General features: G+C 47.5%; 2 protein-coding genes across 5 annotated transcripts; one reads left to right on the top strand and one right to left on the bottom strand.

The window, feature by feature from the left end:
• Positions 1–6,438: 6,438 nt before the first annotated feature.
• LOC134407565 (B box and SPRY domain-containing protein-like) lies at positions 6,439–12,453 on the bottom strand. Its single transcript, XM_063139438.1, has 6 exons — positions 12,202–12,453; positions 11,468–11,566; positions 10,317–10,547; positions 9,358–9,383; positions 8,363–8,487; positions 6,439–7,435 (listed from the first exon to the last, which is right to left on the bottom strand). The coding sequence occupies exons 1-6, from the start codon at positions 12,451–12,453 to the stop codon at positions 6,915–6,917; spliced, it is 1,254 nt and encodes a 417-aa protein (XP_062995508.1). The 3' UTR covers positions 6,439–6,914.
• An 861-nt stretch (positions 12,454–13,314) lies between these two features.
• On the top strand, positions 13,315–38,345 carry WDR31 (WD repeat domain 31). Of its 4 annotated transcripts, none has more exons than XM_063138907.1 (10): positions 13,315–13,343; positions 18,850–18,948; positions 19,691–19,814; positions 21,140–21,214; positions 29,216–29,360; positions 29,462–29,562; positions 30,079–30,146; positions 33,376–33,517; positions 35,586–35,748; positions 37,135–38,345. In XM_063138907.1, the coding sequence occupies exons 2-10, from the start codon at positions 18,896–18,898 to the stop codon at positions 37,293–37,295; spliced, it is 1,032 nt and encodes a 343-aa protein (XP_062994977.1). In that variant the 5' UTR covers positions 13,315–13,343; positions 18,850–18,895; the 3' UTR covers positions 37,296–38,345. The 4 variants fall into 4 exon arrangements, with proteins under 4 accessions (XP_062994977.1, XP_062994978.1, XP_062994976.1 ...); XM_063138908.1 differs by lacking the exon at positions 13,315–13,343 and adding an exon at positions 14,522–14,695; XM_063138906.1 differs by lacking the exon at positions 13,315–13,343 and having other exon boundaries at positions 18,688–18,948.
• The last annotated feature ends 13,370 nt before the right edge of the window (positions 38,346–51,715 follow it).

The raw sequence follows: 51,715 nt of genomic DNA, 5'->3' as shown, positions 1-51,715 counted from the left end.
CTCCCTTTTTCTTTTTGTGTGAGCTTGGCAAGCAACCTCGAGTTCTTATCACTGTTTTCAAAATATTCCCTTTTCATATACATTAAATTCTTTTGAATCTCTTCTATATTTAAATTTTCTAATTGTTTCTTCTTAGCTTGTATTTCCACTAATTTATATTTATCTTTAACTCGCCAATATCTTTCCTCCAAGTTTTTAATTTCTATCTCTAACTTTTCCTGTTCTGCACGTTGTTGTCTTTTTAAACTACATGTTTCTCTAATACAGATTCCTCTTGCTACAGCCTTCATGGTGTCCCAAATGACTGACCCAGCTGTTCCTCCTTTTTCATTAATTTCCCATGACTCCGACAGTTCCTTCCGAATTTTATCTACTATTTTATTATATTTCAATATCTTTGTATTCAGCTTCCATCTATATGCCTCTTTATAATCTTTCTTAACTGTAAATTCTAGACTTAACAAGGCATGATCAGTTACTTTTATTACCCCCATTTCCATTTTACAAATCCTCGTTGCAAAATCTTTTGAAACAAATATATAATCTATCCTGGAGTATGTATGATGAACTGGGGAAAAGTATGAAAATCCAGGCCTATTCCCGTTAAGTAAACGCCACAAATCTAAATAATCATTTTCTTTTACTAATTTATTCAATATAGTCATATTGTTCCTCTTTTCAGCATTAGTGGGATTTGACCTGTCCCGTTTATTATCCATAACCATATTAAAATCCCCAGCTAATATAGCATACCCCTCCTTAAATTCTTCTATTTCTTTAAACAACTTTATAAAAAACTCTCTATGCCTCTCATTTGGGGCATAAACATTAATCAAAGTATAGACCTTTCCCTCAATTTTACCTTTTAACATAAGATATCTGCCCTTATCATCCTTTTTTACTTCTTCTAATATAAACCCACTTTTTTTTGAAATCAAAGTGGCCACTCCATTTTTTTTCGATGTCCCTAATGACTTTTCATAATAGGCTAACCACTTTAATTTTATCATATTCGAATTCTCGGAGCCTTGGTGTGTCTCTTGGACCATTATAATATCTGATCCCTCTTTATTAAGCATTTGTTCTATTCTCTTCCTTTTCACGACTGCCCCCAAACCTTTAACATTGAGTGTTGATACCTTTATCTTTTTATCCATAATCACCCTTTTGAAATCTCTTCCGATCCCTTGTGCTCAGCAATTCAAACTTGCTTACATAAAAAAACAAACTCCATACATAAAACCCCCACCCTCCTACCCCAATCCCTCCTCTCCTACCTTCCCCCCCTCCCCACCCCCCCACTCTAATCCCCCCCCCATATCCCCGTGAGTCTAGTACTCCAGCCATCTACTTTAAAGGGGGGGGGAGGCAGTGCTGCGCCTGGCCGGCAGGTTTCTATATTAGCATTTCTATTTGCAATTATCTCCAAACATAATTAACAATTCTCTTACTCTCCAGATGTCCCAGCCTCATTCCCTCCCCCACCCACTCCAGCCCCATTTGCTTCCCCATCCAGACCCAGCCTCTTCAGCAATTCTTTACCTTGATCCAATGAGGTTACTCTGTGTTCCCTCCTCCCATATGTAAATCTTAAGAAAACCGGGTAACCCCATGCATATGGAATTTTGTTCTGCATTAACATTCCAGTTATTGGTTTAATACTCCGTCTCCAATTTAATGTATGTTGAGAAAGATCATTATAAATTTGCACTGCTTTGCCTTTATATTGTAACTGGGTCAAAGATCTCAATTCTTTCATGATTTGCTCTTTTTTATAATAGTTACCAAATTTCACCAAAATATCTCTAGTCCCTTTGTAGTTTTGCCCCCCCACGCGGTGGACTCGGTCCAGATCCGATCCATCTATTGGTATGTCAGGCATCAGCTCTTTGAACCAGTTCAGAATGATTTCTCTAAGATCTTCTCCTTGTATCTGCTTCAGCTGCTTTATTCGAATCGAAGATCTACGAGATTGGTCTTCCAAGGCAATCAGACGTAATTCCCATTCCTTAAATTGAATATTTGTTGATTTTTCAAAAGCCTCTTGCTTCTTCTGGTCCAATTCCGCTTTTGCCTCTATCTCTTTGATCTTATCCGAGTTTTCTGCGGTCTTATCCGAAAGAACACGCATTTGTTGTCTAAATTCATTCATTTGCTGATCCATTTTTTTAAAAATGATGATATTATTCTCTACAATAACTGCCTTAATTTCTGCTAGGGAGGGAAAGTTGCTGTCCATTGCTTTTCCCCCTTCAGCCATATTCTTTTCATTATTTGGTACTGTATCCAAAGAAACTGGGTCTATAACTTCGTCTTCCTGGTCTGTTCCAGGGGCTGTATCTTCCAGGTGGGAGAGGTGGGTTAAATTATGATTTGAAGGTTTCTTTTTTTGTATATTCAACTTTTCCCACTTCTTAATCTTTTTTTTAATGTTGGACATAGGACCCTTCTGAGTAGGGCATAAATCTTAGAGCCCCCACTTCCTTAGCAACTTTTACTGGCTTCTCTTCTATGTGCCAAACACACCACCTTCTTCCCGAGGGGGAGGAAATATATTCAGTTCACAACAGCATTCACTAGAGGGGATCAGATCCAATCATTCACAGTTTCTCAAAATCCCACATCTCCCTCACAGAATGCTGTTTCTTCCCCTTCACCCCCCCCTTCTCGGCACACCGCAAACAGCTTCCACTTTCCACTTTACAAAGATTACAGCAAACAACTTCAAAGCCAGTATTTCAATCTTTCCAACTTAAGATAAAGGATGAGAAGTGAGGATCGCTGTAAATCAGATCAACGTCTAACAAGCATAAGTTCTTTCTTTTCAAACTGCGACATCAATCATGTTACTTTCGGTTTTGCCTCTGCAGTTTATAAAGACATTCCGTCAAGCTCACCTCCTCCCATCGGCTCTTCTCAACACTTTCCAGCTCCGATAGCTTTTATAATCATTTCCTGTCGTTTGCTCAAAGATTTATGCCCATTAAAAAATAGATAATTGCTTTTTCCGGCAAAGCCGCTCAGAGCCTCAGAAGAAACCTGCCACCGCCATGGCTGCCAAGCTCCGCTGGAAGTCTCAATAACACGCTATCCTTCTGATGAAGTCAGCTATAGTCCACAAAAGCTTATGACAGAATAAATTGGTTAGGGTGGAATCCTCTGGGTTGCACCCTCAATGTTCCTACTCCCCTGAACCTGGAGGCTTACAAGCATCCTAGGCAGGGCAGGAGATCTTTGCCATCCCGTCCTCCCGCCCTGCATTTTTGCTAGACGGGTTGCTTTGCCCATCTAGCAAAAGGGTTGCGGAGGGAGGGAAAGGCCAGCAAGGCCTTGGGATAGCTTGAATCCTGGCCTTCCCACTGAAATACCACCTTTCCCCTCTCTCTGAGGCTGTGTCCCCAATGTCAGAGAGGGAGAAGGTGTAGTACCTTTCATGCAGGCTGTGAGGGTGGGGGTCAGGGGGCAGAGCTGCGATTCCCAGCTCTGACCTGGGAATCCGAAATATCCTATGGCCTCTCAGGTACTGTCTAGGGGCTGTAGCATTGCACCCCTATCTTTAACATGCCACTAGACCCATTGTTCGTAAAAGATAAATACCCTTAAGAAAGGTGGGCAACAATCCTGAAATTTCCCATCTACGTCTAGCACCTGGACAGCACAACTCACCTGCTCACAGTCTTCTCCGTTACAGTGAGACGATTGCATTTCTAAAGGATAGTAATAATTTCTAAATGTGCATCCCTGCAAATCCCTGCTGCGTGGGATTGAAACCCAAGTATGTCGTGAAGACCCATGGACTCGCCAGGTGTGCTGTCTCCCTGGACCACAGATTAGAGATGTGACTGAAGGGTTACCGAAACTCATAAAGTCCACGGACACATACCCCTTTCTTCTCATCCATGTGGGAACAAATGATGTCGCCAAGCAGAGCTACAAAGAAATCATTTCAGACTTTGAAGCTCTGGGAAGGAAACTGAAGAACTTTGGGGCCCAGGTAGTTTTCTCATCCATCCTCTCATCCATCCTTGGAAGAGGATTAGAAAGGGAAAGAAAAATACTCAAGGATGAACAACTGGCTATGAAGATGGTGCCGACGTGAGAGTTTTGGAGTCTGGGACCACGGGCTACGCTACTTGGAACAAGGACTGCTGGCAAGGGATGGGTTGCACCTCACAAGGGCTGGAAAGAATGTGTTCGGCCACAGCATGAAGAACTTGATCAGGAGGGCTTTAAACTGAATCTTACGGGGGCCGGAGACGTAAACCTCGAGGCAACAAGGGATGAAGGCCAAGGCACCACAGTACAGAGAACAGCTCCAATAGTGCCCCCAAATAGTGTCCGCAACAATGTAGGAACAAAGCCAGACTATAAAACACATGGTCTTCGATGTCTATATACTAATGCCCAGCATGGGAAACAAACAGAACAAACTTGAACTCTTATTACATGAAGGCAAATACGACTTGCTAGGTATAACTGAAACTTGGTGGGATGACTCCCATGACTGGAATATAGCAATTGAAGGATATAACTTGTTCAAAAAGAACAGAAGAAATAGAAAGGGAGGTGGAGTTGCACTATATGTTAAAAATACCTATCTCTGCACAGAAATACAGATGGATCAGACTGGGAGCCCCATCGAGAGCATCTGGATTAAAATAAATGGGGCAAGGAATAAAAAGAACATGATAATTGGAGTCTACTACCAACCACCCAATCAAGGAGAAGACGAGGACGAAACTTTTGAGAAACAAATTGCCAGTGTTTCAAGGAAGTGTGATGTAGTAGTGATGGGGGACTTCAATTACCCTGATATCTGTTGGGAGACCGATACTGCCAAAAGCAGCCCTTCCAAGAAATTCCTGACATCTGTGGGTGATAACTTTCTCCTACAGAAAGTGGAGGAAGGAACTAGAGGATCGGCAATCCTTGACTTGATATTGACCAATAGGGATGACCGTGGATAGTGGCAGTTACAGGAACTCTGGGGGAAAGTGACCACGTTATACTTGAATTCTTGATTATGAAGGAGACAAAAGTTGAGTGTAGCCATACACGTACTCTGGATTTTAGGAAAGCTGATTTTAATAAACTCAGAACTATGATAAGTAAGGTCCCATGGCAAATGAGCCTAATGAGAAAAGGAGTGCAGGATGGGTGGGAGTATTTAAAAAAGGAAAATTTAAAGGCACAGTTACAAACAATTCCAACAAGGAGAAAAGATAGAAGACAACAGAGGAAACCAATGTGGTTCCACAAAAAGCTTAGAAATGACCTGAAAACAAAAAGGGATACATATAGGAAGTGGAAGGAAGGCCAGGCTACAAAAGAAGAGTACAGACAAGTGGCGCAGAAGTGCCGAAATGGCGTCAGGAAGGCTAAAGCTCAGAATGAGCAGAGATTAGCGAGGGATGCTAAAAGCAATAAAAAGGCTTTCTTCATATATCTGAGTAGTAAAAGACAGAGGAAAGAAATGGTGGTTCAACTGCTTAATGAGGATGGAAAATTGATAACAGATGACAAAGAAAAAGCTGAAGTGCTCAATTCCTACTTTGCCTCGGTCTTCTCCCAAAAGCGGGTCTATGACCCCCCTGGAAAAAGTGAAGCAGAAGTTGAGGGGGCAGGATTACAGTTTGAGATTGATAAACAAATGGTCAAAGAACACCTAATTTCCTTGAATGAGTTCAAATCTCCAGGGCCCGATGAACTGCATCCTAGAGCAATGAAGGAGCTAGCGGAAGAACTCTCAGAACCTTTGTCTGTTATCTTTGCAAAATCATGGAAGACGGGTGAGGTGCCGGACGACTGGAGGAGGGCTAACGTTGTCCCTATCTTCAAAAAGGGCAAAAAGGTGGAACCTGAGAACTACAGACCAGTTAGTCTGACATCCATCCCTGGGAAAATTCTGGAAGAAGTCAATCTGTAAACACCTTGAAATCAATGCGGTGATCACTAGAAGCCAACATGGATTTGTCAAGAACAAGTCCTGTCAGACAAATTTGATCTCATTTTTTGATAGGGTAACCTCCCTTGTGGACTGTGGGAATGCTGTGGACATCATATATCTTGGCTTCAGCAAAGCTTTTGACAAAGCTTTGGCCAGTTTTGTTAACATGTGAGTCATTTAATTTAGCAAATGTTTTAGATGCTGACTGGTCTGCTCTTGAACTGATCTTGCCGAAAATTATGTATGTCCCATGCTTCAGCAGGCAAACGAGAGAAAAACGTGCAGAATCCAACTTCCTAAAAATCTCATATATTTTTTTAAACAAGTTTCTAGGCCATATTGATGCAAAGGTATGTGCTGTAGTGATTTTCAGTGGTTAGGAGTGGGATTCCTGGCCCTTCGTAATGACTAGAAAAACTAGAACCATATGAAATAATAAGAATTCCAAATTAAATTATGACAAATCAAGATTTGTATGCCTATTTGCTATATTTACATAATGCAAAATCTGTCTTTCCTGAGTGCAGAATTACCTTTTGTCTTAGCACTGGCTATTCTCCTTTCCCCCCATGCTTGTCCTTTTTCAACAGACTTGTGGTAGTATTGCTAAATAAGCTGGATCAGTTCTCACAAGTCTTTCGCAGTCAATCACTGCCATGCACTGGAGGTCCTTCTTGGCAAACTAATTCCTGACGCTGACACATGCGCAGACATAAAACCCATACAGGCAATCACTCTACTCCAGAGTGAGATATCCACCCCGAGAGAGAAGGTTTGCACATGAAAGAGGATTTCTCAACACATCAGGTAAGATGTGTGGTGTACTGAATTGTAAGGAACCATTACGCCATCTATTACTCTGTAGGATAATTCGGCCCTGTGCATTTTTAGAAAATAACAGTTTTGCAGCTTTAAGAAGAGAAATGCACCCTGATGGGGCTCCCCACACACCAGCCAGATCTCACTCTCACCACATCAGAGAAATACTTCGATCCGCCACAGCCAAGGCCGGGTAGATGGGGCTGGTGAAGGCTTCATGGTGTGTGTAGAGAACAGCACAGGATTCGGGGTCGTAAAACAACAGCTCTCCTGCATCCAAGTCAACCAGGACCCCAATTTCTGCCGGGCACTTGAGCAGCTGCACCGTCTGATGGTGGTTGTTATGTGAAAACTGGAACTCCTTATCGTAGTGGGAGAAGACCCAGGAGACAGGGTTGCAACCCAGGCGGGCTTCAGGGCCTGAGCCCTTGCGCTGCAGTGAGGAGTATGAGACCCCCAATTTGTAAGCGCAGCTTTTGGCCACGCCGACTCTCCAGGCGTGAATGCCGGCACAGAAGGATTCTGTCGCCAAGGCGTTGGGCCAGTGGTCAAACCTCGCAGGGCCATCCAGAGTAGTCCTGGCTTTCTTGGGGCTGAAGGTTAACGTTCTCTTGTCTTCCGAGAGCACCAAGAGGGGGTTGATGGTTTTCTCGTCAACGTGGACTTCATCTGTGCAGGTGGAAAAAACAAATCTGTTAGCGCATGCCCAGCAGAGAGGTTTCAGCAGGGATCAGGGCCCCAACTAGTCATTTTTATGCCAGAGTGTGAAATATTTGCCAGCTGGTATTTTGTATTGTCTTCAGTAAAAAGGGCTCCAACATTAAGTCAATCAACTGATTAACCAACTAACAGTGCAATTCCTATGTCAGTCTCACAGGCAAGCATGGATGGCTTGCAGCCTGACGCTCATTTTGATCAGGGTTAGGGTTAAGCACCTCTCATAAATCCAACAGATTTTGAAACTAGCATTTGTTACTTTTAAAAATACAACACTTGAGAAAGGACCCCATGAGAAGAGGCCTTCCCTTCACTCTTGCAGACAGGGGTCGTGTCGGCCTCCACCTGCCCACCCTCATCACAGTCTGCTCTTCGCTTTGGCACCACTGAGCCTAGGAAGCGGCACCTGCAGCTGAATCAGACCGATGGTGCCTCTAGCTCTGCTCGGACGGGCAGCAGCAGCAGCACGGGATCCCCGGGGCCTTCTGGGCAGAGAAGAGCCTTCCTCCCCCAGGCCTCCTTGCAAGGGCTGGGCATCACCTGGGACTCAGAACTGACTCACAAAGCGGGTCAATGCACGAGCCAACCAGCAGTGCAATCCTATGGCTCTTTACGCAGAAGTAATCCCACTATGTTCCTTGGGGCTTACTCCATAGTAAGCGTCCCTAGGAATGCAACCTAAAAGGGATGTCACCTGATGAAAGTCATTCGCCTTCAATATTTAAATCAAAATTTAAAAGCCACATGTAAATGTTTTGATATCCCAGATTCCACTTTCTGCAAAGTTCCACCTAGGGTGTGCATTGAGAGCTTGGGGTGAAGCTGCAGAGTCTGGGTGGTGGAGGGCATTCAGACAACAGCGCCGGACCCAACACTGACCTGAGGCCCAGCAGAGAACAGCTGCAGCCCATAACCGGCTCAGCAATGGACTCTGGATGCACCGTGAATTAAAGTTTAGCCTCTCCGATTCCTGTGGCATCAAGATGCCCTCTGCTTCCTCTGTCCTAGTCAATGCAACAACAGACACAACCAGGCTTAGCATTTTATGGAGAAAATCATGTGTAATGCTTGTTTTTAGAGTAAAGTGGGAGGGACATAGAATGGAATGAAGAGAGAGCAAAATGTCAGTTGAAGAGAAGAGTAGAAGAGAAAAAGAGAGCTGAAAAGAGAGGAGGCAGAAAGAGTGAGTTGAAAGAGAAAAAGAAAAGAGAAATTGGCAGCATCGTGAGAAAGAGAGACAGTCTGCAATTTAGTGAAGAGTGAACCTTCACAAGGAGAGACAATCAACCAGAGAATAAACAACTGTTGTTAGACCAATAAACCTAACACTGCACTTCACAGAGAACTGCAGGTTAAAAAGAGAATTAGATATCATTGATTGTATTGTGTTCTTCATGTTATTATTCCCTAAACTTTTTTTAAGTAAACTTTGTAATATATTATTTGTCTCTAGAGTGATTGTAATCTGCCCCTCTTCATTCAAGTTATAAAAACCTGAAACATTACACATGTTTAGTGGATCTTTGGGTACCTGGTATTCTATGCAACACCTTCTCTAAGGACTAAGGCATATTGACCACAGTGATCATGGCCTTCTAAGGTAGGTCAACAATACTACACCCAGACCGCAGATAGGGCAAGGGCAGGGGCAAAGAGGTTGCGAGCAATACTCAGGCACCCGGCATGGGGCAATTTCCTGAGTCGCTCTCAGCCCCCACAGCACCCCAGTTGTTTACAAGGCACAGAGTTAAACGCTGACTTCACTACCAGCTCTTGCTCTTCTTACGTTCGTGGGGCCTGCAGGGGCAGAAGGTGGAAGCGGAACATGTGCAGCCTGGCGTAGGGACCAAAGATCAATCCACTCTAGGACTCACCTCTCAAATATTTCCTCCTCTGCTTGCTAGACACAAAAGAGAGAGACAGTTACAAAAGATGAAGACCTGGCAGCTTAGCATTAAGTGTGCAAAGTGGGTGTCGATCCCTTGGAAAGCCCCAGCAAAGCGCAGGAGGGCTCAGAGCTCAGGCCGAGAGCACCTGCTTTGCCGACAGAAGAGTCCCAGTTAAATCCTGGGATCTCCAGTTCAAAGTGGAGTGGTTTGAAGGTGATGAGGAAGATCCTATCACGCTTCCTGAGAGCCTGGAGAGAAGACAAGAGGCAACAATGCTCTGACCAAGCAGGCAATCTCAAGGTTTGCATGTAGCACATCTCAGTACAAGCAGGGCAGGAAGCGGAAGACCGATGCAGAAGTGCCATTCCCTCCCCCTGCGCCTAACCACACTTAATCATCCCATCTGCACCAACGTTAGCCAGCATTACCACTAACCAGGATCTGAAACCAGGTTTGGAATTGGCTGAGTAAACCTTGGTTGACACCAGATGGGCAACAGACACATCAGCCCTGGACAAGGTACTCTGCCTAACTGGAGCAGGTGCCTGCAATCCTCCTGCAGCCCCCTCCCCACCACTTAACCTGGCATGAAAAACTTTGCAAAATATGATAATTCTGCCGCTGTTCCAAATTAGTTGCAGCTTTTAGACTGTATTGTTTTACAACTGATATTAGTGAAATTATTACTTTTGCTGCTATTGTACTGAATTCTTAGGTTGTTGCAGAGCTGCTCTACTTGCAGAACAATGGTACAGCAATCTTACCTAAGACTAATGGTCCTAATAAACAAGGCTGCTGTAGCCCCCTCTGCTAAAGACACCCCCTTCCCTAAACAAACTGCTCCACTGCAGCCCCTTCCACAACAGAGAGAAGATAATCAGCCTGCAGTGGGTCAAAGCCACTGCTGAATGAGCCACTGCTTGCAACAAACCTCCAGTCCTTACCACGAGGCTGTGGTCATCTGTGGTGGTGATCATAGCCACCAAGTAAGTCCGGAGGGAATCCAGTTTCTGCAGCGACTCGTTCCAGTGGACCTGCTGGGTCAGCAGGTTTTGATGGGCCCGCTCCTCCTCAGTGTGTGCCACCTCCAGCAGCCGCTGTTCCTCGCTCTCACACACGCTCCTCACGAGGTTCAGGCGCTGGATCAGAACCTCACGGGCATTGCTGGCTGTACTCTGACCATGTATAAGACGAAAGCTGCACTATAAGCATCAAACTTTGTCAACCTGGCCCAGTCCTGCCTAATGCACAATGGCCTCCCAGTTCTCAGGCTGAGAAGGGGCCTCCTTAACACCGCTCCCCACCCCCTGGAGATGCTGCTGGGGACTGGACCAAGGACCTCTTGCAGGCAAGCAAGCAACTGCCTTTCCTGGGGGTTGACACCCATCAGGGCTCCACTTGTCCCAAATTAAACTTCCTGTGGGAAATTCAAAGATTTCAAAAGCTGCAATCACACCAAGGGAGGAGACAGTCTAGCTTCAGCCTCGCATAATTGAGTTCCTTTTTGAGAGGGATGGCCCTAGTCCACCCGCACGGTTTAAACATACCTAGCACGATTCCTTCTGCCTAAACTGTTTGGTGTTCCTAAACTGACACACTTTATCAGATTTTTGCTGGTTCCTTTTGCTCAAGACCCACCGGGCACAGCAGTGTTTGCGAGGATCCCAGCAACCTGCTTTTACTGGGGGATCCCCCAGAAATGAGCCAGCTGCCCATCACCAGCTTCTGCCCACCAGTTAGATTTCTATGCATCAGTCTGTTCTTATAGCCATAGGAACCGGGGTGGGTGGGGGCAAGAAGTATCCCTCAAAGTTAGCCAAAATGTCCAGGGGTGGGGGGTGGGATTCCAATGGGAAATTTAGCCAGACTTATTTCCAAATGGAGGGCCAGTTTGAATCGGCAACCTGAGAGACTCAAAGGGAAGAGATCCATATTTTTAATAGCAGCATCACCTGTAGCACAACTAGTTCAAGCTGCACCTGTTGCAGTTCTATTTGCAGAGCAGCTGTTAAAGGCATGGGGAGTACTGCCAGTATGGCACGAGGGGCAATTTAGGCAGAGTCCCCTCCCCCATTCTTCCAAGCCACGGTCTTACCACAAGATGCTGTTCCTTCTCTGGCAGTACCTCCCCCACGAATCTTGCAATGGTGGCTCTCTGTAGCTGAAGACTTTCACACTGGTCCACAATCTTGTTCTGAAACAAATAAAAAGGAACATGAGACAGGTGTTTGCTGTCTCTTACACTTTTGTTGTCAGTGCCAGGTTCTGAAAGAAATGTGTCAAACTGTGCCTCTGAGCGTGTGCAAAGTGCACTTTCCTCATCCACCCACCTGCCACAACTTGGGTGGGTGGGGGTTAAGGGATAAGTTGTCCAGGAAGCAGCTTCTGGCACCCCCAGCAAAGTCAATTCCTGCCTGTATTGGCATTCAAACACCACTAGCTTTCAGTGCAAAACATCACCCCAAACCCAGCGCTAAAAGTTGGAAACAGGAAATTGGCTGTGGAATGCAATGCATAGGAAAACCCCTCGTGCATCCTTGTTCTGGACGGTTTTCCTTTACTAGTACAACTTTGCCAGTTTTAACCATCCTTGGCAGGCTTGTTGTGCCTTTAACAGCCGCACCACAGACCGGATGGGTCACCGTGCCAAGAACAGCTTCACCTGTTGAACTGCTGCCTGCTCAACGGCTGCTGAAGAGGCGGAAGTCTTGCCAGATTTATTTTCTTTTTCGAAAAACGAACTTCCGGGTCCGCGCCCGAGGAAGGACCAGGGAGGGGGCCAGCTGTCCCTCCCCGAGCAGAGACGCAGCCGCCGCCCGCCAGGCTCACCCTCCGCTCGGCTGCCTCTTCGGCCAGTGGGCGCAGGCGGTGGCCCCGGCAGCCGCCCGGGCAAGTCGGGCACTGGGCGCATACGAGCCGCCTCCCGCCACAGCAGAACCAGTCCAGCGCTAGCGCGTGCTCCGGACAAGTTCCCGCGAAGCCGCCGCGCCCCTCGCCGGGACCGCGCGCCGCCGCCGCCGCCACCGCCGCCGCCTCGCCCCGCTCCAGATGGCGCCCCTCCGCTCCCCTCGCCTGAGCCATGGCCGCAGAGGCGAGCGGGGCACGTCGCCAGGCACCTGCTGCGCTGCTGCTCCAGGAGGGGCCAGGCCTCCTCCGCGGGAGCCGCCCTTCTTACGGCTGCGACACGCCCGCAACGGCAGCCTCCCGGCAGTGAGCAAAGCGCTTCTGGCCATGGGGGCGGGCGTGCGGGCGCTCCCTTGCGACGGGCTGTTGCGCGGCTCGCGAGCAGAAAGGCAAGAGGGGCTCTGAGCATGTGCAAAGCGCCTCTCTTCGCGCCTGGAAGGAGGGCGCCGTGACCTGGGCTATGCTTGCCGGGCACTTCTCTGGCTTCGCGGCTACCTTCGCAACAAGTGCTGCCTGTCCAGGTGAGGCCGGTCGGTATCGCTGTCCAGGTGTGAAGACGAGGCGCGGCGGTGGCGGCTTTGCGGGGCTGGCGTTTCTGATTGCTAGGCCTTAAACGAGCCGCTCCCCGCTCCCCCCCGCAAAAAAATCTGGCAGACATGAAGCCGCTTTCCTGGCCTGGAGGTGAAGGGCTCGGGCATCTCTTCCCTCTCCCACGCCCTGCTTTCGGGAGAGAATCGTAACAGTGCCCCTGAGCATGTGCAGTGTGCCTTTTCCGGACAATAGTCATGGTTTCCTAGGCAGGCTTAAGCTCCAGCAACTTTCGGCTTTGAAACCGAACGCTACACCCCCTCCCTAAATCCATGCAACTCCGGAGTGGGGAGATGGGCCGGCCTGAGCCCCTGCTCCTTGGCTTGAAGGGAGGGAGCGTCCGCCCCTCCCTGGCAGCAACTCAGTCCCCGCCCCCGGATGCCTGTTTGCCACGGGCGGCGAGAGCGCAGGCGACACCCCCCCCCCCGCCTGGGCAGCAGGAGGAGGGGCGCGGGCGAGGAGAGGCTGGCTCGGGGTAGGTGAGTCCGGGCGGGCGGGTAGGCAGGCAGGCAGGCAGGCCAAGAGGGGGCTTTTCTCCGCTGGGCGGGGAGGAGACCGCCCCCAAGGAGACATGCGGGGTGGGGGACGCGTTGTCGAGGTTGCTCTGCGCGCCTACAGCCTGGCAAGGATCTTGCCCTGCGACCCAGCCCTCCCCCAGCGGAGATCGCCCCCACCACTAAGTGCCCTTCCCAGTATGCAGAACGATGGGGTGGAAGAGGGGGGCTTCCTTTCTTTAGGGGAGAAGAGGATGCCCCCTACGGTGGGGCTAGGAGGATGCCGGTGATGGTGTGGACACAGTGGGCAGAGAAATCGTCCCTCCTTTTCTTAAAGGCTGTTTAGCTCTGTCTGGCCCCGTTTCTCTCCTGCACAGCTCCCGTGGGGGGTGGGGGTCAGCAATCCGATCCAGGAAGTGGAGGGAAAGCATGGGGAATGGGTGTCACAGGGTGTGGTGTCACCTTGGCTTTCAAGGGGGGTGACACAAATGAAAGGGGGAGGAACAGGGGGTCTCCTCAGGCCTGAGTGAACCCCTCTTCATTATCTCTGAATACCAGTTGCTGGAAGGGGGGGCGCAGCAGCAGCTTGCTTTAGGCTTGCAGGCAGCCTGCCACGGTTGGGGAAGGGTGCTGGGTGAGATGGATCCTCCTCTAAGCCCACAGAGCGTCTCCTGTTTTCTTGGGAAGCCCATCTGCCAGTTACACCAATTATTCTATTTTGAAACATTTCACTTCGAAGAAGAGTGGAAGAAGAACCCTGTTGAACCAGAGGAAGGTCCATCGCCTCTGGCATCCTGCTTGTGACAGTGGCCGACCAGATGTGTCCAGGGACCAGATGTGTCCAGGAAGCCCCCAAGTGCGGGAAAGCAAGCTCCCCCCTCGCCCCCACCGCTTGTGCCCATCTGCTCACGTTCAGAGGTAGCCAGCTGAAATAGTGGTTGATAAACCTTCCTTCCCCGCCCCCTTCCTCTTTGGTGGGTTGAGATGAGAAAGCCTTTTGATTTTGAAGTGGATAACTTCTCCTTTTGATGTCTATTCTCTTACTTGGGGAGGAGTCAGAGGCAAGGGGGCTATATCAAGTGGAAGGTAAGGCCAGATTTGCAGTTGTGATGTGGTTGAAACAGGAGGTTCATTCCCGTTTAAATCATTCAGATGTCCACACATACAGGGCTTAGCCAGGTCTTTCTGCTTACTTAGTGGAGGGGATCGTTGGGGTAAAATTAGAATAGTTTTCTAGAACGCCTCCCGGTATGCCTCCGGCAGCTGCTCCAGAAGTTGTTTTCATCCCGGATTAATTGAATTCATTATTTCAGCTGTAGTGTGAATAGAACCAGGAGGTAAGTGCTGATTTTTTGTTTCTTCTTTTCTTTAATTTCCATTGCAGGAGGTTGCACATGTGGACGAGCTGAAAGCAATCCATCTCAGCTTGGAAGGAACCTGATTTCTTGATCTGGTCGTTGTATAGCTGTTGACACTGGAGTCTTCAAATTGCATGAAACCCCTTCCTTGAAATTTGATGGTTGCTGCCACGACACAGGCTCTGAACACCAGACCTCACGTCTGCCACCACTTATTATGAGGCGACACAGGCTCTGAACACCAGACCCGGCCGAGGCTACTCCCTGCTCAAGTTAAGCACCACCGCTTGATACGCCTGAGGCAAGGGATAAAACCCACCTTCCTCCAAACTATGTGGAGAAAGGGGTTTAAAATGGAGAAGGATTTTAATATATATAATAATGCACTGTGAGTTATATCTGCTTAGGTGAATGATTGTCACAGTGATAAAGTGTCAAGATGATAAATGCCAAACAGACACGTGGGCTTTTTGTGGTAGTTTAAAAACAAAACAATCAAAATTTATTTTTAAAAGTTCATAAGCTTTGTTTCAAATAACAACATTTAAAAACCTTTTTGAAACCTTTCATACAATCCGGTCACTCATTCACATTCGCGCTTTCCTTTTTCTCACACAATCACTCTTGAACTTTCTTTATTATCAGTATTGATTAATATACTTCCACTACGTGCACACCACACCCTAAAGACACCACTCACTACACTGACTCTCAAATTTCCCAGAACTTAAGTACCATAAACACAGAGAGCACTAAAGACTCTAAGAGTACCTAACAAGTCTCCCTGAAAAGAACCTTGAAAAGAATTCTCAATCCCCTTAGTCATTCCCTTATATATCACTCCTCCCCTTATATATCACTCCTCCCCCTCCCAAGACATTCTAACTCCGCCCACTCAGGCCAACATTCTAAAAATCACAGACTTACACACTGCAGACATACATTTGGAATTGACTTGTGGGTTGTAACGCCACAGTTGCTGGTTCCAAAGTCATTGCTTGTGTGTTGAGCGGAGCAGAAAGGTCTTGTGTTAACAGTGGAGATTCCCCCCCTCTCAGATTCCAGCAAGTGGCAACCTTTGAAGGTCAAATCCTGGAGAGGGATCTGAAAGCGCCCACTACTGGCAAACCAGTGTGTCCCCTCCCTCCTGCGCTCTGCAGCTTTGGAGATGAGTGGCCCTTCTCTTTCTCTCCCTCTCTCTCTCTGTGGCTCTCTCTCTTTTGCCTTTCTGTTAATCCTGCTTTTACTTGCTAGGCCTCCAAATCTTACCAGGCCTTGGAGATGAGAAAGCTGCAAGGTGGCTAGAAAACAAGGGCTGTTCTTCTAGCTATGTCAGGGAGCTGTTACTCTCCTTCCTTTGCTGACCCTCGTGCTCCTGCCGCCACCGCTGCAATCACTTTGCAAGATATGAAGCCCTTGCCGTGACCCCTGGCCACTCCAAAGGTATTCCGCATTCCAACCCAGTGCTTTCACTGGGATATCAGCAGGATGTGTGTGGAGGATAGGCAGCCCCCCCCCCCCGGGATCCTAATACCGCTGAAATTTCTGAATCCTCTTCCAAAGTCCACCCTGTGTAGCGGGCAGAAGGGTAACTCATGCATGAAAGTGTGCAAGTTCGTCATGGCCAAATCAGAGGAATCTAGGCATGGACTCTGTTGATGCGCCAGCCTAAAGCTGAGCAAAGGTCCTGCAGCCTCAGGTGGGCAACCTGTTTTCTTCAGAGGTGGTTGGACTGCAACTCCCATCCTCTCTCTACATTAGCTGTGCTCATTGGGGCTGATGGGAGTTGTAGTCCCACAACATCTGCAGGGCCACACGTTACCAACCCGTGCTGCAGGCTGATCTGCAGTTCTTGGAACGGGAGTGAGGGGGGGCGCTCTGCTTGCGCTCGTCTCCTGCTGCTGGCCTGGCCGCTGTGGGAACAGAATGCCAGACCAGATGGGGCCCCTGGGCTCCGATCCAGTGTCAGGGCTCTTCTTGTGTTCTTATGAGTAGTGATGGCATAATCCTGTTCAATCCAACAGTCTCTGCTGTTGCTAGGCAAATGTGTTCTTGAACTCTGCAGCAGTGATGGCAGTGAGACGTGTGCCTCTCCTGCTGCGCTTGGAACTGATGTAGTCATGTGACTTGAGGCGGAAATCTGAGCATGAGCAGAAGCCCCCAGGGGCTGGCTGGTGTGGTTAGGAGCTTCTAATGGCTTCATAGCTCTTTGTTCATTTTTGGTCCTGGAATAGATGACTCAAAGATGGGCGGGGGCCAAAGACCTCTGCAATTTGGCCCAGGAGCCCAAGCAAGCCATGTAGAGTGATCCTAAGGAGGTTTAACCAGAAGTAGTTATAAATAAATAAGCAACTCCAAAGTGAGTGTGCCGAGTGTTGCAGTGGCAGCCTTGCTTCCCCTCAAACAGGTGGACCAGCTGCTTTTGGAATAGGGGCAGGACATTTCAGAAGCAGACTGTAATGCAACTTGAGCTCCATGTTCAAATGGGTAAAGTCCAAGGGAGTACACATGCTTTTTACTGGACCAGATGTGTTCAGCCCAACCTGAAGTGTTGGCATTAACCTTTAAAGCCTTAAATGCAGGGTCAGCGTCAAATGTGGATGTTTTCTGCTATGGATTATTCACAGTAGGCATGATTGGGCACCTGCCGAGGGTCCACACCCCAGCAGGAGGCTTATTATTATTATTATTATTATTATTATTATTATTATTATTATTATTTTTATTATTACATTTATGTACTGCCCCATAGACGAAGGTCTCTGAGCAGTTTACAAAATGATGAGCCCCCTGGCGCCACTCTTCCTCGTGGCCCCCTGCTTGCTCACCTGCTTCCTCTCAGTCTGGCCCAGGCAATGGCAGGGGTGAGAAGGAGGGACAGGAGACGCCCCTAGCTCCTTGCCGCCCTCTGCTTGTCCAGCAAACAAGTGGGAGCATCAAGGAGGAGGAGCAGCAGCAGCAGCTGATGGCAATGGCCATGGCCATGAGAAAGTCGGCTTGCTGAGGGCAGGGTCCATTGAGGGTGTCTGGCCCAACGATCCTCTAAAACCTGGAGCCAGCACTATGTCCATGGCTTGGTACCAAGTTACGTCACCCATACTAGCCTGTCTGCCCACTGAGATCTGTAGCAGAGGGCTGTGTCACCTGCCTTCCAGTAAGAATGGCCAGGTTGGCAGGCTCAAGAGGAAGTGCCTTTTCCGCAATGACTCCACAGTTATAGAATATACTTTTAGAATGCTCTTGAAGACCCTTCACCCTTAAAAGAAAAAAAGGGAAAAAGCACAGTGTTTATAAGAGAGAGGAGTTTTTGGACTATTTTTGGTTTGCTTTGATTGTATTTCTATTGGTTTCAGTATCTTTGAGTTGGAAGCTTTAAGGTTTCATTTATTGTTTTGAAGTTTATTGTTGTTCAAAAGTTTTTGTGAAAACTGTCTTGAGAAGGTTTTACCTGTAAAGGGCAAAAGGCGGGATACAAATAACAACAACAACAACAACAACAACAGCATCATAATAATAATAATGGTACATTTCCCTTCCCACCCAAAAAATATATCGTAGGATCCTAGAGTTGGAAGGGTCTTTGGAGATCATTCTCATATAGTCCCCTGTTCAAGGCAGGCTCCACAGTCCAGGGTTTAGACACTTCATTAGACGTGTCTAATGAACCCTAAGAGGGCAGATGCTGGGAGGCAGCAGCAAGGTGTACCGGGGAGAATTGTGTGTCTTGCAGACTACTCCGCGCCCCCTAAGGTAGCCTGCTGCCATTGAGTTCAGTGGAGAACATCCCACCATTGGTGTTAAAGACAGACTCATCTGCCGGTCTAATCATGGCAAAGGAGGGGCCGCCATCTTGTCCTCAGGCAGCAAAATGTTTTGGGCTGGCCCTGCTGCAGCTGCAGCATCCTACATATCTGTAATTTTACTTTACTCTGTATATCCAGGGAGAAGGGCAGTTTAAAATTGTTAAATATGGGTAAAATAACCATGAGTTTGACACTTAGATGGACGTCTTTCTGGAGACAAGTACACGAGGGATGGCCGAGGCCAGGCAGATTGCTGGGCAGTTCGCCAGCTGATGAAAGCACCTCGGCCGCTAGGTCTGTCCTTTCAATTTCCTTCTGTCCTTCCCCCAGGACTGCCTGGCAGGTTGAGGGCTTCCCTTCGATATGTTGACGTGATATGATGGGGAAACTGCAAAGCAAAATCAGCTTCAGCTCCTCCTCCAGACACAGGTAAGTGGGGGGCAGGTGAGCTGCCATCATGACTTGAAGGCACAACTCCTCTTACCCATCACACCAATTTCATACAGTATATCCTAGCAGATGTGTGCAAGGATTTTGTTCCATTCCACTATTCCATTGATTTTACTTATATATTCATTAAAATCACATGTGTTTTTATTCTCTCCCTTCCTTCCTTCTAGGCTTTTTTTTTGGTATTGGCTGGGGTGGGTGTGGCGATGATTTCTGTATTTGCCTCCTGGCAGCTGCCTTTTTATTTTCCCATGGTGCCCTGGAACAGCATCATTTTATTTTAAATGGCCAGAGGCTGTCTGGGGGTAGCTGCTGAACTTAGCTCCTGGATGCTGGTTGGTGGAGAAGTCCCTCACACCTTGAATGAGTGAAGGATGAGTATTAATTTTGGGCTAAAACAAACAGCTCAGCCTTACTGGGGAAACCCATGTTCCTCCAGATGTTGCTAGTCTTCAGTTCCCATCAGCCATAGCCAGCGAGGGAGGATGTAGTTGTAGTCCATCAACATCTGGAGGGCCACAGGTTGCTCAGCCTGGTTAAGTAGATCTATTTTTTGTTTGTTCCTGAATGAATGCCACCATGGCCATAGCGGAGAAGGCCTGGGCACTGGAGCGTGGGGTGCAGGGATAGCATGTTGCCCAGACATGGGTGCTGTACCTCCTGCTGATCTGCCCCCAGACAGCCTCTGTTCCCTTTTCTTCCTGGTTGGCGGGCCCAACAGATACGAAGAAACCAAGTGCTATCCCACCAAGGCGGTTCTGCAGTACAGCCCAGCGCATCACGACGCTGTTGCTTCTGTGGCTTCCCTCACTCCTGACCTGTGCGTGTCAGGCGGAAAAGACAAGGTCAGTGGAGCAACAGCCTTGCTAAGCCAGTGCATTGGATCGGGCCCATAGAGCAGTGGCTGCACAACTCTTGGGCACCACAAATGCCGACTGGTTTGAGACAGTGGAGCTGCCGTGGCTTCCCTTGGAGGAATGGTGGCTTCTGGAGAGTGCTTGGGAGGTGGGGGGCTGTTAGAGGGAAATGGTCCAATAGCTGCCTTTCCTGGTATCCTATACAATTCCTGCTGTTATGCCAGTTTGTGTGAAGCCATTTGTCTGAAAGGCCACGGAGCAGCCCCTCCGACGTCCTCTGGTCCCAAGGACCCCTGCCCCTGCCTTGAGATCTTCAGAGGAGGCCCTTCTCTGTGTACCATTATTATGAGAACACACTATGCATCTACAAAAGACAAGACCTTCTTTGTGGTAGCATCCCAACCCAGGAGTGCCCTTCTGAGGGACATACAGTTGGCAAAGACTTTGCCTTTTTAGGTGTCCAATCAAACTTGTTTTTTGCTCAGTCTTTTTAAATTTTAAATTATATATGTAGTTTTTAATTGATTGATTTATTTGCTGGTTGAATAGTTCCCACCCTCTTCTTTTGAGAGCCAGTGTGCTGTAGTGGCTAAAGTGTCGGACTGGGAGTCGGGAGATCCGGGTTCTAGTCCCCAATCGGCCATGGAAACCCACTGGGTGACTTTGGGCCTGTCACACACTCTCAGCCCAACCTACTACCTCACAGGGTTGTTGTTGTTGTGAGGATAAAAATGGAGAGCACAAGGATTATGTATGCCGCCTTGAGTTTGTTGGAGGAAAAAAGGCAGGATATAAATGCAATAATAAATAAGTAGTTGTACCTAGAGAGCCAGTGTGGTGTTGTGGTTCTCTGGAAGGTTTACAAAGATTAAAACACAGAATATTAAAAACAAATATGCAAAATTTAAAATGATGAAAAGCATAAAAACAGCCAATATCCATTTAAACAACTATTCTGGGGTCAGTTAAAAAAAACTCCACAGACCATTCACTAACTCTCAGCCTAACCTAGAACTCACTGGGTTATAATGAGGATTTTAATAATGGGGAGAAGGAGGAGGAGGAGTGTCTGAGAACCACCATGGCTTTCTTGCAAGAGGGGAAAAAAGGCAGGATATTAATGTAACAGTAATAAAAATAATAAAATGGTGGTGGTTGTTATATGGCATTTTGTAACTGCCCTGGGACCTTTGTAGATGAAGGGAAGTTTTTAAATAAATAAAGGGAGATATTACAAAGTTGTTACGTGTCACTACTTCTTTCAGTGGTCCTAAAGAATTTATTAAAATATTGTGGGGTTTCTCTCCCTTCAGGCTGTTGTTGTGTACAACTGGCGTGATGGAACCATGGTTAGGAGGTTTTTGGGTCATGAACGTGAAGTTACCAAGGTAAACTCCCATTCCAGTTGCCAAAAACGCCTCCTTTTGCTCCCAGCCCAGCAGTGGCTTAAGAGATGGGGCGGAAATCCCCCCCCCCCCCCGGCAGGCCAGGTTCAACCCCAAGTGGTATCTCCAGCGCAAAGAGCATCAAGCCATCACAGAAAAGGCCTCCCGCTGCTCCAGGCTCCGGAGAGTCCCTTCTGGGGGTAGAGCCAGCCTGCCAGCCTCAGGTGTTCTAGCCAGCCAAAGGCCTTTTGGATGGCCAATGCCACACTCACCAAGGGAGGGGCTTGGCTGACTCTGAATCCCTCTGGCATGCCAAGGGAGGTTCCTGTATCAATAGGTAGAACTAAGTGAGACACACAGGAAGTCAGATGGAAGAGGAAGTCAGGGACACAGACTTTGATTGAAGGAATACTCGCCCAATCATGAGGTGACACAGCAGGCAGTGACTCAGCACTCTCAGGAGTCAGTCAGGGCTGGAGAGAAGTTAGTTAGAAGCTATGTTTGTTTGAGGCAATAAAAGTTTTATTTTTATATAATACTGCATTCCTCATTTGCAACAAACCTATTTTTGAAACATGGTGTCAGAAGTCTAACAGGACCCATTTACAACAACAAAAAAAAAACAGCTTGAGATTTTGGATTATGGAGCGAGGTTTGAAAGCCCCCCCATCACTGGATTTTACTGGGCCTAATCTGGCTCAAGCTTGGCAGAACTGGAAAGAGGAATTTGAATTGTACCTGGATCTTGCCTTCACAAAAGAGGAAGAAAAGCAAAAGGTAAAGTTATTATATTATCTGATTGGAGAAAAGGGGCGAGAGATATGCAAAACTCTTGGGTTTAGTACAACTTCTACTCTGCAACAGCTAGTAAAAGGGCTGGATGATTACTGCATACCTAAACAAAATGAAACAATGGAACGATATCAATTCTTTATGAGGCAGCAGGGGTCTGAAGAGAGACTGGATGCTTATGTTACTGCACTAAGGACTTTGGCAACAACCTGTAATTTTGGGGCTATCACAGACTCCCTCATCAGAGACAGAATTGTCTGTGGGACCACAGACCAACATCTCCGTGAGAGGCTGTTGTGGGAGCCAGGTTTAACACTGACTCGTTGTTTGGAGATTGCTAGGGCAGCTGAAGCTACTAAAGAGAGGCTTAGGACATTAGAAGGCACCCATGAGGTGCAGGTGCATGCAGTCCAACACCAGTCAAGTCCGTATAATGAGCAGGGCCGGCAGCCTCAGAGACGACTGCCTAAAATACAGTGTATGTTCTGTGGGAAACAACACGAAAAGAGAAAAGAAAGGTGCCCAGCATATGGACAGAAGTGTAAAGGTTGTGGCAAACTCAACCATTTCCAAAGTCAATGCAAGAGAGAGAAGAAACCTAATAGGCTGGCTGTGAGAACAATACAGAATGAAAGCGATGAGTCTGAAAACTGTGAGGATGTTTTAAGCCTCACTTTGGGTCCAGTGAATCATGATGTCCACATAGTGGGGAATACAGGGAAGAAGGTAACCTACCCCACCGCATTGTTTGCCACTATGTTGTTGAACAAACACCCAGTTTGTTTCCAACTAGATTGTGGTGCCACCTGCAATGTGCTGCCATTAGCTCTAATAGACAAGAAAACAGATCTGGAACCATGTGGCCAATTGCTCATTATGTACAATAGCAGTACCCTGAAACCTGTGGGGAAGTGCAGGCTAAAGATTCGCAATCCAAAGAATAATAGACTCTATCGCTTAGAGTTCATCATCGTGGAAGGGAATGCCCACAGACCACTGCTAGGAAGCAAAGCAGTCCAAGCTATGCAATTGATTCACGTGCAACATAAGAACATCCTGAATGCTGTACAATAGGGATGTGCTCCGCTTCTAATCGGACCGGAGAAGCAGGAGCGGAGCGGGGGGCTTCGCCTGCCCTTAAGGCGGAGGCGAAGAGGATTGGGGGGCTGGCGGAGCGTGGCGGAGAGGATCGAGGTGAAGGCGGATCCTTCGCCTCGATCCAGAGCGCCGCCGGAAAGGTAAGTGGGGTTTATCGGGCCCTGCCGCTGTCGCTGTCGCCCATGCGGTGACAGCGGCAGGGCCCGGTAACCCCCCCGCCCTCCTCTCCCTTACCTGCCTCCGTCCGCGGTCCGTCAGCGTCTTCAATTGAGCCCGCAGTTCCACCAGGAAGTCTGGGCCGCACTTCCTGGTGGAACCACGGGCTCAATTGAAGATGGCGACGGACCACGGACGGAGGCAGTTAAGGTCCCCCTCTCCCTTGGTCCCTTACCGGGCTCTGCCGCCATCGCCGCATGGGCGGCGATGGCGGCAGGGCCCGGTAACCCCCCCCTATGGGGGGGGAACGGAGCTCCGATCCGGAGCTCCGAGCGGAGCAGAGTGGGCACAGGCGGAGTGGGGGCGGGGCGGAGCGGCCCGATCCGAAAATGGCGGATCTGAAAGTGAAGCGGAGTGGGGGGGTCCGTGCACACCCCTACTGTACAAGCCAGTGAGCAGAACCAGTCCAGGATTTGGACTATGGAGAAAATACTGAAAGATTTTGGGGATGTTTTTGAAGGGGAAGGACATTTGGCAGGGAAATTGAAACTTGAGGTAGATCCTTCAGTAGAACCAGTAAAGATCCCTAAAAGGAGAGTTCCTATGGCACTGGCAGAACCACTGAAGAAGGAACTAGCAAGCCTTCAAAGCAAAGGCATAATTGCTCCAGTAGAGACTAGCACAGAATGGATCAGCAGCGTGGTCATTGTACGGAAACCCTCTGGAAAACTCCGTATTTGTATTGACCCTAAACCTATAAATAAGGCATTAAAACGCAGTCATTATCCCCTGCCAACCATTGACGATGTTCTATGTGACCTATTACGAGCCAAGGTTTTTTCATTGTTTGATGTGAAAAATGGATTTTGGCACATAGAACTGGATAAGGAATTTAGCTACCTGACCACATTTGCAACCCCTTTTGGCAGATACCGCTGGTTACGATGCCAATGGGCATCAGCCCTGCCCCAGAAGTGTTTCAACGCAGGTTGAATCAAGAGCTAGAGAACATCCCAGGCCTGAAGATAATCGCAGATGATATCCTAATTGTGGGAGAAGGAGATACGATAATAGAAGCAACAAGGGATCATGACAAAAAGTTGTGCCATTTTCTGGAGAGGTGCAGAGAGAGGAACATCAAATTGAATCAGGATAAGGCCAGATTAAGACTGAAAGAAGTACCTTACATTGGCCACCTGCTGACTGCAGATGGGTTGAAGGTGGACCCTGGAAAAGTTAAGGCAATCCAAGAGATGCCACGACCCGAGGATGTGAAAGGTGTGCAACGATTCTTAGGCATGGTAAACTACCTGGCGAAGTTTTGTAAAGGGTTAGCAGCTGACTGTGAGCCACTCAGACAGTTGACACACAAAGAAGTAGAATGGGAATGCTCAGAGAGTCATCAGCAAGCATTTCATAAAATTAAGGATACTAAATCCAAGACCCCTGTACTGAAGTACTACAGCCCAGGAGAACAGCTAGTCCTACAATGTGATGCCTCACAAAAGGGGCTAGGAGCAGCCCTGTCAGAAACAGAGAGAGGTTATGCACAAATTGAAAAAGAACTGTTAGCTGTCCTTTTTGGGATGGAACGCTTCCACCAGCTCACTTTTGGACAGACAGTACATGTCCAATCTGACCACAAGCCACTGGAAACCATTGTGCGGAAACCATTATTGAGTGCCTCAAAGAGGCTTCAAAGGATGTTGATGAGATTTCAAAAGTATGATGTACAGTTCCAATATCATCCAGGCAAGCACCTGGTAATGGCAGACACATTAAGCAGAGCATATCTCTCAGAGCCCAGTGAAGATGGTTCAGTTGAAAAGGACATAGAGTCAATAAATATGCTGCAATATCTACCCATTTCACGGCCACACCTACAAGCAATACAGGAAGGCACAGAGCAGGATACCAACTTACAGATAGTTAAACGCATTGTCCTGGATGGTTGGCCAGAGACCAAACATCAGCTAACAGTGGAAGCTACACCCTATTTCTCAATGAGAGAGGAGCTCAGTGTGCAAGATGGAATTCTCTTTAGGGCAAACAGAGCTATCATCCCAGAGGCAATGCGCTTGGACATAATGAAAAGGATACACTCCTCACATATGGGAATTGAGAGCTGTCTGAGGAGAGCGAGAGAATGCGTATATTGGCCTGGCATGAATGATCAGCTGAAAACTTACATGGCACAATGTGAGATCTGCAATTCTCTAGGTGACAGACAGCAAAAGGAAACATCCACCCACATGAGATTCCAAGGAGGCCTTGGGAAAAGGTAGGAGTGGACTTATTCAAGTTGCAAGACAAAGACTACCTCATAATCCTTGGTACACAGAAGATCTCAGGAAGTTGAAGCGGGAAGGTCGACGACTGGAGCGCCGATGGAGGAAAACTCGTCTCATATCCGACAAGGCACGTCATAGAGAACATCTTCGTTCCTATGGGGTGGCAATACGTGCAGCGAAGAAAGCTTTCTTCTCTGACCGCATTGCATCTGCGAATTCACGTCCAGCAGAACTGTTTAGAGTGGTGAGGGGTCTAACTCAGGCACCTACTCCCCTGAACCCAGTTTTAGAGCCTTCGGTAGTTCGCTGTGATACATTTAATGATCATTTCACAGATAAAATCTCTCTGATAAGAGCCAATTTAGATGCCGTCGTTATAACAGAAGCTGAAGCTGAAGTGTCCAGCGACTCCGTGAGTAGGATTATGCTGGATCAGTTTCAGTTGGTGAGTACTAATGATGTGGACAAGCTGCTTGGACGAGTAAGGAAGACAACTTGTCCTCTCGATCCCTGTCCTTCTTGGCTGGTCGCCCAGGGAGGAGATGCAGTTAGACTACAACTACAATATATTGTTAATGCATCTCTCAGGGAGGGGAGTTTTCCACCATGTTTAAAAGAAGCAGTGGTACGGCCGCTTCTCAAAAAGCCCTCCCTGGATACCCTGGACCTTAATAATTATAGACCAGTATCAAATCTTCCATTTTGGGGCAAGGTGATTGAGAGGGCAGTTGCCTTCCAACTCCAAGCAGTCTTGGATGATACAGATTTTCTAGACCCATTTCAAACTGGCTTTAGGGCAGGATACGGAGTTGAGACAGCTATGGTCGCCTTAGTGGAAGATCTCCGCATGAGCATTGACAGGGGGAGTGTGTCCCTGCTGGTGCTTTTCGACCTTTCAGCGGCTTTCGATACCATCGACCATGGCATCCTTCTGGAACGCCTGAGAGGTCTGGGAATCCGGGGCACTGTGCTCCAGTGGTTCCGGTCCTACCTCTCAGGTAGATTCCAGATGGTGATGCTTGGGGATAGTTGCTCCTCAAAAAAGGAGCTATTGTATGGCGTACCACAAGATGCCATCCTATCCCCAATGCTGTTTAATATCTACATGAAACCGCTGGGAGAGATCATCCGGAGGTATGGGGCTGGGTGCTATCAGTATGCTGATGACACCCAAATATATTTCTCTATGCCTTCAATAACAGCATCAGATAAGGATAGTGTGTCTCCTCTGAATGAATGCTTGGAGGCAGTAATGGGCTGGATGAGGAAAAACAAACTGAAGCTGAATCCAGACAAAACAGAGGTGCTTGCTGTCAAGGGCTCTGACCTAGGTTTGGAGGTGTGTCAGCCAGTTCTGGATGGGGCTACACTTCCCCTGAAAGACTGTGTTTGCAATTTGGGGGTGCTCCTGGATCCGTCACTCCAAATGACAGCCCAGATAGACGCGACGGCCAGGAGTGCCTACTATCAGCTTTGGCTGATACGCCAGCTGCGGCCCTTCTTAGAGTCAGAAGACCTAAAGACAGTAGTGCACGCGCTGGTAACCGCAAGGCTTGACTTCTGCAATGCGCTCTACATAGGGCTACCATTGTACCTAGTTCGGAAACTTCAACTAGTTCAAAATATGGCAGCCAGGTTGGTCACCGGTACACCTAGGGGTGACCACATTACACCAACATTAAAATCACTCCACTGGCTGCCAATTAGTTTCTGGGCAAAGTACAAAGTGTTGGTCATCACCTTTAAAGCCCTAAATGGTTTGGGTCCAGGTTACCTGCGGGATCGCCTTCTCCCATATAGTCCGCTCCGCAAACTCAGGTCCTCTGGGGTGAACTTACTTCAGTTAGCTAAAATTAGGCTGACATCAGTTTCCCAAAAGACCTTTTCTTCTGTCGCCCCCAGATTGTGGAATGGCCTACCAGAGGAGATTCGTAAAATTAACACTATGTGTGATTTTAAGGCAGCTTTAAAGACTAGCGTTTTCCGGCAGGCCTATCCAGATCAATGTTAAATCATGATTTTTTAAGATGTATTGATTCCTGTTCTAATGTTGTTCCCCGCCTCGATCCAAAGGGAGAGGCGGGTAAGAAATAAATTAATTATTATTATTATTATTATTATTATTATTATTATTATTATTATTATTATGGTGGGCTACTATTCCAATTTCTGGGAGATAGACTCCTTGCTAGATACCCGATCTCAAACAATTATCAGAAAGCTTAAAGGACACTTTGCCCGTTATGGAATACCCGATGTTTTATTTTCAGACAATGGCCCTCAGTTTGTGTCTGAAGAATTTAGGGCCTTCAGAGCACAGTGGGAATTTGATCATCAGACATCGTCACCGGCCTATCCCCAGAGCAATGGGAAAGCTGAGTCAGCTGTCAAGACAGCAAAGCGTATTTTGGTCAAAGCCAAGAAAGCTGGGACAGATCCATATCTAGCTGTCTTAGACCACAGGAACACCCCATCACAAGGCTTGGATGTGAGTCCAGCTCAGAGTCTCATGGGTCGAAGAACTAAGACCTTACTTCCAATGCGAGGAAATTTGCTGCAGCCAGAAATCCATAACAGACGAGCTGACTCTATAGCAGAACAAAAATCTAGACAGGCCCATTATTATAATAAGTCGGCCAAAGATCTACCTAATCTACACAGTGGTGAGCAAGTCTGGATTCAGCCAGCAGGGCAAGAGAACAAGGAATGGCGAAAGGCAGAAGTACAAAGGCAAGTGAATACACGGTCATTTGAGGTGGTGACACCAGAGGGTCGAGTCTTCAGAAGAAACCGTAGACATCTGTGGAGGAGCAGCCAACTAGTATCAAATGCAGGTGTGCAGAACCACGACCAAGAACAGCAATTCCAGGAGGAGAGAGCACCCACTTCACAGTCTGGCCTCCAGGCAAGAGGTCATTCGGAATCCCCTGCCAGAGAGACTGGGGAGATAGTTGAAATGTCCTCATATCCTAGGGATACCCATGATACCGCTTATCACCCCAGAGAAACTACATCTCCTATAGCAAAACAAGTAAGAACTCGAGCAGGTCGCCTGGTACAGAAGCCACACCATCTACAAGACTATGTTTAACTTTTTGGGGGGGTAAATGGGAGTTGTAATGTATTGTTGGTTAAAATAAAAAAAGGAAAGATGTATCAATAGGTAGAACTAAGTGAGACACACAGGTAGTCAGATGGAAGAGGAAGTCAGGGACACAGACTTTGATTGAAGGAATACTCGCCCAATCAGGAAGTGACACAGCAGTCAGTGACTCAGCACTCTCAGGAGTCAGTCAGGGCTGGAGAGAAGTTAGTTAGAAGCTATGTTTGTTTGAGGCAATAAAAGTTTTATTTTTATATAATACTGCATTCCTCATTTGCAACAAACCTATCTTTGAAACAGTTCCCTCTGCTGCTGCTGCTGCCTGTGTGCCGGCAGACAAAGATAGGCCTGGGCATGTAAGCAGTCTGCTGGGTTGGGCACTGTTTTATTCATTTGTTGGGGTGTGTGTGTGTGTGTGTGTTGTGCTTTTTATCTATTTCTTTTAAGTTTTTATTTTAAATGTTGATTGTTATAATTGATAAGCCACCTTGCATGCCACTTCCTTGGTGGAAATGCAGGGAATAACCAAATGAATAAATAAAAGAAGTATTCTGTTCTGTCCAGGTCAGCTGCCTCCCTGACTCTGGCTGGCTTTTCAGTGCCTCTCGAGACAAGACAGTGCTGATGTGGAGGCTTGGTGCTGATTCCAGGGCAGCCCGGTGCTTTTCGGGACATGATCTGGTGGTAACCGGCTTGGCTGTCAGCCCAGGTGAGATCGTGCTTGTTGCTGACTTCTGACATTTAAGCAAATGTCTGGGCAGAGTCTCTCATGATCTCCCCTGTCCCCTCTCTCTGCTTCTTAATCTTAAGTGTTTCAGCAGCTCTGCACAGGCTCTCGTGACAACACCGTGTGCACCTGGGACATAGAGACAGGGGACTGCTTACACAGAGCGTCCATTTCCAGGAATCTGGTAAGGACAGGTAGAATGTTGACAGAAGAAGCCCTACTAAATATGCATGCAAAAAGTACAAAGTCCTTTAAAAAAACAAAAAAAAAACCCTGGCATCTCAGCAGTATTAGGTAAATGGAACCCCTCTGAGGAGAAATGGGCTTTCATGCCCTGCTTGTGGCTGTCCCAGTTTACTGTCTGTAATCTGCCCAGAGAACGTTTCTTATTAGGCAAATTAGAAATGTAATAAATAAAATAAATTCAACTGGCCATTGGTGGAATCTGGGTGCTGGTCCAGATGAAACCAGTTTGGTCCAATCCATCGAACTACTCTTAACATTCTTATAGCATCTTGGCTTGCATCGAAAATACTGCTCTAGGAATTTATGAGGGTGTCAGAAATAAATAAACCCCACTGGGTTTTATGTATTTTAATGTTAATCTGTTGAAGATCAGGCTTTTGAACCTGGCTGTCGGTTTCCATCCGAGCACACCAAAATGGCTGATGAGTTTCCCCATCGTACTTTCTCCCTGTAGGTCACACACCTGTGCTGGGTTCCTGGAGAGTCATACGTCATCCAGACCTCAGAGGATAAAACAGTTAGGTATGTGGGCCCATGGATGTGAAGACCCAATTTTGAAGAAATTCAGCATTTCCAATTTTGAATTAAACTTTCTGAATTTCAAAAAGCTTGCAATTTTTGCTTCTGAAGTTTGAATGTGGGACATGTCTGAGGTTAGGTGGGATTTATTGTCGCCTTCACCCTCTTTAATGCATTGGAGAGGAAGAGTGACTACAACAGGCAACCACCAAAGGAATAAAGTTAAACCAGTAAATTGTTATTCAAATTTGTACATATTAAGCCAGTCAATACATTGAACTAGGACCCCATTAGTAATGAGAGTAATATACAATCAAAACAATTCACAATTCACATACATAAACAGTATATCTAGACCAAATCAATCAGAGTAATTAAACATTGTTTTAAAGACCACATTAACAAAGTTCATGATATTCCTTGTTTCAAAGATTTCTTTTTCAAAACTCGATGGCCTTGTAGGCCCCTTCCAACTCTGCTATTCTATGATTCTATGAATGTCTATTCCACATCAATCCATTTTGGTTACTTTGGATGTAAATTCTTTATACACTAATATTCCACATGAAGAATCATGCATGGTCTTAACAACTGTTCTTGACAAAAGATTTGATCCATATCCGCCAACTTATTTTCTACTCAATCTTGTGGATATTATATTAGAGAAAAATCATTTTAGATTTTTGGATCAATTTTATTTACAGATAAAGGGAGTGGCCATGGGCAGCCCTTTTGCACTGAGTATAGCCAATTTATTTATGGCCCATCTGGAGGATTCTGTTATTTGTAATCCAAGTACCAATCCATTTTACCAGAATATTTTTCTACAAACAATTTATTCATGATATATTTCTGATTTATAAGGATAAACATACAATACAGGAATTCTGCAACTGGATGAATACTATCCACCTTACTTGGATATGGTGGTTTATCAAGAATAAAATACATTGTATATAAAGCCTTATTCAAAACCCACTGACAAGAATTCCTTGTTACATTATTCATCATATCACTCACCACGTGTACAAAGGAATTTACCTTATGGTCAATATTTGCGTTTGAAAAGAAATTCCTCAAATCAACGGGATTATATAAAAAGCAGATTGGATTTGAGACAACAATTTATTCATAGGGGTTACCCTGTCGCAGTGGTCCATATAGCGGAAAGGAAGGCAGCTTTGGTACCACGGACATCTCTAATATCAAATAGGGTTGCTCCTTTTATCGATAGATTAACATGTTCATTTACTTACTTCCGATTGGCGTATCCTGTCATTGACATTATTAAAAGACATTGTCACATTGTCAAGGAACTTCCAGGATGTAGTAACGTACCTTATTTTGGTTTAAAACCTCCAAAAACCTAAAGGACCTACTGGTGCATACTGATATTGACCAGCCCATGACAAGGGTGGACCCCACTTTGGGGCATTTCAGATGTGGAAGATGTTCGGCGTGTGCATTGACTCTGGAAACAAAAACTTTTATACATCCTTTGGATCATTGTCGTTTTGATTTGGGCCATTTTTCGAACTGTGCAACTAAAAGGGTCATTTATTTGTCCATGTGATCTTATTTACACTGGAAAGACAGCACTATCGGGCCGGACGAGGATCTTGGAACATAGGTCGAAGATTAAACATCAGATCATGGAGGCACCCCTTGTACAACATTTCATGGAGATGGGACATGGATGTAATGATTTTAAGTTTTTGGTAATTGAACGGATTTATGCACATAAATATGATTGGCAGTGTTATGATAATATGTTGCTTAGAAAGGAGGCATTTAGGTTAAATACTGTGGCCACTCAGGGTCTAAATTCTAGTTTGGAATTGTCCTCTTTTTTGGGAGCATGAATCAATGTGGCATATGGTGGATGCCACTTTAAGAAATAGTAGCTACGGTTGGAAGGTCTGTGGTGTGGTTCATTATTTAATCAAGTGAATTGGATGTTACCGTTTGCCAGCTGAGAGCACAGGAAACGATGTGACGGAGCAAAATAGGCTCCACTGGACTTGGTATGTGTGTAGGTTTTAGTTTCATTTTTATTTTGGCTTGCTGGAAGGTTAAATAAGTGTAATGTTATGTAATGATACAGACCTTTGTCTGTTTGTGAATGTATGGTTAATTAATCTTTTATATACTGTGTAGATATAAATACCCGAAGGTGGTTTCATCTCTGAAAACTAAAAACGAGATTTGTGAGAGCATTTCACTGCCGGCTGGCATCAAGTTTATCTATAACAAAATAATTTCGGTGTCCTTACCTTGGGAATGAGGCCAAATAAATGAATGAGATAAGGTACTGTGGAAAAGCTCTAACCAAATTGTTTATTTTGGGACTGTTATCTTTTACAGATTACTAAAACCAACGCTTTGGATTTATTAAGACCAACGTTTTGAAAAAGAAATCTTCAAAACAAGGAATATCATGAACTTTGTTAATGTGGTCTTTAAAACAATGTTTAATTACTCTGACTGATTTGGTCTAGATATACTGTTTATGTATGTGAATTGTGAATTGTTTTGATTGCATATTACTCTCATTACTAATGGGGTCCTAGTTCAATGTATTGACTGGTTTAATATGTACAAATTTGAACAGCAATTTACTGGTTTAACTTTATTCCTTTGGTGGTCACCTGTTGTGGTTCTTTTTGTTCATATTAACTCCACCATTGCCTTGCGTTTATTTGAGGAAGAGTGACTGCCATGGTTCAATCCAGCCTGGCCTTATCCACTCTGGCTGGGAGCAGCTCAGAGGGCCAGCTCCCCTTGATTCTTGAGGTGACCTTCTGCCTTCCTCCAGGCAGATCTGCTGCTGCTGAGCGACACCCCCCCTTTCCCCACGCCTTCTTGTCAGGAGTGATGCCGACAGGTGAGATGGATACCCTTGTCTTAGTAATAATGCCCAGGAACCAGGGGGTTGTACTTAGTATGGATGAACTATTCTGGGGTACGTCATAGGAATTTTTTAAAAAATTAAAGATGCAAATAAGAAAAAGCATCCCAGTCAGCTCTTGATCTGTGAAGCAGCTCAGAGTAGGATAACAGTGCTGCTATGTGTGTTTCATTTGCTTTGGGCTGCAAGTGACCACCAGACGGAGCTGGGGCATGTATCTTGGTGGTGAGGGGCACTGTTTGGGGGTAGAAACGTGTAGGACTGGCCCTGCCATCACCAGCACTCTTCTGTGTTTTCCACATGTTAATTTCTGCTCCTTTGCAGAATCTGGGACACCCGGGACTTGCGGGTGGCTCACGCCTTCCCTCCCAAGCAGCACATCCAGATGTCCTGCGACGTGAGCCTGGATGGCCGCTACTGTGTCAGCAGCAGCAACGGCTTTGGTGGCGACGGCTGTGAGGCCACGGTGAGGTTACAACCCCAGCAGCCAGGCCAGAAAAGCTGGGAAGTGGAGGTGCTGGGGTTCTCTTCCAGCTCTGCAGGGGCAGATCTACACTACCAACCATTTTTGGCTTTATACCAATGTAACTGTCAGGCTTCCCTCAAAGGATTCTGGGCATTGTTTTCTGGAAAGGGCAGAGCAGTCTGGGCCAGAGCTCCCTTGCTCCTCTCAGGGAGTCACAGTTCCCAGGGAAGGAGCTGGAGGGGCGCCTGCAAAGCCAATGCACACCGGCCCCATAGAGCCGTCTTTCCCTAGCCTTCTGACAATGGCACATCATTGTTTAGAGTGAAAACCTCGAAGCTTGTACAGTGGGAAGGTTTCCTTTCTAGAGGGTGCCCCAGTCAGACTGCCCAGCCCTCCAGGGAGTCGTGTCTTTCTGTGTCCGTCTTTTGGGATAGTGGAGAAGGCTGTTGCCCCTCTCCATGGGGCTGAGAGGAGGTAAGAAGAGCCCTGAAGCTGGATGAGAACCAAGGGTCCTCTCCAGGCCAGCATCCCATTTCCCACAGTGGCCAATCAGTTGCCTCCAAGTGGAGCCAGACATGGAAATCCTAGACTGTCTCTATATAGGGAGGTCCCATGTGGGCAGTATTACTAGTGGCCATTGACATCAGGAAAAACTTCCTGACTGTTAGAACAGTATGACAATGGAACCAATTACCTAGGGAAGTTGTGGGCTCTCCCAAACTAGAGGCATTAAAGAGGAAGCTGGACAGCCATCTGTCAGGGATGCTTTAAGGTGGATTCCTGCAATGAGCAGGACTCGATGGCCTTATAGGCCCCTTACAACTCTATGGTTCTATGATTGACTTAACCTCCACAAAACTGCCTCATTCTTGTGATCTAGTCTAGCGCAGAATGAATTCCACTGTGGGCGGAGGCAGAGCAATGGGCAGCCAATGGCACTGTGGATGCCATTGATGATTGAATGGGTATGTTTCTTTGGGAATGTTTGTCCTATTAGTAATCCAGACGTGAAACTCCTTTGGCTTCTGGCTATGAATGGGTGTGTGTGTGTTATTTTCTGTGGGTTTCTACCCCCACCCCTGAATATCAGAATTAAATAGGCAGTTTTAGTAGATGTGTTTCAGTTTCCATAATTGCATTCAATTTACCCAAGTGGTACAGTTAAACTTTGCTCAGAACTGAATGATGTAAAATTGTGTATGTGCATGCATAGGTTATATAAAGTTTGAAATGATGTGTGTGTGTGTGTCTGTGCAATTGTCTCTCTCACGCACACACATAATTCAGACTGTTTTCCAGTTGAAGATGTCCTACTTGTTGATTGATTGTATTAATTTTAACTGGTATTTTTATTTGTATCTTTTATCTATATCATCAGTGGCCAGGACACAAGGGCTAAACAATCTGTGGTTCTCCAGATGTTTAGCTTACAACTCCCATCATTCCCACCATTGGCTATGCTGGCTACGGCGGATGGGAGTTGTAAGCCAAAACATCTGGAGGGGCACAATGTAAGGCAGCCTTCCCCAGCCTGGTGCCCTCCAGATGTTTGGGGCTATAACCCCCATCAGCCCCAGAGAGTGTGACCAATATTCAGGGGTGTTGGGAGTTGTAGTACCCATCGGGAAGGCACTAAATTGGGGAAGACCAATACAAATCACATGGCTTACGAAGCCCTGCTTATTTATTTTATTTTATCCTGCTCTTTAAGACAACATAGTCTTCTAGAGAGGTTTATGGCAATCAAAAGCAAGAGACCAGTCCTGCCTCTGATGCTGAAGCTCAAAAGATGAGTCCCTCGGGACAGGGGAGTGGAGAGAGAGGGCTCGGATCAGGCCAAAGCCCAGCGCAGCCTGGTCGTTTCCACCTGCTTGGGGCCAGGCTGGGCTTAGGGAGGCCTCGCTTGGCCACACGCCACTGGCCCAGCTGCTCTCAGGTCATGGCCGGCAGCTGGCGTGGGCTTCCCTTCGGCTATGCAGTTCCAGGGAAGCATCTTAAAACTCTTGGGGGTCAGTGGGGGAGGGCCTTTGCTGCAGGCTCCCCCCTGATTTGTGCCTCTTCCTTCCAGCTCTGGGACTTGCGGCAGGTGAGGTGTCAAGTGCACGAGTTCAGGGGTCATTCCCAAAGCACGGCATCCTGCATCTTCCTCCCTCTGGGCCTCGCCGTCTTCCCAGCAGTAGCCACATCCTCCCACGACTGCACCGTGAGAGTGTGGAGCCGGGACACTGGAGGTAGAATTGCTCTCGCCTGGTGCTTTGGGTTCACACTGGGGAAGAACTGCTGGGCTGGATCAGGCCATGGTCCGTGTTGTCTAGGGTTCGGCCTGAGGTGGCTGGGAGGCCGAGACATGCCAGGCATGAATTATTATTATTATTTATTTATTTATATAGCAGTGGTCTTCCCCGGGTTGTGGTTCTCTTTTGTAAACCGCCCAGAGAGCTTCGGCTATGGGGCGATATATAAATGCAATAAATAAATAAACATTTGGCAGCAGCCGGAGGCATGCTGCCTTGGACAGGGTGGTGCCATTGAGCTGTCACAGCTGTTTGCCGTTGATCAGACCTGACTTTGATGCACTTGTACAACCCTTCTGGTTTTAAAAAGGTATTTTGATCAGTAGACTCAACATTTTGTAGCAGCAAGTTCCATATGTTTGTTATACATGATGTGAGGGTGAGGCGTTTGCTAGCAACAGAATTAGGAATGGAACTTCCATGTCAGGCATAGTCTAACTCCTAGGCACATGCAAAGGAGGAGGGTGGTTCCCTTCAGGCCCTGCTTGTACACCTCTTGGAGGCAACTTTGGTCTGATCCGGAAGGGCTTCTTTGCTGGGCCAGGCCACAGGTATGTGGAGGTGGCTGAGCCAGCCAACTTTGCTTATTTTGTGTGACTCACTTTGGTCATTCCTGTCTGTTTTTATTTCATATGGCTAATTGCCTTTTGTACGTCTGTCAGGATGAAGGATGGTTTTGAAATGCTTTAATCAATCCAACAAACTTTTAAAAAGTACCATTTGTAGCCAATGTAGCTTTTAAGGGTTTGGTGGGTATTCCTTCCCAGACCTTCCACATCCTGCCCTTTTCCTGACTGTAGTGCCAGGGGAAACCCACCCCCTTTCCTCAGGCCCAGTTGACGAACTCTCCAAGGGGGGCAGAATGGGAGCATGACCTGAGCCACTGCCAACCTCTCTAGCGCTGGTGAAACAGGGCTAGTTGAGACAAGGACGAATTCTTTGGATGTTTTAGAGCAGCAGCTACTGCTGTTGCCTAACACAGAGGGCAGAGGGGACTGGGTCAGGTGCCTTTAGCATCCACATCACATGTCCAACTTAACCAGGGAAGCCTCTTCCATGACTGTGAAGCTTCATCTGCCTTTGTGCAGTGGTATAAAGTGCAGGATCTCCAGCCTTTTATTTGGCACATGAAGAAAACAGTCCAGATTAGAAGGCACTTTTTATGTTGTAAGGTTGAGCCTCCTTTTGCTTCACGTGGTGAAGAAAGGAAAGGGGAGGAAGAAAGCAGAGACTTGTACACCAGTGGACAGTTTTGAGGCCCAGTATTGGCAAAAGGTGGGATACTACTACTAATAATAATAATAATTTGTTCTCTCCCCACAGCCTGCATGGCCACCACCTGCCTGGACGGAGCAGGGCCTCTAACTTCACTGGCTGCCTGTGAAAACTCCACCCTCCTCTGTGCCAGCTCCAACTCTGGGATTCATTTACTGAGATTCAGTTCAGTAAAAGGGCTGCAACTTCAGGAAGTGGCTACGTTCTGAGCCACAGAGAGCAGCCTCTGGAGACCGTGGTGGGCCAGGAAGGGGACGAACAACTTCAAAACATTCAGTGCAGCACTAGAATGCCCTGTAGTCCCATTGAGCAAGGTGGGCAGAGTAGGAGACATCAGGAAGGCTCAGGGCCAAGTTGGCAGGCATTCAACAGGTGCAACTTTTTCTGGTGAATGAGGAAAAGCTGAAATGGAGCTGAATATTGAGCCACTGTTCAAGAAGATGCTGCTAGGAAAGTGGCAACTCTGCTTAGTACCAGATTCAATAGCAGCGCCTTGCAATTGTGTACCATTTAACGCTGAAAAAGGCTGAAAAGGCACGGAAACTGACAGAATCATGCCCAGACAGAAAGAAGCCTCAAACACCTTAAAACTGCACGAAAAGGGCCACATGCCTGCAATCCTGGCAAGAGACAGCATTTGAAGCCTCTCCGCAGGCATGGGGAAAAAAAACTGTTCTGAGGAGATGAGGCTCACAGAATAAATGAATTTAATTGCAGGAGGGAGATTGAGGGCTTGGTATTGTTGATGAAATTACTTCTGTTTGTGAACATGAGCTGTGGCTACTGTCAGAAAAGGACTGCTATCAAAGATAACTGAATGAGGGAATGAAAACAAATGAGTGGTGTGAGAAACCCCTGCCCCTGCGTGGGCACAAAAAAGAAATAAAGAAAAAGGGGTCAATGTGTGAACCAAGGATTAAAGGAGAATTGGGGAAGATGGAATTTTCTAGAAATTCCATCTTAAGGGGGAAGGTGTAAGGGAAGGGAAGGGGTTAACTGGGATCTGGGACTGAAGTTGTTTTAATTGCGTTTTATGGTTTCATAGGAGATGAGGATGCCAGGCCAGCTGTCTGGGGGAGACGAGACCGGAGCCAGACCGGCCATATCTGTCACTGGCCTTGAGTGATTAATCATCCCGGTCGAAAGGTGTGAAGACATTGCAAGAATCAAAGCCGGAGGGAGGTGGGGGGGAAGGAGTGAAAAGAAGGTATAAAAAAGCCCCCTGTGGAAGTAACAGGACGGTTGTCGGCTGGGAGCAGACTGTGGGTGACGTAAGAATTATTAGAGTTAGTTTTATATTGCCTGTATTGGGTTCTTATGCTATGCATGCTTTTTATTGAAATTTTACCCTCTTTATCCCATGTAATCCTACCCTTAACCTAAATAAAAAGGTCTTAAACCTCACGTTGTGAGTTGTAAGTGTCTGTGCCTGGGGATCCGTGCTAAATCCAGTAAAAGCCAGCAGAGCGCTGGGGTGCACTCCCCTTTACGGGGTGGACCATCCGAATGGGTCCCCCACTCTTGCAAGAGGGGAGTAACACTGAGTTCAAATGGTCTGACAATGGCAATGGGGTTACTTGGACACATCCCCCTCAATCTTCAGACTACCCATCTCACAGCTTGGAGCAAAAACAAAATCAAGGGTTTGGCCTGCTTCATGTGTTGGGCCAATGACAAACTGAGACAGCCCTATGGTTGTCATGGAGGCCATAAAGTCCCTAGCTGGAGCTCCAGAAACAGTCTCAGCATAAAAGTTGAAGTCATCCTGGATTCCTCCAACACCACTCTCGAGACTGACTCTGACAGCTCAGTCAGGGAGGATGCTGGGCAGCAGGGTGGGCGGTACACCAGCAGTATCCCCAATCTGCCTCTATGGCTCAAAACCGGGTGCATCCCCTTAAGGCCTGCTCCAAGGTGGAGTGGCTTCCTGCTGATAGAGATGGAAGATCTATGAATCACGGCGATTCCCCCACCCCGGCTGTCCAATCTGTGTTGGTGCTGCACTGAGTACCCAGGTGGGCAGAGCTGAGTCAGGTCAACCCCACCTAGCTCACCCACCCAAATCTCAGTAATGCATGCCAGGCCAGCCTTCTCATCCATTATTAAATCATGAATAAGAGAGGTCTTATTGCCCCAAATCACTGTTTTAATATTGTATTTTAATGTTTATATACTCTGCAGTATATAAATGTTACAAATAAATGAATAAAGCTTTTAATGTTTATTTTTATAGTTGTATTTTGAATTTTAAAAAATGGTTGTAAACCACCTCAGCAGCATTTGCCAATTGAGTTGTATAAAAATTTAACAAACACATTAAATAAATGAATCCCCACCATTACCTCTGATCTGAGATTGGATATAACCGTGGGGAAGTAAGTGACTAGCACTAGGAGGAGTGGCCAACATGGCCACACTCCCATGAGGATAACTGCACATTGAGCAAACCCAGGGACTCAGCTAGTGCTGGGAGAGCAGCTACTCTAGAACTCTGTGCCTTTCTCAGCATAAAGAAGGACCAATGGGCAGGGTAATGACATCAGTAGGCATCAGTCAGGCCCATTGACATCATGCTCAGGGCCACTCACAAAAGGCCCATTGGGAGGCAATTCAGGGGCCCTCCTCCAGTCCCATCATAATAGGAATTTCACTCTTGGAGTATTAGAGATGTTGGTATTCGTATTTAACTGCAAAGTGGTAATACTAATACATACTTCAGAGGTCATCTTTGGCTCATAGACCTGCAATCAAGAGATTACAGAAGAAACAAGGAAATGTGGAATGCAAAGATGACTTTTCCAAAGAGAACTTTCCCTGTGGTCATTGCAGTGTATGTATCAATTGCCATAGGAGGCCCCATTTTCACATATAAACAAAAACAGAACCTCAGGGACCGCCTGAGTTAGGACACACACACACACACACACACACACACACACACGAGCCACAACAAATGCAAGTTCAAGTCTATGAAAAGCCTCACAGTACTTAGATATACACAGTTTAAATAGCAACGCGTCCATGTGCAGAGTGCTTTCAAAGTCCCAAGCAGAGATGGAATCCATAGCAAAAGGGATTTCAGGCCTTGCATCGAGAGATGAAACCTAACAAAGCTTTGCATCAGCATTTAAAGCCTATTCAAAGCCACTTGACAAACAGGTCCTCTGACCTGTAAGCCATGCCCATGTGCCAATAGGGCAGAACTGCTCCACCCACTAAGATGATGCTACAATCTGAGTAACACTGCCAAACAGTGGCCCCCACCTTTCCTCCATACCCAGGTACCCAGGAAAACCTTTTCTAGCTGCAAGGCCACGACAGGGAGTGAAACTAGTGTAGTGGCTGGAGTGTCGGACTGGAGTCAGGAGATCCAGGTTCTAGACCCCACTCGGCCATGGAAACCCACTGGGTGACTTTGGGCCAGTCACAGAGTCTCAGTCCAACCCACCTCACAGGGCTGTTGTTGTGAGGATAAAGAGAGAGCGGGAGGGGAGGGGCCATTTTGGAGGGGGGATTCCCTATGAGCCATATTTGCATTATTTATGAGCACCTCTGTGAAGAGGGGGTTGAGGGGCCGAAAGCAGGACTACTAGTAGCCATGGCAACATGGACTTTATACTAGTTTATTATATTTGTTAAATACTTTACAGTTCAATTTAAAACATAATAAAAGCACAACAAAATCACAGTAAATTCTAATACAGCATTAAAGTAATAGACCTATAGTAACACAGCATGAAATATATACAAATGTTAGATCAATGTTCTTTCACCCAAGGACAAAATCCAAACAGCCCCTAAGCACGACTCCACACTTTCAGTGACAGAGGGTTCAAAAGCGCTTTATTGATTATAATAAAGATCTGAGTGTCTTGAAAGCGGTCAGTCAGACAGAGACATTGGGAATTCAGCACAGCATTTGAGCCTGCAAGGGGCAGGGCCCAGTAGCAGCATAAACCAATCAGAACATAACACTGGAGCATAGCTAATCTCTTTAAACAATCCCTTTTGTTCTATAAACAATCCCCTTTGTTCTACAGTAAATTACAGTAAGCTAACTTTGACACAGGAGCACTGGAGCCGAGGCTATGTTTTCATTAGATAAGACAGATACAAGGAGACATCCAAAGAGACATTCTCACATACATGACATTTTGCCTGCTGTATAATGGCTACTTCACAGCTTCCTTTAGAAAATGGAGGCACCTATGCTAACACAAATGCAACTAAAACCACCATTAAATTTCAAGATGTGCTGCAGAGACTAACATAATCAAACTGATATACTAAAATACTTAAAATGCCTGAGATAACAGAAGGTAATGTATAGGATAGGGTTAGGTATTGCTTTGTTATTTTTGCCTGGAGTGTTTATTTTCCAAAGGTTTCTCTGATTTCTGTATGCCTTTTTATCCCTTCTCTTCTCCCCTATGTAAATAAATTTAATCTCTACCTCTTGAGCTGTGTACTTACTTCCAAGTAAACCTCATTACTAATTCCATAGCCTTCTGCTTGGTTACTTGCTACCGTTTAAAGTTTTTGGCCTAGAGCTTGAAATAGAGGATGCTGGCTTTACTCTTCATTTTGGAAGCTCTAGGAGAGTAAGGTCTGACAGTACCTTGGCTCAAGCTTTTTATACTCTATTTTGTATTTGTGTTTTTAGATTGTTGGTTGTTTTATTATGGTTTTAATTTTTGTGAACTGCCCAGAGAGCTTCAGCTATTGGGCAGTATAAAAATGTAACAAATAAAATAAAATAAAATAAAATACTTCCGTAATTGCTTCTGTGTACACTGCAGGGAGTCTGGGTATTTCCCTTTCTCCCTTTACTGCTTATATAACATCTGTATGAGCATATGAAAAAGTTACCTATTGAGAAGATGAATAGCAATCTGGCAACTCCAAACAGCGGAATCATTTCTCGGAAGTTCTGTAAAGAACAAAGGCATGAACAAACTCTAAAGTAATTCCATACCAAACTGTTGAATTAACTCATATCAAACTCAGTTGTATTTTTTCCTCTCTACATACACACATATATCAGCCAACTCTGAGGATGACATTCCAAGTAGCCTCCGATCCTTGAAAGGTTTTGTCAGAACACATTTGTATGTCTTCTAAGTGCAAGGAGACTCTTTGTTGATTTCTGTCAGGGCTTCTTCAGTTACTGAGCTCCATCTGACGGGGTTAGGGTTTAGGGTTTAGGGTTTAGGGGTTTAGGGGTTTAGGGGGTTAGGATAATAGATTTTTTTTTTTTTTAGGATAATAGATTTTTATTAAAAAGATCATACTACAGGTGGCCCCCCAAAGGGGCCTTACAAGTATACTAAATACAAGATACAAATACAATAGAAATGCTTGAGAGTCTCATCTTTCTGATATATACAGCTTTCAGGAGTCTCGTAAATCCAGAGTAATCTCCCTGAATTGGGGTCTCTGCTCAGAAAGTTCAAAAAACCCATCCGGAGTGATACATCCCACCTGCTGTAAGTCCTTGGATACATTCTCCTGCAGAAGCCGAGCATGAAACTAATGTCTGTTCTGTCCGTTGTCTTTGTGGAGGAGAGTTGATTAAGTAACAACATAAAACCAAAATACAGATACAAATACTGATACAATTGACAAAAGTAATAATACAGAACCATATACATACACATTTCAATATACAAACTATTACTTTGTTGCCCTGTCTCTATAGCTGGTCCTTTATCTTGGCCGAGCCGTACCTCCCTCTGTTTAGCAAATCTTTTTAATGACGTTAGCCTCGTTGCCCTGTCTCTATTTACAAACCTATTTATACACAGAGGGGGTTCACCTCTTCTAGAAAGAATGAGACTGTGTGGGCTGTCACATACTTTATTACTTACATGCCTGAATTTTAATCATTTTCTTTTTGTTTTGGGACGCATAGCCTCTATGAGGTGACCCCCTCTGTGGCACTTTCCAGCCACGGCCAGAGCTTCCTCCAGCGGTAGCTTTTCATCCTGCCCTTCTCCACTTCGGCCAACTCCAAAAACCTCCTTACCACCTGTTCCGCCTTACGAGTCGAGTCTGCGGGCTGTTTGCGACGGTTCTCCCAATCTCGGTCTTCCACCAGCCCCGTCACCGCCAGGAGCAGAAGCAGTCTGACCATGGACCAGGGCACCACCCAAAACTCAAGATAGACCTGTCCCCCTCTGATTTTCCTACTTTTGATCGGTCCCCGAAGAGGCGGGGCAGGCTCCAGTCCCGAAGCCACTGTCTCCCAGGAGACCCCCTCCAGATTCGGCCACTCCAGCCTGTTCCCCAGGTTCTTCCAGAAATCTGCAGCAGATGGACAGTTCTTTAAAAAATGCTCATGCGTCTCTCTGGGTGCGAGTCCCTCCCCCGGTCCCCGTTTGTGGCAAATCCTGGAACAGATCTGCTTCTCCCGTGGGAGCCAGGGGCGGGAGGCCCCGATGTTAAGCACTTGATGGTACACCCTCCAACGGGAATAGGGCACCCTCCTATCCGAGAAGGTGTCCACCTCACCCGGGGGGCCCATCAGGTAGACGGACACCTGTTCCCCCTTCCGTCCCTTCATCTTTTCTACTCTGTCTTTTTGGGCTTCGTCTACCATTCCTTTGTACATCTTTTTCTTCTGATACCTGATGGCCTGCCTCACTCCTGCCGGGTCAGTTGTACTCCCATCCCTGAGGGACGAGGGGTCCGCCTTCCATACTTTCACCTGCAAGTACAGGTCCCCCATGTAGTCGGGGCCAGAATTTTTGAAGTCCCGAGTGATCTTATAGGCCAGGGAGCCTTCTTTCCACCATCTCTCCGCCCATTGGCTGTTTCTCCACTGGGCTCCCAGACTTACCAACCAGGCGGGGTGATCCTTATTGGCTCTATAGTGGCCTGCTTCTAAAAAGGACGCCTATCAAGGTCGTAACTCCAGAAAGAAGGCCCAAAGGTCCAGATCTTTTGAGCTTGGCTCCGATCCCTCTCTTCTTTGAAATGTGTTTCTTGGAGCACCAGGATATCCTGGTCTAGAGTGCCCATGAGTCTCAATATCTCCTCCCTCCTGTCTCTTTGCCTTAAGCCATTGGTATTCCACGTTGCGATTTTAAGCCTCCCAACCAGGCGGGGTGATCCTTCTCCACCAGGTCATTTTTTGTCCATTTCTACATTTTTTTCCTCCTCATGGTTCATCTCAGCAACCAAGTTTGCTTGGCTCTCATCTGGCTTCCGGCCTCTGACCTCGGAGCCCGCTCCCCGCTCAACCGCACTCCAAGGTACAAAATTGGCTGCCAGGAAGGTAGCTAGGAAGAGGGGACCGAGGGCAGGGAGGTCAAGCCCCCCGTGTCCCACCGTTGCGCTGGCCAGGGACCTGGGGGCAGGGAAGAATTTGGATCCCCAGAGGAACTTAAAAATAGCTCCACTGGCTCTAGCGGTTACCCCAGCCGGGGCCGGATAAACCGCGGCCAAGTTGCTGACCATCGGAAGGGTGTATGTTCTCACATACACCGCTTTCTGGTACATCGTGAGTCCCCATCTGGCCCACTTCTTTATTTTTTCCTCCACAGCCTCTGCCCATATTTCCCAATTATAATCTTGGCCAGAATCTCGAAGGGAATAATAAATGCCCAGGAGCTTCACCTTATCCAATTCCCTCTTTTCCTCACTCCTTTCTTTGTCTCCATCTCCCCGGTCTAGCCTAACTTCTTCTATCTTTTTTCCTTTTCCCTTCAACCTGTAGGCAAAGCTTTTCTTGAGGTTAAGGCTGGCTCCGGTGGCCCTCCCGAACCTTTCAAAATGTCTCATCGCTCTGTCCCTCTCCTCATCGTTCCCTACCAAAACGGTGACATCGTCAGCATGGGCCACCATCTTGACCAGGCTTTCGATCCTTCGTCGAAGCGGTCGGGCCCCTCCCGTCTGAAGGAAGGAACACCTGAGGGCAATCCCCGCTAGCCTCCTATCGTTCTCTATTTTTTCCAGAACCGGATCGAGCGCCAGGACGTAGAGAAGTGGGCTGAGAGGGCAACCCTGCTTCACTCCCGAGCGGACGACCACTCCCTCCCCTTTCCATCCGTTCACTTGAGGGAACACCTCAGAGTCCCTATAAAGGAGCTTCAGGAAATCTATGAAGCGACGAGGTATGCCTTTGTGTTCCAGGACCCTCCAAAGGTACCGGTGGCTCAAGTTATCGAACGCTTTGACCTGGTCGAGCTGAACCAGGCTGCCCGACCAGGCCGCATCTCGGCACCTCTGGAAGATCTCTCGAAACAGTTTTAGGGAGTCCGTCATAGCTCTTCCCGGAACGGAACTCGTTTGAGTCCGCGCTACGAGTCTATAGGCCAGTTTTTTAAGCCTATTATTGAGCACTCGTGCCAAAATGCGATAGTCTGCATTAGTTAAGGCGATAGGTCGCCAGTTTTCCGGTAGGGTGAGATCCCCCCTCTTCGGGAAGAAGATGAGCGTCCCTTCTGCGAAGGAAGGGGGGATCCCACCTGAGACCCACATTTCATTAAACAGTTCAGTGAGAAGGCCATTTAGGGCCCCACTAAACCTTTTATAAAATTTATGGGGCAGGCCATCCGGGCCGGGGGCCGCATTAGGCTTCCCATCCCGAACGGCGTCCTGCACCTCCTGTTCCGTGAAGGGAGCCGTAAGTTCCCTCGCTTCCTCTCCATTCGGGTCGATTTTTCGGCCCACTCCTCCATCCGAATTAAGATACTCTTCCATCTCCTCTTCTAAAATGTCTTTTTGGGCGTATACTTTTCTATAATAGTCCTGCATGATTTTCAGCATTCCCTGAGGCTCAGAGGTGGCCCCTTCTCCCTTTTGGGCTCTTAGCTCAGAAAAGGAGATGGGCGTATTCTTTACCTTGGCTTTGGCCCAATCGTCGATATCGACAACGGCACCTTTAGTCCGGAACCTTCGGTATTTTTTTGCCTTGTCCCTCTTTTGAGCTTGAAAAGCATCCATTACAGCTCTGGCACGGTCTAGGAGAGATCCATCGACCGATAGACCCTTATTGGCTCTATAGTGGCACAACAAGAAATTATATACGGCCCGATGGTATTGACTGATTTCTTTTCTGTTTGCCCTACCTTCGAAACCCTTGGCCCTGTTTTTAATCTTTTTTTTTGTCCGTTCCCACCAGGAGAGCGGATCAGTCTTGGTGCAGCCTTTGTATATCAGAGATTCCCTAAGGGTGCCCTCCACACAGAGGACAAAGGGTTCTTTGTCCAGTTCTTTGACGTTCATCCTCCAGGCCGGCTTCCCCCTTTGGGGGGCCTCTCCCAGCAGACAGCTAAACCCTACTATGGCATGGTCAGAGTAGGGCGTAAGAGTGATTTTGCACTCCTCCACTTCAAGTCCCCTGGGGGCCCACATGCGATCGATCCTACTGGCGTACGTAGGATGATAATATGTGAACCTCACACCTTTTAGGGGCTTATAGTTGGCCATAAATTGTTTCCTAAAGGAAAGGGGAAAATACTCCAACTGATTATCAACTCGTAGTGCCTTATCCTCTAAATTTAAAGACATCAGCATATTTTGCAAGTCTTCTTCTTCCCGCGTCAAAGACCGAGATACGACGCGGACCTTTTCCGTCATCGTCACCTCAGTCCTATCTTCTGGGCGAGTCCTGTTATTAAAATCGCCGATGACGATCAGTTGCCTGACCGTGGAAGTGTACGCTTTCATCATCGTCCAGAAGCTTTTTTTAGGCTTATTCTGGCTTGGCGCATAAAGCGCTATGAGGCGAAAAGGGTGGGCATCCTCACCCTTCCGGGCCCCCCGGCCACGGATCGTAAAGTCCACGACGAGGAGCCTTCCGGGAAGGGCATCCACCCTGGCGTCGACCGTGAGATCAGGCCTGCTTCTAAAAAGGACGCCTATGCCCGTGGAAGGATCAAGGTCGTAACTCCAGAAAGAGGGCCTAAAGGTCCAGATCTTTTGAGCTTGGCTCCGATCCCTCTCTTCTTTGAAATGTGTTTCTTGGAGCACCAGGATATCCTGGTCTAGAGTGCCCATGAGTCTCAATATCTCCTCCCTCCTGTCTCTTTGCCTTAAGCCATTGGTATTCCACGTTGCGATTTTAAGCCTCCCGTCCGATGTGAACGTGATGGTAAATTGTAGAGCGTACCGTCTTCCTACCCTACCGGAGAGGCTAGGTCAACGACCACCTGCTGTTGATCTGCAGGAGACTTAATCCTCTCTCTTTGCCCTTCTTGCATTTTGATTTCACTAATAACTACCCCCTCGGTCCCGGAAGACCGAGGTGTAGACTTACTGAGATGCAGCGCCCCCCTTTCCTGAGTAACGGGCACCGAGGGAGGCGAGAGCGGGGAACAGGAACCGTCGCCCGCATCGGGGGCCCCGGCCCCGGCCTCTCCCCCCAATCCAACACGGTCAGGGGGAGAAACCTTAGTTCGTTCTTGTATGTGAAGGTTCGAACGAGCCTCCCCCTCCTGATTCTCTAGGTGCTCGTTTGCCTCTTCCCATTCAGTGCTCTGATCTTCATCCTCCCCCTCACCAACAGGCCGGCTGACCTCCATGGGCTCCCCCTCTTGATGAGCGGGACCTTCCGGAGCCGTATCATCCGTCCGGAGTGGGGAGGATGAAGTCGCCGTAACTAGGTTACTCGGAGAGCCCTTTTGAGGACTCAGCCTGCGCTCTTCTTCTTCCATTTGCCAAGTGGCGACCCCTGAGGATTGCATCTTATTAAACTCTAATTGATCTATTATGGCCTTGACATGTGTTTCTAAATCTAAAATATCCCCTTTTATAAGTAACACCTTGTCCATATTCGCGGCGTCAGGATGAGCCGCCAATTCCCTCTGTCTATCCCTTAATTCCAAGCGATAGACAGTTTTCTCTTGCTGGGCTTCCCTCAGCATGTTTGCCAGCTCACTGTTGGAAAGGCTCTGAAGTTCCCTAAGCGTCTGCACCGTTGTAAACAACCTGCCATTTTTCCCTCGGTTTGTTTTTCTCTTCCCTCCTTTCTCCTGGATTTTCCTTTTAGTTTCCCTTTGCGTTTGCTTCCCCGGGGAGGGCCCAGGGCCCGAGCCCTCCCGAGTCGGTCGCTCGACCTCCATGGCCTCAGTTTCCCTTTCCATACCCTCCAGACCAGTATCTGTTTCCACTTCTTTTTCTTCGCCTTGGAGGTTGAGCAACCGGTAATATTGGTTCTCCTTCAGAAGTTTGTCCGTCGACCATTGTCCCGTACTTTCTCCACCCCCTTGCCCTCCTTTCTGCTTCCTTTTTTTCTTATTCGACACCGTTTGCCAAGCCGTTACTTCCGCAGCATCGCCGGGTTCGGCGCGCACGGCTCCCCTGCTTTCTTCGGGCGGTGTCCTCGAAAGCTGGTTTCGAGGCTCTCTGTTATTTCGGTGTACCCCTGGCTCCCTTTGCTGCTCTTTTTCCATTCTGCGTTCCTCCCTCTCCCACCGCTCCCTCTCCAGTTGCTCTCTCCAGTCCCCTTGGTGGTATAATTGAGAGAACCGTTTTTCAGCTTCGGTCATCATGAGCAGCTCAAACCTCTCCGGGTCCTCGGCGTTCCAGTGCGCTGTCGGACACCAAGCGTAGGGATGCCCTTCCCGGAGGCAGAGATTACAGGTGACGGGTCTCCCGCAACCCTGCGTGGCGTGACCCGTGGTGCCGCATCGGGAGCACACCTGCGTTTTACATTCTCGACGTCTGTGCGAGAAAGAGCCACACTGAAAGCACGCGGGCGGTTGTCCCGCATATCTTACCATGGCTCTGTCCGCCCCCATGAAAAAGTATTTAGGGATGTGTCGTATTTGACCCGTCATCGGATTCTTGTGCAGACCGACGATCGCCCTGTATTCGCCAGTCCACACTTCCCTACGATCCCTCCTTTTTTCTGGTTCGAGGAGCACCTTACAGTGCCTCCTGAGCCAAACAGAGACATCTTGAGCCGGAACATTGGTGGTCCTAAAGCTTACCGTTAGCACTTTTATCTCACCTCTAAAGAGAGGGATAATGTCAAAATCGGTTAGGAAGTTCCGATCGAATTTCCTGGCCGTCCTGCAAGCCTCCCAAAACATGTGGTAAGCCCCTTCGTTAATGAGGCAGATATCTATCTCCCTCAGGCCTATCGGGGTTATTACGGCCAGAACCTGGTCCAGCGGAAATCTCAATAAATCCATAATGACTCCTTTAATAATGTATTCCCTATCTAGCTTCTCCTCATCGGTTCCCTTATACCGCAGCCTGATCACATACCTCTGCTTGGGTTCCGTGGTCATCGGCAGAGAGGTATAAAATCTATCTAGGAAATCGGCATCCTCCATGTTTTCCGCTTCAACATCGAAAGGGAATCCCTTCGAAACCGCAGGTTTCCCCGTCCCCCCCACATTTCCGGCCGCGGCGGCCGTGGCATAGGATCGATTTCCCGTTTTAGGTCTGGAGTCCGCGGGGATCCCGTGTCGCCCGTCCCCTTGGGACTCGTTAGAGGTTCCTTCCATACCTCCCCCCCCAGGTCTTTCAATGTCCGCCCTCGTCTGCAGACCTGTTTTTTCTTTTGGGATCATTTCCAATTGTCTCTGGGCTCCCGTCGTCCCATCTGACCTTAGAGGGATTGCGTTTCTCATTTTACCCTCGAGTTCACTTCTACCTTTTTCGATAAATACAGGCCCCCTCAGGGAAGCTGTGCGTGTCCCTTTATCTGCTGGTAGTCGAAGGGACGTTCCCCCCCCCATAGCTTTTGACCCCAGAGGGGGAAAATCCACATCCTTTTCAGAGGAACAAGCCTCGTATAATTGCGGCGTAACGGGGTCGATCCCCGATCGACTCCCTCGGGTCCTACCCTTTTCTCGCTCTCCGTCCTTCAAGGAATACACACGTCTTTGTTCTTTCAGCGGTTCGTACCACGACAAGCGTCCAGTCGGCACCCGAGTTCTCTCGTCTCCCGTCACGTCAGCCGAAGCCGAGAATTCTCCCGAAGCGTGCGGTGCCCGATCGCTGTCAACCTGTGAGGAAACATCACTCCGGGCACTTACACGATCTATTATATTTTGTACGCCCCTCCCCTCCCCCTCCCCATTTACAGCTTCCCGATCCCTCTTTTCCACCTCAGCGGCCACATTCATTAACACGTGGTCTTCGTGCGAGCTAAAAAATTCTCCTGGGCTCTCCCCCTGTTTTTCCTCATCTCCCTCCTTTCCCTCCTCAGAGAACTCCATCCGTTTAGCCAGTTCCGATTCCCCTTCGGTCTCTATCGCCTCCTCCCCAGAGGATGAAAAAATGTTTGCTGGGTTTAGGTCGTAGTCCATTTCTTCTCCTTCTTCCGTTCTTTCCGCCCACGGTTTCCCCTTTCCTCCCTTCCCAGGGGGGATTTCGCGCACCCCCTGCCCTACGACAGGAAGAGTAGGCGTTTCCGCACCGCAAGCGCGACCCTCACCCATTTTCGGGGACCGTGCGTGAGCAGCGATCCCCTGTTGCGTGTATAAGGCCCGTCTCGGTGTTCTTTGCCTGGAGCCGCAGTTCTCCTCCTCCTCCGAAGTGTCGTCGGTGGGCGTCACTCGCCTTATCGAATAGGTTCCCTTGGCCGCCGGAGAACTTCTTTTCTTTTTCTTTCTCGCTCCTCGGAGGATATCGCCGCTCGACGCTTTCCCTGCCGTCGACTCAGCCTCGCTTTCTCCAGCGGGCCCAGTGTCGGTCCCGCCGATTTCGTCGGCATTCCACGATGTCATTGTTCCGTCTCGAGGCTCCGTAACGTTCTTGGAAGCCATCGGGCTTTGCTCCCGTCCCATCTGCTTCATTAACTTCATTCTATTCCTGATGGCATCCACGATATCCTGCAACCAATCTAGGAAAACGGATTCTGACATTTTATAATTAGAGTCTTGCACCACAGCCGTGAACTGCGGTTCCCGGAACCTCCCCATCCACGGCTTCTGGCTCAGATCGATTTCCTGGGATCGCCAGGCGCGCATCACCTCTTGCAGCATCCTTAGAAAGTTTTTCTCTTCTATCCAGTCAGGGTATACGATTTCTTTTTTCCTTTTTTTGTCCATGCTTAAGATTCTTTCGGTGGTTAGTATGGTATAAGTATAGGCTCTTCCTACATCCTTGGTTTGCTCGTCTGGAGCCTTAAACCCTTTGAGAATTTTAAGAAGATTTTCTTTACTCTTAGTGAGCGCCAGAAAAACTTCCGCTCTGCCTAATTTAGGGAATTTATTATACACTTTCAGCGGTTCCAAAGTCAAATGTAAGGCCATGTAGGCCCATAGCTTCACCATGTCCTCCGGCTCATAGGGCGTCTCCACTAGCCATTCCACGACCTTTTCCGGTGGGTATTGTATCTGGCGCTCCCATAGTTCCAACGGGCCGGTTCTCCTCTGTTGGACCGGGAAAAGTCCCTTACAGCTAGGCAGGGCTTCTCTATCCGTCCGGCAACCCTTTCCTCGACGTTCATCAGGCCCCCCGGACTCTATGAGAACGTCTTCCGTTCGGATGGGCTCCATTTCGCTACCCTCAGCTGGATCCCTAGATTCGACAGGAGAGCTAGGGTTTGTTATTTTTGGTATTTTCCGTTTAGGTTGCAGTTCGTCATCGCCGTTTTCCTGTTCATCACGATTTCTTTCCTCCTCTCGCCGAGGCGCTGTTACGGACCCCGCCTCTTCCGTAGAGTTCG

The sequence above is a fragment of the Elgaria multicarinata genome, chromosome 12, assembly GCF_023053635.1.
Source record: "Elgaria multicarinata webbii isolate HBS135686 ecotype San Diego chromosome 12, rElgMul1.1.pri, whole genome shotgun sequence".
Classification (NCBI taxonomy): domain Eukaryota; kingdom Metazoa; phylum Chordata; class Lepidosauria; order Squamata; family Anguidae; genus Elgaria; species Elgaria multicarinata.
This window is presented reverse-complemented; position numbering and strand designations above follow the sequence as displayed.

Coding starts and splice junctions, on each gene's coding strand:
- LOC134407565 (XM_063139438.1), bottom strand. CDS start 12,453: ATGGCTCAGGCGAGGGGAGCGGAGGGGCGCCATCTGGAGCGGGGCGAG. Junction 9,384..10,316: donor CAGATGACCACAGCCTCGTG/GTAAGGACTGGA, acceptor TTTTGTGTCTAG/CAAGCAGAGGAGGAAATATT. Junction 8,488..9,357: donor GAGGAGGAAATATTTGAGAG/GTGAGTCCTAGA, acceptor TGCATTGACTAG/GACAGAGGAAGCAGAGGGCA.
- WDR31 (XM_063138907.1), top strand. CDS start 18,896: ATGATGGGGAAACTGCAAAGCAAAATCAGCTTCAGCTCCTCCTCCAGA. Junction 19,815..21,139: donor TGTCAGGCGGAAAAGACAAG/GTCAGTGGAGCA, acceptor CTCTCCCTTCAG/GCTGTTGTTGTGTACAACTG. Junction 21,215..29,215: donor ATGAACGTGAAGTTACCAAG/GTAAACTCCCAT, acceptor TGTTCTGTCCAG/GTCAGCTGCCTCCCTGACTC.